The sequence below is a fragment of the Chelmon rostratus genome, chromosome 23 (assembly GCF_017976325.1).
Source record: "Chelmon rostratus isolate fCheRos1 chromosome 23, fCheRos1.pri, whole genome shotgun sequence".
NCBI lineage: Eukaryota > Metazoa > Chordata > Actinopteri > Chaetodontiformes > Chaetodontidae > Chelmon > Chelmon rostratus.
The window spans coordinates 446,811-510,004 of NC_055680.1; the positions used below are offsets into that span (position 1 = coordinate 446,811).

The 63,194-nt window shown below is 41.7% G+C and overlaps 1 protein-coding gene across 1 annotated transcript; it reads left to right on the forward strand.

The window, feature by feature from the left end:
• Positions 1-22,359: 22,359 nt before the first annotated feature.
• On the forward strand, positions 22,360-53,052 carry ache (acetylcholinesterase). Its single transcript, XM_041964907.1, has 9 exons — positions 22,360-22,522; positions 39,203-39,724; positions 40,247-40,470; positions 40,572-40,832; positions 44,025-44,247; positions 44,719-44,964; positions 45,554-45,746; positions 49,975-50,153; positions 52,931-53,052. The coding sequence occupies exons 2-9, from the start codon at positions 39,292-39,294 to the stop codon at positions 53,050-53,052; spliced, it is 1,881 nt and encodes a 626-aa protein (XP_041820841.1). The 5' UTR covers positions 22,360-22,522; positions 39,203-39,291.
• The last annotated feature ends 10,142 nt before the right edge of the window (positions 53,053-63,194 follow it).

Below are 63,194 nucleotides of genomic sequence, written 5' to 3' on the forward strand. Positions count from 1 at the left end.
CCATAAGAAAAACATGCCCATTTACATGTTCAAATTACTTGAATATCATGACAGTAAAACAGCACACAAAATCTCCCACCCGGACTCACTCACATCAGTAGTCACACGCAGGTGTCAGACCATTACAGAGAAAAAAAACAACAACAACAACAAAAAAAACAAAAAACAAACCCTCCTCAAAAGTGAAGGAACTCATGGCTGTACAAGAGCCAATAACCATACATATACTGTAAGATCAATACATGAACACTAGCGACCAGCAAGTACCTTCTGGTGCATGTTTTGAATAAGTCTGACGACTGGCCTAACAACCCTCCTACACCTTGTCCGTACTCTCTGCACAGTGTCACAGGGAAGGTCACGTCCTGTAACAGAACCAACAGCAGAAGGCAGCAAGTCAACAGAAAGAGTAGAGGATGCAGGTTGAGAGTCAGGTAAGTCAACAAAACAGCCACTATTGACAACAGGACCGCCAGGGTCAGACTGGTTCAGTTCGTCAGATCTGGTCACATCTGGACTGTCAAGTCTATTGTCATCATGGTAGTCAGACACAACCACGTCAGGTTTGTCAGATCCAGCAGTGTACTGTCCATCCACACCATACAAGGATGTCTCCTGATCTCCAGAGGCTGGGAGTTGAGAGATCCAACAGACAGTCCTGTCCACGGGTCCTGATCCAGGAAGATCACTCAGATGACCACGGTCATCCACCACAGACTCAATCTCAGCCTCATCAGTCAGGACACTGACAAAGGAGCTATCTTCTTCAAGAATGTCAGGAACAGGTAAGAAGCTCACAGGCTTCTGTGGACCACTTTCTCCTGGTTCGTTGCACAGTTCCTGAGTCTGAAGGTGTGAGTATTATCCTGTTTCTCCACAACAGAGTACAAATGGCTCTCCCAGCATCAGCCAGTTTCCTCCGACCTCTCTCTCCTTTGTTAGCCAACAAGACTCTATCCCCAACTTCCACCGGTGCACCCCTCACCTTGCGATTGTAGAGCTCAGTCTGCCTCTCTTGTTGTTTAGTGGTCAAAACCTGAGCAACCCTGATCAGCCAAGTCACGCCGGAGACACTGCACATAAAACATCATAATCAACCACTTGCTCATCCACAAGCACAGACTGAAACAACATGTCCACAGGCAGCCAGGGAATCCTGCCGAACATGAGCAGAAAGGGAAATCTGTGGTTTCATGAACTGTCGCATTGTAAGAGAAGGTGAGTGAACGCAGGAGCTGGGGCCATTTCTGCTTGGCTCTGGGTGGAAGGGCTCTGATCATGTTCCCAAGGGTGCGATTGAACCTTTCAACTGCCCCATTGCCCATGGGATGGTAGGGTGTTGTGTGAGATTTTTTAACACCCGCAACTTGGAGCATCTCAGCAATGAGGCTGCGCACCTTGGTCTGAATGCACCCGCTCTGGGAAGCCATACACACAGAAAAAGTTATTCCAGAGCTGATGAGCGACTGCCTTAGCGGACTGGTTGGGACAGAGGTAGGCCTGAGCCAGCTTAGTGAAATGGTCAGTCACCACAAGTACATCCAGAGACTTGTTGGATGAGTCTTCAGCTGACCAAAAGTCAATGCAGACCAACCCAAGAGGTCTAGATGTCTCAACACTCTCGAGTGGCGCCCTGGCCTCAGGTTGAGGAGACTTGCTGACCAAGCAACGGTGACAGCGCTGCACATAATCTCTGACATCCTTTTCCATCCCAATCCAGTAGAACCGCTGCCTTGCCAAGGACAGTGTCCTCCTCTGCCCTTGATGCTCTGCCTCATCATGGATACCTCTCAGAAACTTATCCTCCAGGTGAGTTGGCACCACATATCGGTAAGTCTTTCTCTTTGTCACAGCATCTCTTGACTCGCGATACAGCACACCAGCTTTGATTTTAAGCTGTTCACAGTGCCGGAGAAGCTGCAAGGCCCCTGCAGGCTCACATGGACGCTCACGTCGGGACGGCCATCTCTGAGGTACCACGAAATGAAGCACTCAACCCAGGCACGGATCAGCTCATTGCATCGCTGTCAGTTTGTCTATGGGCAAAGGGCAAAAATCTGACAGCTCAGATGGTAGAAGTGACTGAGTGAGCCGTGGCAGGCAGAATGCATGAGGGGGCAACCAGTCCTCCCGAGAGTGGTCCAGAACAGCTGGCACAGCTTTGAAGGAGATGGATGGAAGCATGGACACAGCCACTGCGCTGTTGCAGGCGACTGTTGAGGGGCGATGCTGCAGGCGGCTGAGAGGGTCACAGGACAACCCAAAAGCGTCTTGCACACAATCAGGCTCTAAGGCCTTTGCCCCTCCAAAAGTGCACCATAAGGGACCGTCGTGAGTCGATGGAGAAGACTGGGACGTATAAAAGGCTCACGGCTGAGGGCATCGGCCACCGCATTTTTAGGACCAGGGATGTATCTGATGTCAAAGTCATATGGGGCCAGTTTTGACACCCACCTCTGCTCACAGGCATCCAGCTTGGGTTTACTGAGAATGTAAGTGAGCGGGTTATTTTCAGTCCATACAGTGAAATGGTGACCTCTCAACCAATGGCTGAACTTGTCGCACACTGCCTACTTAAGTGCAAGGAATTCCAGCCTGTGCGCTGGATAGCGAGACTGGACATAGTTCAGTGACTTGCTGGCAAATGCAGTGGGCCTAGCAACATCATCACCATCAGCCAGCTACGAGAGCACACCCCTGAGGCTCTTGGAGGAGGCATCAACTGACAGGAGGAAAGGCTTACTGAAGTCGGGATGAGCGAGAGTGACATTGCTCAACAAAGCTTGTTTCAGCTTACAGAAAGCCTCACTGCTTGCAGGAGTCCAATCAGCAGAGGAGAGGTCTCGAGACTTAGGCTGGATCTTTTTGCCCTTGGTACGTCGGGGCCTTCTCACGCCAGACATCAGCGCAAATAAAGGCTTGCCAATACCAGAGTACCCCTCAAAAAACTGTATAGTGCATAAAGGTAGTCGGTGTCAGTCTTCCATTGCCACGCATGGTGACACGTCAGCAATCTTGCAGTTTCGTCTCAAAGTCACTGGTCTAGGCAAAGGGTTAATGACTGGAACCCATCCATCGCCCCACAGTGGCATCACGACATGGCCCACCATCACTGAGTGGCACTGTTCTTGACTCACTGGGCTCCACAACCACCGTGCTGCCTGCTGAGAGAGACAGATCAGCAGGAAGGCGACCCCAAACCAAATGTTCTGTCAGCGTCTCCAGGGTCACTGCATGTTTGAGTTTTATAGTACCCACTATATCAGGACACTCATCACCTCTCCATGCCTCCACAGTGGTCAACAGTTACAGCAGGCTCTCTTCTTCCACAGGAACCTGACCAGAAAGCGAAGCCTTCTCCCAGAAGATCCCGGAGTGCTTCAACACCCGAATGAGGTGCTTTATGACATTGCTGCCAAGGATGAGATCATCACTTTGACCCTCCATGATGAGCGTTGGAACAGAGAAGCAACAGCCAAACACCTTCATCCATAACTCACATACTCCGACACGGTCTAATCTCAAACCTCTACAACCAACAAGAACAACTGAAGTGGAAGAAACAGAGTCAGGGGAAGAAACATTGTTCTGTTCCAGGAGGGGGAGCACACTGGAGCTCAAAGAACAGGCCATGGAGCCGCTGTCATCCAGACTGTGATGTTCCACTGGCTGCAGCTGGTTGAGAGGTAGGGGCTCCCCCTGTGGACTGGGCATGGCACTGCAAAACATTCCCAGTCCGGCTGGTTTGCAGGCTTGTAGCAGGTTGAGGAGAGTGATGCTGTTGGAGGCGCCTCTTCCAGTGGTGTAAATCCAACCTCACCTGAACATCAGTGGCTGTCCATTCATCCAGTGGCTTGCAGCTGAAGACTTGAGACAGCTCAGTATCTGGGTAGTGAGTGATAAACATGACTGTCACTTCACGGGAAGGATCGTCAAGAGTTTTTCCCTGTCTCTTCAGTCCATCCACAGCAGTGTCAATGGCTTTATTGAGCAGCAGTCTCAGTTGGCCAAGGCTTTGTGTCATAAAAGTCAGCAAGGGGCATATAAGAGGTCACAGTCTCACTGAAATGCTGCTTCAGTATGTCAAACACAGGTTAAGGGCCTGACTGTAAGTCTAAGGAGGGTTGACTCCGAAGCCCAATGGTCACCACATCACATGCCCGCCCCCTTAGCTTGCCCAAAACTTCATCTACCTGGCTCAATGCCCCTCCTATTCAGGTAAAGCCTCATAGCTTCCTCCCACTCTGAGACTGAAATCCTATCAGTATTATCCCCCCTGAAAGGATGAGGTTCATAACCGTCATGTGTAACTGTCAAGTTATCTTTAGAAAGATCAGCTGTGGTTGACTGAGTCATGTTAGCATCACTAGCTGGAATGGACTTAAGACATGAAACAATGTTTTCACCTATACTGGTCCCAATCTGTCTCACCAGGTCACTGAGAACATGAACATCATGACCAGAAAGTGCAGACTCACCATCTACCCCAGCATCTGCAGTGGCACCTGCCTCATCCCTCCCAGGGCGACAGTGAGGAGTGGATGTAACTTGCCTGTCTACCCCAAGCCCACCCAGAGTAGGATACTGACTGACCCACATTTTAGAACCCCTTCCAACACTTGACACAGTTCACTTATCCATTGTCACAGGAAAGAAAAAAAATTTGAGAGAATATCAAAATCCTCAGCTGATAGTCTGTTACTCTATACAGCTCCAATAAACTGACTTTCTTTTCTTTTTCTTTTTTTTTTTACACTGTGGCACAGACCAGCCACATTAATCACACACAAAAAAACACAGTTAAAACTCGAATTATTCACTATAACCAGACTCAGGATACCAAGGAAGTGAATAAGGCACAGGAGAAGCAATCGCATGACAAGCCGTCGATCCCACGTCGAGCTCGGGGCGTCACCATGGAGACAAGCAGGCACCATGTCGGCGAAGGCTCACAGCGTCCCGGCAGCGTAGCAGCAGCATCCGGGTCACGGCACCATTGTAGCGGTCGTACTCCTGAGTTGTGTTAATATGATTGCCACAGACGTGGCAGCTAACAGCAAACAGGCTTTTAAATGAGTCACTGTAATGTTTTAGTTTGTTATATGTGTGTTCAATATTGTTACCACTGTATAGAGTTTAAAACTTTTTGCACTTGAACGATGCTGAGAGGGGAGAAGATGGGGCCGAGCTGTAGCCAGCCTCTGATAGCAGTCTTCGTACTAAAGCATTTCCTGCTAGTTCACCTGCTAGTGTGTGTGGACCGGAGCCTGGCAGAGAATGCTGTGTCCGAGGACCTGTCGTCAGCAATCATACAGCTCTGCTCGTGGGACCACTTGAGTATCAGAATAATTTGTTTTCTATAGAGCTCTATAGTATTTTTTTTTTGGGTACCCAAATGTTGTTTTCCTTTGCTTGGAGTTTTTTTTTACTTTAGGAAATACCAAACTTTGGATCACCACAATTTGTCGAGAGGATCGACTGTTCATTACAGAAGAACAAAAGGCTGATTTATTTTTGATAGACACTGTAAATAGACTCACCTGACCCCCTTCTGAAAAGAGACATTTCACAAGATTTTGAGTTGTGATATTTCATGTGAATTGTTGCCATTTATCTGCGCTGTGGGACTAAGTAACTTTCACATTGAAGCTGAAGAGAATTTAGTTGTTTTTATTTCATTATGTCATGTTTAAATTTTTTTTTGTGTTTGTGCTTGTGTCACTACAGTGACAGAACATATTTTGAGTTAAACAAACAAAAGGACACTGATTTGAAAGGAAGGTCCAGTCCATAAAATATTTTTATTTCATTTTATTGGACTTAGGTAGCATACTACTGCCATACCCAGAATAAATTCCTGCTGAGTACATTTAAGTCTGATCTCATCTTTCTTTGTTGTTATTGAAAAGAGGGACAAATTGATACTTGGTTACAGTAAGAAGAAGGGTGGGGGCATAGCGATGTTTGTTAACTACAGATGGTGTAACCCAGGACACATCAGTGTTAAGGAGCAGCACTGCACGAGAGACATTAAGCCAGCTGTTAGCATTTGACCGTATTACCTCCTGATTCTCGCACATCATCGCAATAACTGTGTACATCCCCCCCTTGGCCAATGCTGCAGCAGCATGCGAGCTCCTACACACTGTAGTCTCACAGCTGCAGACATTGCATCGCCAGACCATCTCTGGAGATTTCAATTAGGCTTCCGTGTCTTCAACTGGCCCCACCTTCATCCAGTATGTCAAATGTCACACCAAATGCTGTTGCTATCTCTGTTGCTATTACATGCTGCTGTAATGCCCAAATTTCCCCGGCTGGGGATAAATAAAGTTTTATCTTGTCTTATCTTACCAGAGACAATAAAACACTGGACTTTCTGTACGCAAACACAAAGGATGCCTACATCTCTTCACTCCTCCCCCAATGGGCTGATCTGATCACAACCTCTTTCATCTGCCATCTACTTACATACCCTTGGTGATTAAAAATTATTAAAAATAATAAAAAGGAAAAAGAGATCAACAACTTATCAACAAATGAAAATATGTGTGTCCCTGTACCTGTTAATGAGTATTTCTGTCACACCGTGGTGAGGTTTGTCTCGTCTGGGGTTTTTTGTCTTGTCATTTCCTGTTTTATTTTGAAAGCCTAACTCTCCTCTCGTTACAGAGCACTTGCCCTCCCTCGTGTGTCACCGGTGCGTCAGCCTGATTACCGATTGTCTCTACCTGTTACCCGCCTATTACCCTCCATGTGTTTAAATAGTCTGCGTCTCCCTTGTCTTGTGCCAGTGAGTTTTTGTCCTAAGATCGTTTCACCCGTGCCGTCATAGCTCCACAGCCACAGATCGATATTTATAGTAAGCCTTTGATCCTCTTAGTGAGCGTTTTCTGTTTGTTTAAATTTCATAGTCTAGTTCTGGGTTTTTGTGTTCCTTTGCTATTTTCATTACTGAATCATAGTCCTCTTTGTGAGTGTTTTTTGCTGTTCTGATTCTTTGTTTTCTTTCTTAGATATTTCTTAGCCGAATCATAGTCCTCATTGTGAGAGTTTTTTGTTGTTAATACTTCATAGTCAAGTTCTGATCCTCGTAAATATTTCGTAGCCAATTTATTATCCTCCTTGTGAGTGTTTTCTTTTCTATTTATATACTAAGATTATTATTGATATTCTTCCGTCTTTTAGGAGCGAAGTTTATTTTGATATCTTTATAGTGAATTTCTTTTGTTGGTTCATTTGGTCATTTTGATAGCCTTGTTATTTTTCCTCCTTCTGGAGCGATTTCTGTTAACTAAGTTTTACAGCCCTGCTTCCTTTAAAGCTTTTTTCCCTTTTGTGTTTTGACCGCTAGCTTGTCTAGTGAGACACAGATATAGAATAATTTCATAGCCATTGTTTTCACGCCTGTGGACTATTGTGAAATAAACCTGCGAAACTTTAACTCTGCACCTGAGTCCTCATTCAAGTCCCGGCCTGACAGTACACACTGGCCTGTATGGCCATGGCATCCCACATGGGTCAACTCTCGTTCCAAGTGAGGGATCTGGTCGAGCACCTGTGGCAAGCCACCATGCCTCCCGCAGAGCCACAGCCTCCGGTCCCCGCCACGGTCCCGGTTCAGAATGTTCATCTCGGCGGAGCAGGTCCCAAACTTGCCCCACCGGAACGATATTCTGGAGAACCGGGACAGTGTAAGGCATTCCTTATAGACTGCTCAATACATTTTGAACATTCTCCCCATGCTTTTCCCACAGAGCGATCCAAGATCGCCTTCATGGTTTCGCACCTGACCGGGTGGACAAGGACCTGGGCTATGGCGGAGTGGGATCGTGACTCACTTCTGTGTAACACACTCAAAGACTTTAAAGAGGCATTGGTGAGGACATTTGATCCAGTTACAACTAGCAGGGAAAAGGCTTGTGAATTGAGTGGGCTTAAACAGGGTAATAATTCTGTCTGCGACTACGCCATTCATTTCCGCACGCTGGCGGCGGAAAGTGGGTGGAACTCTACGGCGTTGTACGGCGTGTTTTTAAAGGGGCTTTCGACACCCATCCAGGAGATGCTGGTTCCGCTGGATTTGCCCCCTGACTTGGATTCCCTCATCGCTCTGGCCATCCGAACAACAACCGGATACAAGAACTCAAGCTTCGTCAAGGAAATCGGCTCACAGAGGAAAGACTCGCGCGCGCACCGGCACCCGTCTGGTTGGAATCCAGATCCTCGCTCCCCAAACCACACCCATCCGCTTCCTCGAGCGGAGGTCCCGAACCCATGCATCTCGGCCGGGCGCGGTTGAATCCAGAGGAGCGCTGACGTCGACTGCTGGAAGGCCGGTGCTTTTCTCTCTTTTCATCTCATAGCCTCATGCCCCACCAAGAAACCCAAGCCGGAGAGTTCACTCATGACGCCGGACCGTTCCTCACGAGTCCTCACACCTGTCAAGGTAATACACCACGACACCACCACTAGCCTCAAAGCTGTTATTGTCTCAGGGGCCAATGAGAGCCTAATGTCTTGGGATTTGGCCACCCAGCTGGGGCTAAAGTCAAAGCCGTTGCCCACCCCTGTTCGTGCCAGGGCCCTTGATGGGAAAGAACTATTTTCCATTACGCACACCACTGAACCACTGGAACTGCATATACTCGGGCACAAGGAACTTACAAATTTTTTTCTGTTTAGATCCTCATCACAGACTCTGGTTCTTGGATATCCATGGTTATGCAGACACAACCCACATATAGACTGGAAAACTGGGGCTATAGGGGGGTGGGGAAAAGACTGTAGCAATCACTGCAGGGTCAACTAATTTCAAGGATGTAACACACCTGCCATTAACCATGTCTCTCTTCATGTTACCCCAGATGCCGATGCCAACCTGAACTCCGTGCCCGCCTGCTACCACCACCTCCATGAGGTATTTAGCAAAACCAAAGCCATGTCACTACCCCCACATAGATCATATGACTGCGCCATAGACCTGATCCCCGGCTCCACCATTCCAAAGGACCGACTGTATTCGGTCTCCGGTCCTGAGAGAGCTGCCATGAATGAATACATTCAGACCTCACTCAAGGCGGGTCTAATTCACCCGTCATCCTCCCCGGCCAGAGCGGGTTTTTCTTCGTGGCCAAGAAAGACGGATCCCTTAGGCCCTGTATAGATTACAGCCCGCTAAATGACATAACTGTTAAGAACCGCTATCCACTTCCTCTCATGTCTACCATTTTCGATCAGCTCCAGCAGACCAAAGTCTTTACAAAATTAGACCTGAGGAATGCTTATCATTTGGTTAGAAACAGGGAAGGGGACGAGTGGAAAACAGGGTTCAATACCCCCAGTGGCCATTATGAATATTTAGTTATGCCATTCGGTCTTACCAATGCCCCCGTGGTATTCCAAGCCATGATAAATGACGTTTTTTGAGAATTCATAGATCAATTCGTGTATGTGTATCTTGATGACATCCTTATTTACTCACCCAACCTCAAGACTCATGTAAAGCATGTATCGGCAGTGTTGCAGCGCTTGTTAGACCACAAGCTCTATGACAAAGCTGAAAAGAGTGAGTTTCATGCTGAAACCATCTCCTTCCTGGGCTTCATTGTAGCCCCTGTAAAGATGCTGATGGACCCGACTAAAGTAATTGCGGTGACTGAAAGGCCCACACCCGATAGCCGCAAAAAGGTTCAGCAATTCCTCGGATTTGCGAATTTTTACAGGCGGTTTATCAGAGGCTTCAGCACTATAGCGGCCCCCCTGCATGCACTCACCTCCTCCAAGGTGCGTTTTACCTGGTCACCCGAGGCTGAGAACGCTTTTCAGAGGCTCAAGACGTGCTTCACCACGGCGCCGGTTCTCATCCTGCCTGATCCCCAGCGGCAATTTACGGTGGAGGTGGACGCGTCCAACGAGGGCATTGGGGCGGTGCTGTCACAGCAGTCGGAGCAGGACGGTAAGACACATCCCTGTGCGTTCCTGTCGCGGCGTCTATCCAAGGCAGAAAGGAATTATGACGTGGGCAACCGTGAGCTGCTGGCGGTGAAGGTGGCGCTAGAACAGGGGTCACCAACCTTTTTGAAACTAAGAGCTACTTCAAGGGCACTGAGTAATGCAAAGGGCTACCACTTTGATAATACACCTCTAAAATAACAAAGTTACACAGTGTACCTTTAATTTTATTTTATTATTAATGATATTCTATGAAGTGTCTCTCCACATTGTGCCGCTTAGCCATCGCCACAGTTGCACCGCAAATGAGACACACAGTTTTCTTTCACGTTAGTAAAAAAGAACTCTTCCTCCCATTCACTGTGAAAATGATAAGTTTTCTTCCTTTTTTCTGCCATGTTTTTGTGGGTAGAAAACAAGCTCATCTTAGCAAAGCTGGTTTGTCATGCGCATTAGACTGACCTCTGACCCATACTACATCAGAGTTTGTATATTAAACTTTTTTTATGATATACATTTTTTTTACGTTTTTATGTATTTGTTTTTAAATTTACATCACTGTAAATGTAATTTAAAAAAATAGCAACACAATTGAATAAAATTTTAGACCGAGCTAATTCGTGATTAGTGCTATTTTTAGAACTGTGTTGCAACCCCTGCCTATTCCCTCCAGACCGTGGTCCGACATATCCATATGTCGATAGATTTTCCAAAATGACCTGGTTTATTGCATTACCCAAGCTCCTGTCAGCCAAAGACACGGCTGAGATCATGATTAACAATGTGTTCAAAATTCACGGATTTCCTAAAGACATTGTGTCAGACTGGGGCCCCCAGTTCGTGTCACGGTTCTGGAGGGAATTCTGTCGGTCATCAGGGCCAGAGCCAGCCTGACCTCAGGTTACCACCCGGAGGCTATCGGCCAGACCGAGCGTCTCAACCAACAGCTGGAAACCGGCCTCCGGTGCCTGGTGTCCCAGAACCCCTCTACATGGAGCAAACACCTGGTCTGGGTAGAGTATGCTCACAATTCATTACCCACGTCAGCTACAGGTTTTTCCCCGTTCAAATGTGTATAGGTTATGACCCTCCAGTATTCACAGATTAAGAACCTGAAGTCTCAGTCCCCTCCGCCCATGCCATGGTCCACCGATGTCGCCGCATCTGGGCTGTGGCTCGCCAAGTGCTCATGCGCCAGGGGTACAGAGTCAAGAAAGCAGTGGATCGCAAGAGGCGACTGGCACCTAACTACCAGCAGAAAGTGTGTCTTTCGGCCAAGAATCTGCACCTTCAGGTCCCCTTCCAGGAAACTGGCACCACATTTCGTCAGCCCATTCCCCATCACCAAAGTCATCGGTCCGGCCGCTGTCCGTCTCCGCCTGCCACACTCCCTCTGGGTCCACCCCACCTTCCATGTCAGCCAGGTTAAGCCAGCCCAAGGAGAGCCCCATGGTCCCAACCCTCCCACCCCCTCCAGATAGTAGATGGGGGTCTCGTGTAAAAGGTGAATCGCCTGTTGGCGGTACGCAACAGGGGCCGGGGCAAACAGTACCTTGTGGACTGGGAGGGTTACAGCCCGGAAGAAAGACAGTGGGTTCCCTCCCGTTTCATAGAGAACAAGACTCTCATTGCAGAGATTTTAATAAACAGCATCCTGAACAGCCTGGACCGTCTGGTAGCCGGTCCTGGGGGGGGGGGGGGGGGTTCTGTCACACCGTGGTGAGGTTTGTCTCGTCTGGGGTTTTTTGTCTTGTCATTTCCTGTTTTATTTTGAAAGCCTAACTCTCCTCTTGTTTCAGAGCACTTGCCCTCCCTTGTGTGTCACCGATGCGTCAGCCTGATTACCTGTTGTCTCCACCTGTTACCCGCCTATTACCCTCCATGTGTTTAAATAGTCTGCGTCTCCCTTGTCTTGTGCCAGTGAGTTTTTGTCCTAAGGTCGTTTCACCCGTGCCCGTCATAGCTCCACAGCCACAGATCGATATTCATAGTAAGCCTTTGATCCTCTTAGTGAGCGTTTTCTGTTTGTTTAAATTTCATAGTCTAGTTCTGGGTTTTTGTGTTTCTTTTTTATTTTCATTACTGAATCATAGTCCTCTTTGTGAGTGTTTTTTGTTGTTAACATTTCATAGTCTTGTTCTGATTCTTTGTTTTCTTTCTTAGATATTTCTTAGCCGAATCATAGTCCTCTTTTTGAGAATTTTTTGTTGTTAATACTTCATAGTCAAATTCTGATCCTTTGTTTTCTTTCGTAAATATTTCGTAGCCAATTTATTATCCTCCTTGTGAGTGTTTTCTTTTCTATTTATATACTAAGATTTTGATATTCCTCCGTCTTTTAGAAGCAAAGTTTATTTTGATATCTTTATAGTGAATTTCCTTTGTTGGTTCATTTTGGTCATTTTGATAGCCTTGTTATTTTTCTTCCTTCTGGAGCGATTTCTGTTATCTGAGTTTTATAGCCCTGCTTCCTCCTATCTGAGCATTTTGTGTTATTTAAAGCTTTTTTCCCTTTTGTGCTTTGACCGCTAGCTTGTCTAGTGAGACATAGATATAGAATAATTTCATAGCCATTGTTTTCACGCCTGTCGAAGAGGTCATTGGTTATTGTGAAATAAACCTGCGAAACTTTAACTCTGCACCTGAGTCCTCATTCAAGTCCCGGCCTGACAATTTCTTATTTCTGAATCATTTTATTTGGAAGCTTCTAAGCCAGTAATTCCCCTCTGGATAATTTCACTTAGATCCTTAGGCAGGTAGTCTATTAGAGGTTGCCATATGTCCATAAAAGTGTTGTCATTTCCTTTTAATTTGGCACTTAGTCTCTCATAGGAAAAACTCTAAAAAATTCTTTGTACCACTGAGTCACAGTGGGAGGTTCCTCACTGATCCAATTAAATAGTATACAAACCTATACATGTCATGCCAGATCTTAATAGAATTTTGAAGTATTGGATTGTCCCTTGCTTTGGGCGGGGCAGTTTTTTTTGCAAGAGAGTTCTCCTAGTAATCAAATTGGAGCACAAGCCCAAAATTCAAGTGGGTCATCTATTCCCTTTAAATAGCAGTGAACCCAATCATAGATGGATCTGCCATGACAGGCCCAATTGTATAATGTAATATTAGGAAATGCTAGACCTTCATTATCTCTTGGAAGCTGTAAAGTTTTCAGACTTAGTCTAGGTTTTTTCTTTTGCCAAATGAACTTTGAAAACTCCCTTTCAACCTCTCTTGCTAGCTTTTTAGAAATATACAGAGGCAACATCTGCATGGGATAAAGTAACCGAGGTAGAACATTCATTTTTATTAAATGAATCCTGCCCATCCAATAAATTGGCAAATCCATCTGTTAAGATCGCTCTTGATATCTTTATGTGTTAAAATTTCGTCTCGGTAAATTATTAATATTCTGGGATACAAAAATGCCTAAGTATGAGAATCCTGAAGCAGACCAAAGGAATGGAAAATTCGGTATATTTGGCACATTATGACCATATCCGACTGGCATAGCCATTGACTTACTAAAATTAATCTTGTATCCAGAGAAAGATCCAAAGGTCTGGATGACAGACATCAGAGCTGGTATTGACGTTTCTGGGCAGGTCAGAAAAAGAATAACATCATCTGCATATAATGCGATCTTGTATGATGTGGATTTAATTTGGAAACCCGTTATGTTGTTATGGCTTCTAATAGCCTCTGCCAGTGGTTCAATGACCAAAGCAAAAATAAGTGGGGACAAGGGGTCCCCTTGCCGAGTGGACCTTCCTAACTTAAACTCTGATGATTTTATACCATTTACAAGTACACTCGCTCTGGGTGAAAAATATATCAGCCTAATGAGTTTAATAAATCCCTCCCCCAGTCCGAATTTTTCCATAATGGTGAATAGATTACACTATGTTTGTGATCAAATCTAAGGAAGGAATAAAATACATTGATCAGGTTTCTACTCTGCAATCAACAAATATATAAATGTATGGTTAGGCCATTTAGCAGATGGTTGCAGTATGCAGCAGTGTTGATGGAAGTGAACAGTGTCTGCACTTTTAGGGCAGACTATATTGATTATGTAATATACCAGCAGCGGTGCTGCAATGACTCCTTATTTCTCTGAGAGCTGTTTGCCATTATGCTGAGACAGACACTGTAATGGAGAGAGAAAGAGAGGGTGAGAGGGATGGAAATAAAGGAGAAGAGGACAGTATGAGATTAATTCGACAGGGGAGGATGAACTACCTGCAAGTTTGTGTGTGTGTGTGTTCACATTATCAAATATTCCTCCTATTTCCTTCAGTTTTAACACAGCCTTAATCAGGGAAGGGCAGCCATCACTGAAATCAGGGGATGCATATGTCCAATGAGTTAAATCCAATCAAGAGAACTTTTTTATATTATTTGATGAATTTCAGTGACCACAGAAACACACTTGATGATATGTGACTCTAAGGGGCAGCAACTTAGTCAAGATATTAATTCAACTATGGCTGGATTAATGACTGAGAGGATGATCACTTCATATAATTTTTTGTTCCTATGACAACCATCTACAATGAGTTGTCATATCGCCCATCTTAGTGGACATAACTGCATATTTTACAGGGTTTTTAACATAGTGACTTCCATTTTATTGTTGCTTTCCATTTTGGTATGTATGCAAATGTAAAAAATTTAATAACACCTGTTTTTTAAGGGGCTAAGGGTTGAGGTTAGGCGTTTTGGAATGTTGCATTATGTCAGTGAGTGTTCTCACAAGGTGTGTGTGTGTGTGTGTGTGTGATTGTGTGTGTGTGTGTGTGTGTGTGCGTGTATGTGTGTGTTTTAATGTACCTTGTGAAGAGGAAAGAGGTGGGATACGTCAGATTCAAGGCACTTAAATTGATTAAAATCTCTCTCTGCTGCAGTAGCACCTCTCCTCCATGCCTTCTCTCTCCTCCTCATCTATCCTATCCCTTCCTTTCCTTTTGTCCTTCCCTCTACTCTACTTCCCTCACCCCTCTCCTTTTTTAGAGACTGCTGCAATCACACAGTGACATTGCTAACCAAAGGTAAGAGGAGAATAGCCAGACTCCTCCAAGCTCACAGGAAAGACCACATATAAAGACAGTAACCCTTCTAATTTCCTTGTTGCAGTGAGTCAGCTATTTGTCTACTTACAGAATTGATTTCTATTAGCTGGATTGAATTCGCAAGATTTTCTGTCATATGGCAATCAAACTCTGTTAGCTTGCACTGTTGTCACTGTGTCATTGTGCTCAGTGGAGCATTTAGCAGCTAGAGAGCTATTTCCTCAGGGGTAGATGGAGAACAAACCAGTTCTAAAAGAAGAGTGAATATTGAACTTCATCAAATAGACTCAAACACATCTGCAAAAGAATGCTAATGTTGTTCTGTTCCACCTGAGTAAACAGGCAACTGTTTGCTAAATCATTGATTATCTAAACCATTTCATTTGCAGGTCAAAGCGAAAGTCAGCACTCCTGAAATGATGCGAAATTCCAGCACAGTCTCATGCCAAAGCATGTAGGCCCACCAGTCCACCAGAGGATAGTGTCATGGTTTACCTCGCCTAGGCACACTTTTATGCTGGAGACTTGGGTTACAGTCAATCTCCAATCTTCTCCTATAGTGTCTAAACCCAACCAAACTGCAACTGTCATATAAAATGTTTCTCAGCAAGCTTTATTTTGATGGTCTGGACTAGTCAAAATGCAACACTGACATGGTGGACTGGCAGGTGTGTTACATGCACACCTGCCAGTCAACACTAGGATTTGAATTAGTGAAAATTTCCATCGTCCCACTCTGGGCTGTCCAATTATTGTCCATGTACCCCTTATATTTGGACCATGCTTTAAACAGTGAATCCTAAAATCACCACTCGGAAACCACTTGCTTTAAAATATGAGAGCAACAAGGATTACGTTAACTAGTTCCTACATTAAGTGACTACAGTTAGGTGGTCAGAATCAGGTACCTAGTTGAAAGTGAAATGCTGTGAACATTCCTGCATTATATAAATTAAAACACAAAGGGGCATTTAAATTCAGCACTTATTTTATTTATGCATTATTTGAAGAATATGTACACACCACTTATACATTATTATTCACTTGGGATTCTGAGAGAGGCTATTGGCAAGAGAGACAATTGGCAGGAGAGGGTGATTACACAAATGGATGGGAGAGGCAGGATCTAATATTGCCATCCAAATGTATCTGGCGCAGCAGGAGGTCTATCCACAATTAAAATCAGAACTCATTGAATGTCATTGAACTTTTTTTTTCAATTGTTTTGGTTTGTTACAAATGCCATATATGTATTTATGATATAGGATATTTGCTTAAATTAAAAAATGTGGGTTATCATACCATACCTGTATTTTATCTTATGTACATACTAATAGTAATAATTCTATAATATAAGATGAACTTACTCCTTGTAAAATGGCTGCCATGATGTAATTGTGTAAAGATTTAAATAATGAAAAAGACATAACTACAACAAATACTATAGTTACAGTTATAGTCCTTAAAAGGACCATGGAAATGTCTTAGGCCTGCATGTTGAGCCCATGGTCAATGATCCGATGCTAGATAAACGATACAATTTGAGCTCTAATCTCATATAAATGTGCAAAGAATGATTCACAAAAAGGATTTTCAGCATCTTACTAATATTATAACTTTAATAAAAATCTTCATCTGATTTTCTTCACCTGACAGATTTTAGCTTAAAAAAGTATAGTAAGTATAGGCCAGTCACTTTACTTTTTGTTAGCATAAACAATAATTACTTACTGTGTTGTACATATACATCAAAGTCAACACGTTCATAAAAGCAAAATATTGTAGAACAACTCACATGTTAAAGATTCTTCTCTGTTGCTTGATTTTGGCCTTTCTATCACTACAACATACAATAGGAGCACAAACATCTGGCATTTTCTATTGAAACAGAACACCTCTGCAAGATGGGGGTGCCAGAGATGCATCTCACAAGCCGAATGCAGCATCTCTTTAATCTCTGATTGTCAGTTTGGGTAGTATAGCTATTTTCAAAGTCATATTTTCCAGTGGTCAGCTATTTCCACTAAACAGCTGGGACATGCAACCAAAAGTTACATTGCCATATCATGCCTTATCATGCCTCTTTTCCACTTGTCAGTAGGAGTGCCATGACATTGAACATAATGAGCGTTTAAACAAGGAATACACAGTAAAACAATTTTTTTTGTGCGTTTGGATTTTTTAGATTACTGATAACTATTGATCTTCACCATAGCATATGTACATTTATGTGCATATTAACAGAAAACACAATGAGTAAAGAGTTTCTGGTGTAATTTTTTTTCAGTTATATCTTTTTTTGTTATTTTTTTTTCATGCACTATTTTTGTTACCTTGTTTCAGCTGATTTAACAGTTTAAGTTGCCTTTCATGTAGTTTAAAACAACATCTTTGACACTGAGATAATTGTGATATATACTTCTGTAACATGTATTATCATTAACAATCACTGGGTTAAAATGATCTAGTTTGGTTATACCAATGGATTGTTTTGATCGTGTGTTGGTGTTGTTTTTTACATTACGGCTGGGTTATTGGTTAACAATCCATGTATATACATATACAGCACATAAATATAACCTGACAACAATGTGGGCAGGCATGACTCCTTTACATTTGAAGTTGCATTGATTCTGCATTGCGTTGTGTTCAGATAATTGTGCTACTAACTTTACATACTGTTGCACACACATCCTTGCCCTGCCGCTGTGAATGCATTGATTCAAAACTGATCCAAAAGTGAATCAATTTAAAACTGCTGAAGGCAATACCAAGGTTTTAGAACTGCTTCAACTGTCAGTCATACTGTCTATGCAGATAATGAAAGCAACTGAAATAACTCATGCCAGTTTGATACTGTATTTGACAGTCAGTGAAGATGACTCGATCTAGTCCTTGTGACCTGTTTTTGTTTCCTCTAACTTTTCATCATTTGATCAGCTGAAGTGTTCATTATTTAATATTTTCTGTTAAGCAATGTAACTGTTTGCAATTTCACAATGCCAGGAATCAGTATTTGTTATGGCTTTTTCAGAACTCCTACAGAGACATGCAGACACACACACAAAACATTCCCACTATTTCAAGCGTCATACGTCATATAAGCTAGTGGAATAGTTTGCAGAGCAGTTGCTGTCTCCAGTGCCAATAAAAGACAACAGTTGTCACTTTACAAGCCTGCAGCAGACAGGGACCATGACTGTGTGTGTGTGTGTGTGTGTGTGTGTGTGTGTGTGTGTGTGTGTGTGTGCGCGCGCAAGCTTGCTTGGAGAAGGACAGCCAGTCATTTTATTTTTATTCATTTTTGTGAACAACCCCTAAAATACAACCTGCCTAGCCTTGATAGTCTTTCCCTACACATTTTAACTTTTATGCAGTGCACATTCCCAGGACAACCAGAAAGCTCTATCAGTCCAGTGCTTTATGTCTGATGTCAGGAACCAGGGCCATAGTCGGAGTCAGGGTACCCCAACACCAGTGAAGAGGGTGGGTTACAGACAGAGCTCATGGGGAATGGTTGTGTGAAGGAAGGCTTGTTTGTGCCATCAAAAAAGAGTGGAAAGGAGAGGGAGACAGACAGGTTTTTCTTAAAACAATAGCTACAACTTTGCATGTATCCCAAGGCTTTTTGGATCCGCTGAATAAACATACAGACATGAGACAGAAAAAGAGAGAATGGAGTGACAGAAAAAGAATTGTGTCTGGTCAGTTCTGAGATCAGTCAGAAACGAAGACAAACCCAAACACACAAGCACACTCTCACTACAGACATGGTCAACTATTTGTTGCTAACTAACTTACAGCTTGTGTCTATGCAGTTGGTGAATTGGCTGTTAAGAGCTAATAAAAAGGTGAAAAAATCTTGCAATCAAATTTGTGCAAATGACACAAGGCAAACAATAGCTTTTTTCTTGAAAAGGCAAGCCTGTGTTGTCTGGGGACATAAAGATGCTCATTTTAGGCGATTAAACAACTAAGTAGGGGAAGTAAAGGCATCATCCGCATCTACTTTACTAACTGGGACATCCCTGCAGAAGCATTATGTCATGTCACTTTTTCATGTGATACTGTTATGAATGGGTAGCATAATTGTAATGTGATACCAGGAGTAAAATCAGTTCTTGCAAAAGGAAATATTATCTGAATTGACAATGACCTGGCCTGTGTGCCAGACCGTCTGTGGCCTGTGTTTCGTAGCAGTGTAGTGGACCTCAAAGAATATTCTGCATTGCTTTTATGAGAGCCTGTACATACTCTTTGTTCACATATCAACTTTACTGAGTTGGAATATTTGATAATCTACTTACACATAATAATTGCAATTTTTAATAAAAATCTGTTTTGTGTGACATTTTGTGAGATATCCACGGTGGCGCTGGTTATACTAAAGCATTACAGCATAGTTAGTTGGACTGATAGCACGACTGTCCTCAAGTACATCTGTAATGAAACTATAAGCTTCCATACCTTTGTTGCCCATAGAGTCTCTGTTATTAGAAAAGCCACAAAAGTTGACCAGTGGAAGTATGTTGGCTCTAAACTCAATCCTGCAGATGAAGGATCTCATGGATTGAGAGTTGAGGATGGATTAAAGGCCCACAGTTGCTCTATTTGTCAGAGAAGGAGTGGCCTATATCTGACATGAATCCAGGGTTGATTTCCACTGATGACCTGGAGGCCAAAAGAGAAGCATCAGAGAATACCATTGTCAAGCACTCAGAAGAGCCCACAGACCACCTCATCAACTACTTCTCATCTTGAAGGAAACTTAAATCGTCTGTTGCCTGGTTCCTTAAGCTCAAAAGAGTTCTGTTGCTTCTGAGCTGAAACAGGAAAGAGCTTAAAGCCACTGAGAGTAACAAAGGCGCAGGAGTTAAAAGTTCTGTTGAACAGAAGGTTCACAGCTTCAAGGCCACACTTGGAGGGAAAAACTTGACTCCAGAAAGTTATGAAAAGGCAGTAATTTGTTTTGTTCAGAAACACAAGTTTAAGAGCGAAATTGCCTCACCAAACCACGTCGAGGAAAGTCTCCAAGGACAGTCCACTGTACAAGTTAGATTCTATACTGGAGGATGACATTCTCAGAGTTGGTGCATAAGTTAGCAACACCATCAGAAACCCAGCATTTCCAAGAGGGTTGTGCGAGACAAGGCTCCTTTCACAGATGCAGGAGTTGACTATTTTGGGCCCATAGAGGTTAAAATAGGAAGAAGCCTTCTAAAAAGATTGCTTTTCACCTGTCTGATCAGTTGTGCAGTACATCTGGGCATTGCCCTTGACACGAACTCTTGCATTGATGCCGTGCGGAGATTCATTTGTAGAAGAGGTTCTGTGTCAAGTTTAAGGTCTGACAATGGCACAAATTTTGTTGGGGCAAATAGTTAAAACAAAGCCTTACTGCTTTGAACAATGCATAAATCCAGGGCGCTTTGATTCAAGATGGGATTAAGTGGAGCTTTAACACGCCATCAACCTCACATCAGGTTGGCATTTGGGAGCGTCTGATTCGCTCAGTAAAAAGTATAGTTACCTCTGTTCTTGGACAGCAGGTATTGGATGATGAAGGCCTGCAGACGTTGTTTTGTGAGGTAGAGGCAAGACTAAACGACAGACCCACCACAAAGGCATCTGATGACCCCAATGACCTCGAGGCCCTCACCCCAAGTCATATACTTCTGCTAAGCAGAGTGACCTGTACATCAGAAGAAGATGGAAGCAAGTACAGTATATTGCAGAACTCTTTTGGAAAAGACGGACATCTGAATACTTACTTGTGATGCAGGAAAGACAAATACGGGCCAGGCCAAGAAGAAGCTTCTCTTCAGGAGATATTGTCATTATTGCTGATGCTACATCTCCAAGGAGATCCTGGATTATGGGTCGAGTTCTCAGCACCAAGTCTGACTCCAAAGGATTGGTCCGGTCTGTGTGCCTTCAATCTAAGACCAGTGTCTTGGAGAAACCTGTAACAAAGATCTGCCTGCTGCTGGAGGCTACATTGTAGGATTGTGGACATTTATTCTTGCTTTTTCTCTTTCTATCCTGTCATCTTTCTGTTAGTTTCTCTTCCAGACAGTTGATCGGGACAGAAGGACAGAAGACAGAAGAATCTGTAGTACAGTTAGGATACAGGAAGATAGTATAGCTCCCTAGAAATAGTGGCCGGAGTGCTGGAGCTATTCATTGTTTTGCAACATTTATTGATTAAATATCTATTATTTATTCAGTTGCTGTTTTGTTTGAATAATGTGATTACAACATTAGTATCATATGTTTTGAAGGTACGGGGTAACTTGGGCAGGTCAGGTGAATTTACATATATGGGTGGGCAGGCACCGGAAGGTGTTTAGGGTTTTTTACCAGGGTAAGAGAGGCTGCAGACACTATTGTTCTTTGTTTGCTTGCTAAATGTTAAAATAAATTGCACTAAATGTGATGCTTGCCTGGACAATGAACTCATTTTTCCCTACGTAAGATTTGTTGCCTAGGTACTTCAGCGGCTGTTTGATTTTGATTTAGTTAATTTTTCTTTTGCTTTTTATTATTTCATTTGACAAATCACCACTAAAGGGAGAGAGAAAGGAGCTGTAGCAAGACTGAAAGAGGACAATCCCGAGTGAAACAGAAAAAGGAAAATTCAAGCTTTTGCTCCCTTTATTTTATTTTTCTGAATTTAAGCTCCTTATTTGAACTGCACAATTTTCACATTTTATTTATCTTCTGTTATTATCAAATGCAGCCCTACTTTTATTTAGTTAATGAGAGAACATTATAAATATCTGCAGCCATACATGTGTTCAGTTCTATGTTTCATGACAATAAATTTTGATAAAACTGAATTCATTTGATTTGACAGTCAGGTATTGATTACATGCCGATGTTGATACAACCACTAGGCTACCTAAATATATATGACACAAAGTAGTTAGACATTATGATCTTCTGGACCTTTGCCTCAAGAAATTTTCTCTAACTGGACCTCTTGAATTGTTGAATACCCCTGGCCTAGAGCCTACAATGCCTTCTACCACTGAGTATTTGTTGTCAGTGGTCAGTATTTGTTGTTAAGATTCCTTAGCAGCCTTAACATTCATTTATTATGACTAAAGTGGTGGTCTTTTCTTTTCTTTTCTTCTTAAAGGCTTTTCTCACCATCAGTGAATTACAGTAGAAGCAGTAGCTGTCAAAATCCTGGTTTGGGGAAATTTTGCTTAACGTATGTGTTCTCGCGAGAGCGACTGTCTGTACTATGTTTACAAGCAGTATTTATTAGCAGCAGTCTCCCCCTGCTGTCACTGCTGTACGGGCCGGCTGGGCGAGTGTGTAGAAACCCGGCTGCTGCTGGGAGGAGGCATTCCCGACATTTTCGTCTCTGACGGTCTGACGGAGACACAATTTCATTCTCCCACGATCACCAGTCTTGTGTCGTTGTTTGCTGTCCAAGTTGAACGAGGAAAGGAAGACGTAAGCAAGGAAATCATCGGCTCGGGTTTAACCAGGTAAGACATAAACACTGGTACCGAGCCTTTATTGGAAGCTATTCCACAGCTGATATGAAATGACATGATCATTACACGGTAAAAATCATAGCCCGACGCTCGTCAGCAGTCGCTCTGGATTTGCTTTCACCCATTCTTCACACTGAGAGTTGCAGACCCATTTAGCTCGTGCAGTTTAAAAGCTATTTATCTCGTGCATGACTGATGTAATGTCCTTTAATATATGCTACATCAACGGTAGCCATGGTTACTTGCCATTTCCCCGGCTCCACAGAACCAGTACCAGGTCAGACTGTGACACTTAATGTGCTATTCTCTGCCGTGGTTAAAGCGTCACGCCAAATTCCCTTTAGTATACGAGCAATTTAAGGTTCCCTTGCTTATCACCAAATCTACATAGCCCGTGTAATATAGATGGGTAACAACTCTGAATCGACAGCAGCAGTGTGTCTGTCGGCATAAATGAAACTCCTTCAAGAATGATTAGCTTTAGTGGAATTATATTGTAGCCTGATGACGCTGCTGCCTACAACCTTGTGAAGTGACCGTCTTGCAAAAGTGCATTTAGTTACACACAAACGCGCAGGTGCATGTGTTTTCCGACAAACAGACACACGAAAGAAGTAATTAAATGTGCGTTTTTTTCTGTTTTCTCCGAGGCTGGCGATTAAACACGGCAGGATAGGTGTTAAATTCTAGCTGGACGACACACCGTGGAAATCGATGTGTGACGCGCCTCGGTGGCGAGACGCATGTGGCCGCTGTGTGTTGTTGGTGTCTCCTTTCGTTAGTCACGTTCACTTTGTCTCTATGTCTCTTACACACACTAAATCATACAGGCAGTATTGCGTTGAGGAGGCCTTTCCTGTAAAAAACATCAACATGCTGTTGTTGGTTAAACGCTTTAACCTCAGCTCCTTATAATACTGAGGCCTTTCCAGTACAGTTCTAACAATATTATGAATGTATGGCCAACCTGTAATACCGTACTGTACAACAGACAACAATTATCTCAATACAGTAGCTGTGTTCTCTCTGTTTCATCTCTCAGACACTGAAATAGCTCTTTGTGTGATGGCAGATCAGATCTTCACCTGTGCTGCATATTGCATAACCAGTGCTTTCAGTGATGCTGCATGCTGGCTGAAGTCAGTGGATAGATGAAGCTGAAGAGAAGCTAGTTGATGATATATGAGTGTGTGTGTGTGTGTGTGTGTGTGTGTGTGTGTGTGTGTGTGTGGTTAAATGAATATATCTCTGATTCCTGCCTCTGTGCTGCAGCAGTTAACTGTAGCCTGAATTATTTGCTTCCATAAATTATAACAGTAAATGCAGTTTTGGCAGCTGGCCGTGCACATTCCATATATGGATTTCACTGGGTGACTGCCAAAGTGTTATCAGTGCTGCAGGTTTTGATCATTTAATACAAGTCGTATTTGTATGCAATCTCTGTACAAGGCATAATATCTGTAAATGGTATCTGACTCTGCATTTAGTAGTTCCACTCTATGGTTCTGCATTACACTGATTTGCTAATTTGACAAGCTTAGAGGATTAAAAGATAAGGCTAGAGTGATAATATTTTTTCCTTATTGTCAACAATTCCCACAAAAAAGCAAAACCAATACTGTATTGTTCCGTCTCTCAATACTTGACTTCTCCACCCTGTCTGTGGTGCCCACCCTCAAGCTCATTGGTTCCTACTGAAGAGAGGAGATCATAAATATATAGTTTATTTTTTTCCAAGTCTCACTTATTTCCTAAAACAGCTGACACTCTAGTCCTTAGCAAACATTGCTCAAACAGGAGCAGATAGTACATTTGTTGAGGACTATTTTCAGATGCAGATTAACCCACATTTCATTCGTAGGTATTTCTGGCAGCATGACAGTGTTGTGAATCTGGGACTGAGTCAAAATAAACTATCATGATTGCTTTCATGGCAATGAAGGACAATGTCACCCAGTGCAACAGTGGGGCTCGTTGATGTGTTTTTAATAGTCTGTGGTAAAGGTTTTTATGGGTATACTCTGTAGAATAGGTTCACAATTTTTCTAGCCTGTCTTCAACAATAGTCAGGTGTCCATTGAAGATTGACACAGATTTTGCTCCTGTAATCATCCTCCAGGGCTTCAAAAAGATCCCTTCCTAATGCTCTTTCAGTGTAAGTGAGGGTGGACACAGTCCACAGTCCTTGTTCCATGCAGACATGAGTCAGTCAGATGAAGTAGATATCTTTCAAAGTTTCTGTCTTTTTAGTACAAACTTTCTCCTTTGCGTTTCAGTGTATCAGTGTTTAGCCTCAGTGGAAGGATACTTGGAATTTTATTCTAAAAAGACTTTACTTTGGGAAAGTTAAAGTCGTTGTAGCAAGACTTGATGTGGGTCCTCAGAGCTGAAATTATATTAATTCTAATCAGGTCTGATAGGGCCCTGTTATACTACTGTATATCTCTGGTCAATGTGTCAATAATTATGCCTGAGTATTAGAACAAACTATCAGCTGTTTCATCATCAACACATGAGGGGGTTTTAAGGCAGATGGAGATTGAAAAAAGTGGAAGGTATTACTACTTTTTTATTGGTGGAGCACCAACCTGGTGCCAGTGTTATGGTTCTCTCTCTGTTTGCATCAGATCAGGTCCTTTCCTTTTTTTTTTCTTTTTTTTTCTTTTTTTGGAAAATTAGGGTTTGGGTTAGTTGACATTAATAAAAATTAAAAATATCACTAGACTTATTCTTATTATGTCCATTGAAAAGAATGAAATGTGGCAACAGCTAACCCTCACCCAATTCCAATATTTTTGTGATTAATTTAATCTGAACTTGTTTATGAAAGACTTGACATCATCATCTACAGGCCTGGAGGAAGGCTTACCCTATTTCAGTAACCCTAGTTGTTTTATTATCATTCTTTACCCTCCTCAATACATTTTCTCATTTATTGTGTATCATCACTATCTGATATGACATATCGCATTAGGCTGTTTTTTTACATAGTGACCTTGAGATGTAAAAAAAACCCCACCTCAGGTTATAGTATTTGTTCCATACCTGTAGCTAGTGTAGCCTCTTTTTGTTTGTTTTTATATATACAAAAATAGCCATTAAAAGGCTGTTAAGCAACAACACTGGCTCTCTGTTTCTTTTCTTGCTAACCAATACCATGTGCATAGCTAAACCAACAATCAATGTATCCTACTAGCCTCAAGCCTGATACACAGTATCTTATTCCTCTGTGCCGTAGAGCCCCATTCTCATTTAAAACTATTAAACACACATCAATGACCCACACTGTTGCACTAGGTGACATGTTCCGCCATTACCAAGTATAGTTTGACTCAATCCCACATACCCTGCCCCATCCAGCTTTCCCAAATATCCACAGGCATGTCCAAACTATTCCATAAAGGGCCGTGTGGCTGCACGACCAATCAAGAGGTCTCCTAATCATCAGCTGAAGACTGAGATCAGCTGATAAAATGGGTCCAGCCTGCTGTGCTCCTCCTTGGTTGGAATGAAGACCTGCATCCACACGGCCCTTCATGGAATAGTTTGGACATGCCTGCACTGTAGCACCAAATGTGTGTCTAGTTGTTTTATGTGATTATTTAGCTGTTTTTTTAATGAAATTATATATTTGTGAGGTGTTTTTGAAGATTTACATTTTCAGTGTAAACCAATTGGCTTGAAGTTCTTAAGAGCCACTTACCTGACCAGACTAAAAGTAGTTTTTTTTTCTTTTCATGGAAGTTGTTGAGAATAAGAAAAAAATATATAGATTAGGCATATAGAAATATGCTTTAAGGCTATAATTTACTTTTGGTGAATAAAGTTATTTTTGTAGTCTTGCTGAAAAATACAACACATCTCTTGCTGCCTTTTGACAGAAAGAGAAATGCTTCCACTTTATTATACTGAAATGGAAACAGGTTGGAACAGTATGAGTTTTTTTTATAAAGACCCTTAGAGGAATAAAAACAGACGTGTTTTTGGTTAAACAAATGCTTTATCATATTTTCACAAGATGTGTCCTAACAGACATGAAACTTGATACACATTTGTTTTGTTTTTTTTAAATAGCGCAATTGTTGTGAAACTGAATACAAAGATAGCATTCATGACATCAGTAGTTAACATTTCAAACCCATGCATCTCATTAGTTTTACATCGCCACATCTTTTCAATCCCTAGCTACTTGGTGACAAATATAGTACTTCAAACTGGTGCTACCCTCAAGCTCGAGGTCTTAATGTTTGTCTGTTAGCATCTAACTGATGTGTGTGTACGTTGGTAAGTGTCAGGGCTTACCAAATTGCTTAATAATGAAATTTAAAAAAGTTGTTTGTTTTTGCTAATGAGCCTCCTGAATTAATCAAAGGTGATTGAGCTAGATGTGTTCCAGAAAGGAACCTAAGAAAAGCTTGACTTTAGTCCTGGTCTCAACAGAAAATGGTACAATGACACTAATCCTTGCGTCTTTATGAAATAGGCCGAGTTGGGCTAGCTGTTGAACTGCAGTAGCTGGTTAGCCATGCTGGTCAGTCACAGTAGCTCCCAGAACTGTTTACTTTGCCTGTGTTGCCTGTATATAATCAACCTGTTAATAGCCAACTGTTAGATTTAGGCTGGATTTAGTTGGGGATGACAGTCATGTTTACCGACCCGGCTGTAGTGTGTGATTATGCTCCAGCAGCCTTAAAGTTAAGCTAGCTATCCATCAGTAGTAATCAATATTTAATTTTCTTATGTGCCTCAAATCGTCAAATGGAGGCTTAGGTTATACAGTTGTTTCAAGTTTATTATTCGGCATAATTAATGACAGAAGCTACGTTCCTCATTTCAAAATTTCCATTCAGGTTTTGCAATTCGTATTTGCAAATATAAAAATAGGTAGATAGAAACATGAAACATTAATCATTATTATTATGATTTAAAGTTTCTGGCATTTTTTCACAGTGGATCAGTTTGAAACATTACAGCGAGTAATAGAACAAGAAGGAGCAGCTGCAGTGAGCTATTAGATGAAGAGCTGAAGGCGACCGGCTACAATCCTCAGCAAGGCAGCAAACTCCTTTCAGTTTCACTGTGTGCTGCTGTCTGCAGACTTAGACATTGTGCAACATAAAATCAGATCATGTTCGCTCACAGATTGATGGCAAAAGGCCAATTATTGACTGCCTTTATGAATATGACTGTACTTTGCTTTGTTGCCCCCAGAATTATCTGACCTGTTGTATCAAACTGTAATTGCTGTTACCACCAGTGTAGCCAAATCCAGGCCTGAAACCGTTCAGGCTGCCGCTTCAAATCTAATTTGTACTGTAGTGTTGTTTTATTGTGGTATATAATAAGTGAGGAAGAATTGCTGAAATGCGACTCTCTTGTTCTCTTTGCCTGCTCCAAGCACCAACATTGATAGATATGCGTCAGAATCCAAGTGAAGGGTTGCTTGACCAGGTTTTTGCTGGCAATGGCTCACTTGACCACAGTGGTCTGAACTAAACATGCCACAGCCTGGTGAGTGAGTTTGTGCCTATAGGGAGGGGCAAAAGCGCACCAGGCCAGGTAAATCATGCGAAGGACTTTTAACACAAGACAAAATAAGAGGTTCATTGTGGGACAGAAAGTGGCACAATCGTTTCACCTGAATTAAAACAAATTTTATCAATCACCCAGCCCTGTTTAGGGATGTAACAATATATCTAATCTTGTGATATCGCATTGAAAATATGGCTCAATGCCGACGGTGATGCTATCTACCGTAACATTATGTGGTTATTTGCTATTCCTCCTTGTCAAAAATTGTATTATTTTTGTTTGAACAGCAGATGGTGCAATCATAGTAGTCAAGAAGACAGACTTCCATCATCCTTTGCCTGCAAGCCAAACACTGCTAAAAAAAAAAAAAAAACCGAAAAAACGAGAAAATGACGGATGAACGTGTTAAAGAGAGTTTTAGAGCTGGTGTATGGCAGCGTTTCAAGAACTGATAATGACGAGAAGGAAACTGACAAATGCAAAACAATTAGCAAATACCGTCGGATGATGGTCAACTAGAGTACGGGACACACATCAAACATGAGGAGCCATTTGGCATCCAGAAAAGCTCAAATCATAACTACAACATACTGTGAGGAAAACATTTCAGCCAGGCCAGAGGAGCCTAAAGAAAGAGAAAGACAGAGCCCCACTTCCCCATAACAGTCAGAGAGCTGAAAAAGGAAGAAGATACAGTACATCTGTGAATACATAGCCAAGGACTTAAGGCTGTTTTGTGTGGTTGACAACGATGGATTTTGGAAGTTAGTAAACATGGTGCCGTATGTGAAGTATATAATCCCATCAGTGTGTACCAAGAGAGAAAAGCTAAGGTGTCACAGAGCCTCAAAGAAGCATCTCAATAACCACAGATGGATGGACTCCACGAGCTACCCAGACCTATATTACAGTCATAGCTCATATTATGACCAGCGAATGGGAGCTTTACATGAAGAATAACAAGAATCATCAGGGTACTGCTGTTGTTACAGACAATGCAGAAAGTATGAATGTAGCGGAGAGAGAGGGGCGTACTGTCCCCACACAGAAAATGTTTTGCACACACAAACAGGTTTGAACGTAGGCCATGCCAGCCGTCTTGGTTGAGTGAAGCGTGTAGCAGCATTTTTCACTGCAGCTCAACTGCAACAGCTGTGCTGACCACAGAACAGAGGCTGTTAAACCTGCCAGTACATAAACTGATTGTGGATGTGGTCACCTGATGGAACAGCTCTTTAATTATTTTATAAAAGGACTGCTACTGACTGCTGCATTGCTTTTGTTTTTGAAACTGTATATGGTCCAATCATTCATTGCCAAAGAGAGTTAATGCAGAATTTTTGAAAGAAGGAAAGCAGAAGCACGTTAAAAAACAAATGTATATGCTTAAAAAATGTTGTAGACACTGATTTATTAATTTTTTAAGGTTATTTTTTCAAGTCATTTTCTTTTTTCTGTCTATTTTTAAATATTGCAATAAATCTTGAATCATGGAGTTTTTATTGAGGTATTATCGTGCCATGAGTTTTTAGTTTTGTTTCATCCCTACTTGTTAGTCGTAAATTAGTTTTTGTGGAACAGGGTACCATTAGCCCTAGAACAGAAAATGCAGAGTATCCCTAAAATTTAATTTAACGGATCATGTGGACATACAAGCAACCTGAAAATGTTGCCCCATCTCACTTGACATTCAGAAGGGGAAGATTGATCCCCTGAAACTTCAAGAAAACAGGACACTGAACACAGGCTCTGTCCTCAGAGTGTCACATTGATGCAATATAGTGCTCTCAATAACCCAAAATAGAAGGACTCTGTAGTAAACTGTTGAGTGTTTATTATCCAGGTAACAGTGCTCTCATATTCTTTTCTATTCTTGTCCATCCCATTCTGAGCCCCACTCAGTATATTCCTAGTACTGCACGTTTGTGTGTGTGTGTGTGTGTGTGTTGGTTCATGTCCTGTAATCACAGTGTTGTGTGAAACATCAGGGGGCTAAACTGGAGAATTCCAGTGATTCCCCTGCTGCCAATCTATCAGCCATGAAGGTACTGTGTATGTCAGAGTTTGTGTCAGAGTAGCTATTCCACTTGACTAATCTGACTATTCCACCTTTTCCAGTGTTACTCAGAATGACTTTATTTGTTTGATTCTTTTAGTACCAATATTTTGCCTTTATTCAAAGAACTGAAAATAATAATAGCTCATAAGGGCAATATTAATGATAAAATCTTGAGTCTTAGGTCATGGTAAATGTAGTTGTATACTGTATTACAATATTTATATCTTGTGATATTTTTCTGCATTTCTGGAAATGAAATAGAGAAACAGTTGGGTGAAGTGGCAACGCTTTTGGCTGTTTTTGATTAATCAGTAATCTAAACACCTGACAAATTAAAGTACTTCTTTATGTTCATGCTGACAGTCCTCAGTCCTGTAAATGAAACACTGAAATAAAACAGTCCTTACAGATCTGCATCATCACCCAAAATGGTCTAATACAATAATGTTACATACATTATTGAATACATACTTCTTTATAAACAGTATGGCAAAATCTGACAGGTAGAGTTTATATTGTCTCACAGTATAAATCATATTGCCCAACTCAAAGATCATGTGATCTGTATTAAATTGCATGGTAATGAGGGAGGGAGGGACGGAGGGTGAGAAATGGAGTGAGACAGAGAGAGATGTGTTTGTTTTTTAATGTAAATATGCTTTACAATGTATGGTATCTTTCAAATGAAACACTCTACTATTAGCCAAGGCGGAAATTCAGGATGATGTTTCAGGATATGTTACAAGCCAAACTTGTACACAGTACAGATTCTCAAAATGATTGTCTGATTATATACCCCTGCCCTGAGTAGAGATATGCATGGAAATACAATAATCTGTGGTGATTTTAATGCCTAGAGTGGTACTCTTTCAGTGCATTCACAGTTAAACAGCCAATAATGCATGCATGCAAAATTATATCAAATATTCGAACGTAATCACCAACTCACAAAGTAAAATTAAAATTCTACTTGGCCTTTAACAGAGAATACATGGCAAACTAAGGAAAACATTGTAGAGACAATGTGCAGACTGAGTAGACACAACCTGGCCATAGAAACAGAGAGAGAGAGAGAAAGTAAGGCCATGCTTGTTTGATGCACAGTGTGGGTATATGCATTATTAATTAAAATTATTAACAAATGAATTGGCAATAAATGTACTGTGCTTTTCTACACACAGGTGAGCTATTCCAAAACATTTCTAGTTTATACAGTAAGATACCGTCATTTGTAGCACAACTACAACTACATGGTATAACTAAGAGAATGGAGTATTTTTGTATGGTAAATGACTTAAATGAGTAACTGATAATTAGGATAGTTGCTGATTCATTGTTATGTTTATTATCGCTGTCCGCAAGGTAGCCTTAATCACTAAGTAATTATTTGCCATCAGCTTCTGTTAGTTTTCTTCTTTTTGCCTGTGCTTCTGCATCATCCAGTCTTCCCTCCATCTCTGTACTGATGAGCAACAGTATCAGTCAGTAATAATGTGAGCATCTGAACCTTTTACCTCTCCTATTTTGACGTTCAAGTTTTGTCTTGTAGCTTCTTTTATCTTTTCCATGTGATTTGAACATTGTTTCTATTTATAGCTTTTTTGACCACATGCAATTCTTCAGTGGATCTCATAATGCAATAAAGCTACACCTGGTTGATCAAAGATCTGTACTGTATTTAAATGTGCTTTCAGAAATCTGTACACAAATTCTCAGTATACTATTTCTAGAAAAGGACTGATTTTCAAATTCATTGATAGATACAGAGCAATGAGAAATGAGCTCTGTCCAACCATTTAGTTTGTCCTTCTTTCAAACTTCTACCAACAGTTTATACATGGTTTTGCCTCCCATGACTTTTAACCTATTTTTATCAATTTTAATAGTTCACCAGAGCAGTCTTTAGAATAAGGAAAAAGTGTCAGTGCAAGGACATTGGAATGTGTGGCTGACAGTGTCCATTACAGTGTGCATTAAACTTTCAGGTGTTGAGTACCTGACATATCTAACTCCCAAACAAGAGAACAGGTGTGCACTATTAATGAGGTGTAACCCTGCGTGATGAGCACTGCTCAGCATCGAAAGAGGTCTCGTGCACTGCTAGCTTCTTTAAAAGCCAAAATAGGGAAACATTGTCCATCTATTTGTAACATCTCCCACACAGAAAGAATTTGGGAGAGTGCACAGTATGTGAGTGCCCAGGTTCATCAGGGACAAAGATTCAGTGAGACCTGGCTTGGCTTGGCCTGTGGGTCTCCAGACAAGGCCTGTGGGTCTGGCGAGGAGCCTCTGGGTTGACTGGAGTCAGAAAGCAGCACCCCTGCTGACCAGGGGAACAGGCCCCTGTCCTACTTCTTCCTTTGGTAGGAATAGCTGTTAATGTTTAGTACACTCTCAATGTCACTACACAAGACATGGAGCTTGGCTATAAGAGCAAAGCTGAGCCTGAAGGCATCTAGCATCTACCGCAAATTCTGGTGTTCAACTCGGTCAAAAGCCTTCTCTTGATCTATGGAAATCAGACCAAGTTCACAGCCTAATGAACTGATCTTTCCCTGAGATTCAGCTGATGGAAAGGCTCTGCTGTCAGCTCCTCTGACCGACTCTCACAGGCTTTCTCCAGCCATGATCAAAACAAATGCCCCTTAGTGTGAGACACAGCATGAGACCTGCAGCATCAACTGGAACTTCACCTCCTCATCACGCTTTCTAAAAAAACTTGTCTCTTTATAGACACAACATTTTTTAGATGAGGAGATGTACAGCTCATGGAGATAATCTTTATTGGAGACACTAACTGTCTGTGTCTCACCAGCACTTTTTCCAGGAACAGGGACACGTTAGAATTATTGACCTTTACAGCAGGGCTTACTAGTGATGACATGGGGGCAAAATTATTTTTAATCACTACTCCCCTTCACAATCTCAAGCAGCTGATTCTCTTTGTCTGTACAGTCTAGAAAAATCACAGCAGCACTGTCCATTCTGTATGACAGTCTCACAGTCTCACGGACAGCTCGACTACACTCAACCGAACACATGGCAGCCCGAGAAAGTTTGATGGCATGTCGGCATGTGTAAGTAGGGGCCTCCACCTGCAGTCATGCTGTCAAGACGTCCTCCAAAAAACAGTTTCCTCAAACAACATGGCAAAAACTACGCAAAAAGTGAAACAAGTAGAAAAACAAGCAAAAAAGATGAGAAAAACTTACACAGTCTGACAAGCTCTGAGCAGCACTCTCCAAGCTCACTCCCAGCATGCACTCAGACAGAGAGAAAGAAAAATAACTAAAGGATGGTTCAGGGCTCACCTGAGCCAGTCCCAACTGTAAGCTTTATCAAAGAGGAAAGTGTTAGGCCTACTCTAAAATATGGAGAGGATACATGCCTCCCTAACCTGAACTGGGAGCCGGTCCTACAGGAGAGGAGCTGGAAGGTTCTGACTTCCATTCTACTTTGTGGGAGTTTAGAAACCACAAGTAAGCCTGCACGCTGGAAGCACAGCATTCAACTGGTGTAATAAAGACCTATGAGCTCTTTAAGATACAGTGGTTTTATAATGGTCATTAAAGGCCTTGCAGGCGAGGAGAGGGATTTAAATTGCTCTCTGGATTTACAGGGAGCCAGTGCAGAGAAGCTAATATGGTAGAAATATCACCTCTTTACCCAGTTCTTGTCAGTTCATGTGCTACAGCATTCTGGATCAGCTGGAGAGTCTGTAGTGACTTATTGGGGCAGTGTCTTCAATACACTGACACTGACTGCTCTGACTGGTGTTTTATCCTGTGAGATACATGACTTGCACCCGCCCCCAATGAAACCAATCCTCCTGTGAACTTCATACACAAATTCCTCAGTCTAATTTGAGAAGTGACACGCTTTCTCCCACCCAGTCCCAGGCCCCTCCACTGTCTCCCGCTGCCCTCTCTTATTTCCTCACCCACTGGAAGTCCTTTTCCCTCCTCCTCTCTGTCTGTTTTGTATTCATGTATTCATCCTTCCCTCATCTTTTCTCAGGGATCACCTGCAGTTGTTGTCACAAGCTGACAGGCTGATACTACTGTAGATTGGTGAATTGTTCAACATTTTTGGAAATACCCATATTTGCTTTCTTTCCAAGAGTTACACTAGAGAATCAAAGACAATTTCATTTCTGTATCCAAAATCACTCCCTATTTACTATACAGTGCGTTGTATTTACTGTCTGCCATTTCATTTGAGAGTCCTACTCAGTGTGTAAATGAATTCATAATATAGTGCCCTCAAAAATTCAGAATGGAATGAAACATTAGTGGCCATGGCATGTGTGTTTTTGTGGCCAGAGGCATTATGTTTTCAGATTGTTTGTCCGTCTGTCCGTCCCATTGTCATGAATGTCATATCTCAAGAATGTCTTGAGGGAATCTATTGTTCACTCAAGGATGAAATGATTAGATTATAATGGTCAAAGGTCAAGGTCATATTAGTCCATGTATCTTGGACGCAATATGTCTCGAGTGCCTTTTGGGAATTTCTCCAAATTTGGCACAATGTTCACTTGGACTCAAAGATCAAATGTTTAGATTTTGGTAGTCAAAGGTCACTGATGGCAAAAAACACATTTTTGGCCATAACTCAAGAATTCATACGCTAGTTACGACAAAATTTCACAAAAAAGTCTCATAGGATAAAATAATAATGAGGTGATAACATTTTATATTCAAAAGGTGAAAGGTTAACTTCAGTGTAACATCATAATGTTCTGCAAAAAGAGCTCTAGTCATTATTCAATGCCATAGTTCTGGAGCAGATGGGAAGATTGTGACCATACTTCACTCTTTGTCAGATACTGAATTGGTGACGCTAATCTTGGGTGCCCACAGTGAAACTTTGGTGATTCTATAGATCATCTGTGTTGCCAGTTTGAAAATGTGTGGGAAGCATTCACGTTTCAGAATTTGTAGCTTCTATGCAGCAACATCTATATTTCAAGCATTGTGGTCCACCACAAGCTCATTGGCTTTGCTGTTATCAAGCATTAGGCGAATGTCGTTGAACCATTTGGTGAAGCTCTTCAATTAGTCCTCTGTACTCTTCTGTAAAAGTAGTCTGTAAGTGAAGACAGCATGTTTCGTAGTGGAAAGTATTCACTGGAATCATACATGTCAGTATAGTGAAAGCTTTTATATCACCAAAAAAGACACTTAATACCTTTTATTAAATTCCTTGAAAGTCTTCACTGTATATGTGATTCTGGATAGACAGATGTAAACTACACTTTAACCGCAAGGCTGGCTTATAGAGGTGAAAATTACCATTGTGTGCCCATAACTTTGTAGTAATGATGAGGATTTTTTTAAGTCAACAAAATCTCAATTTGCTGCTCAACTGTTGAGTGCCTGTTTCATAGGGAGCAGTGAATGGATAAGACGACAGAGCCTGTGTGTTAAGTACAAGCTGGAGTCAGGATGTGGTTAGCCTAGCTTAGCATAAAGACTGGACACAGGGTGAAGCAGCAACCTTGCTCTGTCCAAAGTTCTACCTGTCTGTCTGTGGCTTATGTATCCAGTATGCTGCTGGAACTATTTCTTGTGAACAACAGTCAAGTGCACTGATTGTGTGCTTCCTGAAGTCTTGCCATGATAGTGAGGTTGCCTGTACAGAGACGAGGGATGTACTCCAATCTGAATATGTTATTATGGAAAGCACAAATATTCTGATTCAAACAGATATTTCTTCAAGTCAGTTCATATCATTATGGATGAACACAAGATGAAAATGCCCATTCTTAACTGTAAATGTCCCTTCCTCCTTTCAGTCAGACCTGACATATTAGAAAATCCCTTGTGTTCTGTAAGCAGGGGTTCAGCACTGTTTTCCTAAAAGTAAAAGTAATTGTACATCTTGAAAGAAAGTGCTTTCTGAAATGTACTGTTGGTCTTTTGTCCGTGCTTGCCACCTGTTTCCACTTCCAGCACCATTCAGCCACAACGTAAAAACATGTTCAAGAGTTCTCTTTCATATCGGGTCCCATCTCAAGGTTAGCTATACATTTGATGGACGACACTGTCTGTTCTTCCAGTTTGGGGTTTGAATCTGATCTGTCTGCCATACACCAACTTGCTGCCATGAACTCTCAGAAACACAGTGGCATACCTCATTTTGTGTTTGGTTATAAATGTGCAACAATGCCTGGAGACACGTCTCCCACCTGTTAGGTTGGAGGCTGCTGTTTATGTTTTGCAATGTATGGTTGTCATAGTGACAGGATTAGCTCAGGGGTGCTGTAAGGGATAGGGGGCAGCTGTGTGCGCCCGTGTGTGTGTATCGATACTATTTCTGAACACACTCCATCTCAGTTGTATAGAGACTCTATTTTGGTGATGTCACCTTTCTCTGTCCCTCACTCATACTGCACATTCAAACAAACAAAGTGATATTATTATTGATGGACTTGTTTTCCAACATGGACGGTGTGAGTAAAGCGAAAGAGGAGACTGATTATCTTTCTCCTTGTCTTAACTGAGTTACACAGACACCTCACATATGCTCATGTATAGAACAGGCCTAGCAACTTCATTGTATTAACTTGAACTTAACCAAGCAAATGTCTCAAAATATTAACATTACTATCACCTTACTGTACATCCACGGCAAACGTTATCCAACTTATATATTCACTAAAATATGTCTGTGTAGCCATCTTATTCGTATCTTACACTGAGTTTACTGAAGGCCATTACTGATATTTTTGTGCAGCTTGTGCTGATATTCAGTTTTCATTTAGGGATGATACTGCAAGCAAACTGCAGGTGTTTGTTTTTATAGCTCAAACATTACCGGCAATGACCCCTAGGACGAAATTTATGGTGGTAAGACCCTATAAATCGCAGCCATTACAGACCACCAACAACAACCATGGCAGTATCCCCAACTGTTTTCGTATTGCTTCATAAATCAAGTGTGTATGTTAATTCATATTTGGTGATAAACAGCAAAATTGAATAAAACCAAATGTGGAATTTAGAATTATTAGTGTCTGAACGGTGGAGGTGTTTGTACAAGGCTTTTATTGTGAAGCATCTGCTGGAGATCATCCTGAGGAGTACTCAGTTTATGAAAACAGTTGTTTAATGTTTGTGTGTCTCTGGAGAAGTTGTATTTTTAAAAATAACCCTTATGATGTCATCCTGATGTCATTAGGGTTATCTCAGATTGGCCTTGGAGACAAATGTACTGCAGTAGTTTGAAAGATGTGGGTGTTAACCAGACATAGAGGGTCTGATGAAAGAAATGTTTGGAGTTTCTTGCAAGTCTCTAATATGAACTGTGTGGAAGTGCAGTATTAAATCAATGGGAGGAAGTTTCCCTTAAACCAGGGATATGCGTTAGTCACAAATGCCAAGTCAGGTCTTTGAATGTGATTTTAGTATGATCTCATGATCACTTTTTATTAAGGCACAGTTGGTTGATTAATTGACCTGTCAGCTGAAACAAAAATAATCACCAAAAAGGGTTTGGCGATACGAATGTAGAATTGTGTCCACTGGTAGAGGTCTGGCAATACCATTTCCACTGCAGGAATTATCCATTTGTGTTTCTGCTGTATACTCGGGGCAGGCATGCTAGGAAATCAGGGCTGGACTTTGTGACAACTAGCCACTAGGTTTTGGTAACCAGGCTTCATTTGGCTCATTTCAGCTCCACCCACACTCCACCTCTTTGCCCATTTGAAAAAAGCAGAACTCTTCAAAATCAATGGCAGGGAAAGTCCAACCAACCCTTGAAGCCAAACGCTGCAAAAGCACAAGGTGAAGTCACTGGGAACAAAGACAATCTGGCAGAGACATGGAGCTAGTGGGGGTATATACACACAGGGAAGGGAAGGAGGGTAATCAGCGGCAGGTGAGTAAGTGGCCTCAGGTGGGGTTGATGAGAGGCGGGAAAACACAGGAAACTGAAATGACGAAAGAGGTAGAGTAACAAAAATAAAACAGGAAACAACATGACAGGATCCAGAATGTCACAACAAGCTTGTTTGTGGAGTTGTTAACCACACCTCATGGTTTTCTTCATGTGAAGGAGTTTGCTCAGTTGTCATCACTGTGACCTGGGAATAGAACTCTATGAAGAAACAAACAAACTAGACGGCTTTGTTTTAAGATATAACATATACAAGGATTTCTTCCAGAGTTTTATAGTGTTGATGCCTCAACCCACCTGAAATAAAAAGTAACTAATGTAAGTACAAATTGCTACAACTGCATGTATTATTAAGTACTCTTCATGACTTATTAAGCTTCAGGGATCAGTGGAGCTTCATCACACAGCAAAGGCCATATATAGAATCAGTGATGAGACTGTTTGAAGGTACAATGTGTGCATAAGATATGACCCGAACTTTAAAACATCCAAAACATGAACGTTTTTTTTTTTTTTTATTACAAAACACACTTCATATTCACAGGCACACTTCATTCCAACAAAACAAAACTCCCCAACACCTTCTTGTCTTTGCACCATTACAACAATCCCCACTGCTGATGCCCGCCCTTCCTCTTGCTCCCCTCCTACTTGATGCCTCTCCAAAAAGGCCATTCGCGATGTAATATATAATTGTATTGCTGTACTGCTGGGACACCACCTCCACTGACTATACCCTGACCTTGTTTTAGCACCACTGCAAATTTTCGCTTGTGCTGAAGAAATACAGTATCCATTTCTAATTGTCAGATTGCCATCAAATTCTTTAATTGATTCATGTATCTAAGAGGATGAATCCTGTTAATGACTCCAGGAGTTTAATGTGATTTGAAACTGAATGAAGACGATTTGATTGTGGGGTCTAAGAGATATGTGTTCAATACCACACATGTAAAAAATCCTATATAATTTGGATTTTGGTTGCCTGCCTGTCTGAACAAATCTGTGACTCTACCATGATGACACTTCCAGACGTCCTACTTCCTCTGTTCTCTTATCTTTCCTTGTCTGATTTGTCCCTCACTCTTCCAGTCTGTTCTCTATCACTCTCTTTTACCGTAATAACATTACTCTCTCTCTCTCTCTCTCGCTCTCTCTCTCTCTCTCTCTCTCTGTAGAGTTCAGGGGAAGCAGAGCAGACCCTACCCTCCCTTATAGGCGAGGGAATAACAACCACTGCTCCAGCCACACCATTTCTGCCTCCATCATGCAGACCTCTGTCCTTCTCCTGCTTTCCTCAATCCTCCTCCTGTTTCTCCTCATCCCCACCTGCTCCTCCCAGAGCGAGGCAGACCTCATCGTTCAGACACGTACCGGTCGTGTCCGTGGCATCCGCCTGCCGGTGCCCGACCGCAGCTATGTCACTTCTTTTCTGGGCATCCCCTTTGCTGAGCCACCCGTAGGGAAGCGCCGTTTCCGTCGTGCTGAGCCCAAGCGTCCATGGACAGGGGTGTATGAGGCCAATGCCTACCCCAATGCCTGCTACCAGTTTGTGGACACGTCATTCCCCGGTTTCCAGGGAAGTGAGATGTGGAACCCCAACAGAGAGATGAGTGAAGACTGCCTGTACCTCAATGTATGGGTGCCCTCCTCACCAAGACCACACAATCTCACTGTCATGGTGTGGATCTACGGTGGAGGTACTTGGTCACGAGTTATCCCGAATGATTCAGAATATGAATAGATTAGATGTGACTCATTCTTCCAGCGAGGACATTGGGTCAGCAGTGCATAGCAAACACATGACAATAGGTGGGAAGAAATGCACAAAGTAAAATTATACTGCATTTTTTGTAAATGGTCATTAGTAATGTATAAGATAGTGTTGTAGGCACATTTTTTTAAATCCCTCACAAGGCTTTATTTTATGCAGACACGTACTTCATTATACTTGCTTCTATTATAATAGAACCTGCATCATCTTGGCCAATGATTTTGCATCTACTGGAGAGATTTGGCCAAATTTCAGGTTATGTAGTTAATATAGGGAAAAGTGATAATGTAACCCAGACTTTGATAGTGTCTCTCAGTCTGATACCTTTTCAAAATATGCATCCTTGAATTATAAACAACATGGTGTTTTATACAGCAAAGCTGCCATCTGTTATCAGAGATTGTGGTATAATGGGGTAATACTTTACTGTAATATTTAACATTTCCAGGATTCTACAGTGGTTCTTCTTCTCTGGACGTGTATGATGGCCGTTACCTAGCTCACAGTGAGACAGTAATTGTAGTTTCCATGAACTACCGGATTGGTGCCTTTGGTTTCCTCGCTCTGCATGGCTCCTCCGAGGCTCCTGGCAATGTGGGTCTGCTGGACCAGAGGATGGCGCTGCAGTGGGTGCAAGACAACATCCATTTCTTTGGAGGAAACCCCAAACAGGTTAGGTTGTCACTGTTATGTTGTATTGTTTCTATGCAGTTAATTGCAAGCTCATTTTGATCCTGATCTCCCTACGTACTCTCTTTTTACCCTTTTAACAGGTGACTATCTTTGGTGAGAGTGCTGGTGGGGCTTCAGTAGGATTCCACCTCTTGTCTCCAGAGAGCCGGCCCACCTTCACCAGGGCAATCCTCCAGAGCGGGGTCCCCAACTGTCCCTGGGCCTCAGTTAGCCCTGCTGAGGCCCGCAGACGGGCCACGCTGCTGGGCAAGCTGGTTGGCTGCAATGGAGGCAATGACACCGAGCTGGTGGACTGTCTGCGCGGTAAAACTCCACAGGAGCTCATCGACCAGGAGTGGCAGGTAATGCGGACTAAGCCAGTAAACCGTATGTAAGTTCACTTTCTTCTCCTTTAGGCCGTGACACACAGGGAGTTTCAGAAGGGAATGCAGTTGGTCACTTCTGCAAACTTCCATTACAAGATCATCAGTGGTTTTCTATGTTTTACCCATGTAGATCCCTACATAAGTAGTTTTACCCATGTTGCTTTAGTTTGACCAGTTGTAGGCATTCATCGTAAAATTCCGATTGCATCTGTTTTGTGAAGCTATACTTTAAAAGCTATTAAAAATACATTAGTGAGCCATAATGGAGCACCAGGTAACATGTTCATTCATTTATCATCAACACTGTGTCAAAATAAACTGCTTGAGTCTCAAACGTGGAATAATCCACTGTTTGAAATAGTTCCCAACAAATTAACTATTTGCTCCTGTTTGAATAAAAACTGTTTTAGGAAATTACTGAGCCATTTTAAAAAAATGAAGCTATGTATTTGTAAACCATTCTTTTGCATCTTCAATAGGAATCAATGGGCTTGAGGTTGAGTGTCAGAGATATGTAAGTCATATGTAGTATGTAGTAGTAGTAGTAGTCATATGTAGTCAGACAGGATTGAGAAGCAGACTAATACATTGTTGGTTTGGGTCTTTTCCTGAGAATTACTGTCCATTAGAAATAAATTATCCTTTAAATTCTGAGGTTTGGGGTTTCAAAAACAATTTCTATGTATTATTGTACAGTAAAAATTTATAGATAAATCAGCCAGACAGGAATATCTGTTAATATCTGTCTGACAAATCCATCCATCCATCCATTTTCTTACGCTTATCCGGGGCCGGGTCGGGGGGCAGCAGTCTAAGCAGGGATGCCCAGACTTCCCCCTCCCCAGACACTTCCTCCAGCTCTTCGGGGGACCCCGAGGCGTTCCCAGGCCAGCCAAGCGACTAGTCCCTCCACTCCTGGGTCTTCCCTGGGGCCTCTTCCCAGTGGGGCATGCCCAGAACACCCTCCCAGGAACGCGTCCAGGAGGCATCCGATAAAGATGCCCAAGCCACCTCAGCTGGCTCTTCTCAAAGTGGAAGACTCTGAGCTCCTCTCAAGTGCTCCTCACCTCCTCATCTCTAAGGGAGCGTCCCGCCACCCTGCAGAGAAAACTCACCGCTTCTATCCGAGATCTCGTTCTTTCGGTCATGACCCAAAGTTCATGACCATAGATGAGGGTAGGAACGTAGATTGAGCTTTGCCTTTCGGCTCAGCTCCTTCTTCACCATGACCGACCGGTACAACGACCGCAGTACTGCTGCCGGCGCACCGATCCGCCTGCCAATCTTATGCTCCATCCTTCCCTCACTCGTGAACAAGGCCCCTAAGATACTTGAACTCCTCAAACCCGAAGGGGGCAAGTCACCCTTTTCCGGTCAAGAACCATGGCTTCAGACTTGGAGGTGTTGATTATCATCCCAGCTGCTTCACACTCGGCTGCAAACCGCCATCACATGCTAGAGGTCCTGGTACGAAGAAGACAACAGGACAACATCATCCACAAAAAGCAGAGATGAGATCCTGTGGTCCCCAAACCAGACTCCCTCCGGCCCTTGTCTGCGCCTAGAAATTCTGTCCATAAAAATAATGAACAGAACCGGTAACAAAGGGCAGCCCTGCCGGAGTCCAACATGCACTAGGAATAAGTCTGACTTACTGTGTAAACCAAGCTCCTGCTCTGGTCATACAGAGACCGGACGGCCCGTAGTAAAGGGCCCCGGACTCCATACTCCCGAAGCATCTCCCACGGAATGCCACAAGGGACACGGTCGAAAGCCTTCTCCAAATCCACAAAACACATGTGGACTGGTTGGGCAAACTCCCACGAACCCTCGAACACCCTGCGGAGGGTGTAGAGCTGGTCCAATGTTCCACGACCAGGACCAAACCGCATTGCTCCTCCTGAATCCGAGGTTCGACTATCGGCCGAATTCTCCTCTCCGGTACCCTGGAATAGACTTTACCAGGGAGGCTGAGGAGTGGGATCCCTCTGTAGTTGGAGCACACCCTCTGGTCCCCCTTCTTAAATAGAGGGACCACCACCCCAGTCTGCCAGACCCTGGGCACTGTCCCCAACTGCCACGTAATGTTGAGAGTGTCAGCGTGTCAGCCCCTCTCTTCACCAGAGTGTCCAAGACATACGGCCAAAGGTCAGATGACACGACCACGGAGTCGATCATTGACCTCTGGCCTAGAGTGTCCTGGTGTCACGTGCACTGGTGGACACCCTTATGCTTGAACATGGTCTTCGTTATGGACAAACTGTGAGTAGCACAGAAGTCCAATAACGGAACACCGCTCGGGTTCAGATCAGGGAGGCCGTTCCTCCCAATCACGCCCCTCCAGGTAACACTATCGCTGCCCATGTGAGCATTGAAGTCCCCCAGTAGAACGGTGGAGTCCCCAGTAGGAGCACCTCCCACGGACTCCAAGAAGGGTGGGTACTCTACACAGTTGTTCGGCCCATAGGCCGAAACAACAGTGAGGCACCCTTTCCCAACCCGAAGGCGTAAGGCAGCGACCCTCTCGTTCACCGGAGAAAACTTGAACATATGGGTACCCACATAGGTGGGTATCTATAAGCAAGCCCACACCAGCCCGCTGCCTCTCACCGCGGGCAACTCCAGAGTAGAAGAAAGTCCAGCCTCTCTCAAGGAGTTGGGTTCCAGAATCCAGACTGCGAAGGCCCGGCCACCAGGCACTTGCCTGCGAGCCCCAACCCCAGGTGTCTGACAAATATTGTCATAAATCAGTCCCGCTTCACAGAATTGCCCACAATGTTCTAATATAGTCATATATATATATATATATATATATATATATATATATATATATATATATATATATATATATATATATATATATATATAATGAATAGATTAGTATTAATAGAATGGCAAAATCTCTGACACTTGACATGATTTAAGACCCATGGCACATACCAGATGTACTGTGGTGTAAATGAAATGAAGTGCTGGCTTGAATGAAGTAGATTTTGTGGTGATATTTTAATAGATTTCTTGTTAAGTACATTCAGTTACACTGACATTTAACTTCCCATTTCAGTCATGTGGCATTTGGTCTGTTATGTGTTTGCATGTCACAGCCATTTCACAGTCACTCAAATGAACTCAGCAGTACATTTGACCCTGTCACCCTGTTCTGAGCAGGTTCTGCCATGGTCAGCCCTCTTCCGGTTTTCATTTGTCCCTGTTGTGGATGGCGAGGTTCTGCCTGACACTCCCGAGGCCATGCTCAACTCTGGCAACTTTAAAGACACTCAGATCCTTCTTGGGGTCAACCAGGATGAAGGCACATATTTCCTGCTGTACGGAGCACCAGGCTTCAGCAAGGACAATGAAAGCCTCATTGCCAGAGAGGACTTCTTAGAAGGTGAAGATCAGCGGATATACACACAAAACATGCCATAAAATTCTGTTCTGCTGAAATTTGACCTTTTTTGAAATAGAATTTGTGGTGTCCTCTGCAAAAGTAAAGCAAAGTTGTGCAAAGCTCATTAAAAATGGACCATAGATTGATCCTGTCATCGCAAAGAAAGATGGCTTAGTGTGGCAGTGTGTGTTTTTTTTAACTTAATGATTAAGATGATCGGATTCAAAAAGATGTGGATGGCATCACATGAAACAATTAGGCCACCGCAAAACAGAAAGTGAACCAGTTGTTTCTAAACAGTTTATATTACTGCAGAAACTGACAGTTCTCCATTATCCTTCTGTTAATGTGACCAATCAGAGAGAATTGTAGAACTCACCACTCTCGGATTCAACCAAACAATTACAGCCATGATTGTACATTATAACTCTAAAATATTAAAAACTGCACCTAAAAACTTAACTATTCTAGGTGTCAAGCTGAGTGTACCACATGCTAACGATATCGGCCTGGAGGCAGTGGTGCTGCAGTATACTGACTGGATGGATGAAAATAACGGGCTGAAGAACCGCGATGCCTTAGACGACATTGTCGGCGACCATAACGTCATATGCCCACTGGCTCACTTTGCTCGCTCTTATGCCCAGCACAACTCCCTCAAGGCTAACATGGGAGGAGCCAGCTCTGGGATGACGAACAGTGGAGGAAACTCACAAGGTAAGATTACACCCAGATGTCACCATTGGAGGAATATGTTTTCATTGTGAGGAGAAATTGTGAAGCCTCCAAGCTACTTTTGGGACAGTTTAAGTTGTGCTGTCCTCTCTAGATGAGCTGATGCATCAGCTGGGTTCATGTATCAACCCCATCTTGGCCTTGTTTATACAGCTAAATACAGCTACTTTGCAGAGTGATGTTAATTCACTCTGCAAAATCATATTTGACTTCGCAGAGGGAAGGTGCTTTTATAAATTAAATATTGGCTATTATGATGAATGATAATGTACAACATATACAGTTTTGTATGCATGTATGGTTTGTATGCATCATGGTTTGCAACAACTAGCAAACTAGCCAGTCTCAGTTTTTGGTGTTTTGGTGTTAGATTGATTGCATTTTATAGATACAAATAAAAGTATTAAATTCAATTAATAGGAAATTACTCAATATATGTTGCAGTAATTTCTAAATGACTGCAACATACATGATTAATGACTTCTTTACCAAACGTTTTAGCAGAATCTACAGAGAGTGGTGCAGTATACAAAAAATAAGCACTTGTCCTTTTCTCCTGCTGATCCTCAAGGAGGTGTCTACCTCTACCTATTCGACCACCGAGCCTCCAACCTGGCCTGGCCAGAGTGGATGGGTGTGATCCACGGCTATGAGATTGAGTTTGTCTTTGGCCTTCCACTGGAGAAGAGACTCAACTACACCTTAGAGGAGGAGAAACTGAGCAGACGCATGATGAGATACTGGGCCAACTTTGCACGCACTGGGTGAGAGAACAGACCTTATTGATTAATTTGCCCAGCTACAGAGTAGATGAGGTGGTGAGACCCAAACAGAAGTTACACAGTCCTCCTACTGCAAAACAGTCATCCATGTACATATTTTTCACTGCTTATCTGAGTTGTGGAAGCTCCAGCCCAAGTCAGGAAGTCCAGATGATTTCTCCAAGTTCGTTCTGAAATCCCATGGGATTCCCCAGAAGTGAGTGTCAGAAGTCACTGAGGATGATGATGAAGATTAATTCTAATAACTTTTATACTGCAAAATATCGCAACATGAATATGATGAACTGACTCAAAATCTTGTACAGATATCCATCATTCCCAGTTGATGTATCCTAATACTTTTAATGATCCTCTAACATTTCATCTAGCCCATCTTCAGGTCTAAATTTGAATTTATAAAATTTGAATGAAAACTTCCATCAGCTGTACTTTGGGTTTTGTGTTAATAAATAAACTAAACTGATGAACACATATGCCTGCTAAACATCAGCATGTTTACATTGTCATTGTGGACATGTTAGCATGCTTACATTAGCATTTAGCACAAAGCACCACTGTGCCCACCTACAGTCTCACAAAGCATCACTGTAGACTGTTAGTGGCTCTGCTCTGGGGTCTCCTCCCAGCCGGAGGTCCCAAACCAAGGGCACAGGAATTAGTTTAACTTTGGGGGAGACACATATCGGAAACCTGACAGATCGGTAAATAGTTTAAGCAGAAAAATGTCATAAATTTACTACACTGCAAAATATTCACAAAATGCTGTGATCTTTTACTTTCTTTCTTCTTTTTTCAAATGTTTCTTGGAAAAATAGTGTTGTGCACACCGATATTTGAATAATCAATATATTTATATGTTTTAATGTTTTTATGTTCTAAGACTGTCAGGCCGACACTGCATTGAGGACTCAGATGCAGAGTTTCAGCAATACACAGAGATTTATTATACAGTGTACAAAGATCTCTTCGTAGAGTGGAACCAAACAGGCTATGAAATTACTGTAGGAAATGTTAGCAAGGCTAATCTGGAACAAAACAATAAAGCAACAAAAAACGCTCCACAAGGTGGATAAGTAATGACTGATTATGAATGAACCAAAATGAACAGAAAACGCTACCGAAGGAGGCAGAAACAACGGCTATAAATGCTCAAAAGATTGAATAACAAAACAACAGAACAAAAGCTCTCTCCTAACACACGGAGGCAAAAGAACACTTCTATAAACAATAAATGGAACAAAAGCTCAATCTAATAGAGAACTGAAAATCCACTAAACTACCGAGAAAATCAAACAAAACTAGACTATGGAAATTACAACAAAAAACACTCACGAAGAGGATCAAACAACACTTAAACAATAACTCAGAGACTGTGGCTGTGATCAAGGGAAGCACGGGTGAAGTCAACCAAGGGACAAAGACACACTGGCACAAGACAAGGGAGACGGAGGGTAATCAGGAACAGGTGGAGACAACAGGTGGTCGGGGCGGACACACGGGACACATGAGGAAGGGCTAGTGCTCTGAAACGAGAGGAGAGTTAGACCTTCAAAATAAAACAGGAAATGACAAGACAACAAACCCAAAACGAGACAACCTCACTACGGTGTGACAAAGACGAGGGCAAACCACCCAGAAAAACACTTCTCCCTCTTCCTCTTGAACAAATTGGCTTGAGTCTTTAATCAAAGCATAATGGTTATGTCATTTCAGGGCTGAACACTTTATCAGGCGGCAGCACAGGTGCTAGCAAGCTAAATATTTCAGTAGCACAAAGACAAATTTAGTAGCACACACAGGTGCAGGGTTTAACATGTTTTCAAAATCCATTTAGTGTTGGTCAAAAATGCATTTACTATTTTTTGTATATTATTTATTTAGTTGACTGGCAGTTGAACTGGTTCTTTTAGTAACAACTTTCTGACATGAAAAAAACAAATAATGTGAAAAAACAAATTATTCACTTTTTAATATCAAATTAAAACACAAAAACGTTGAGTTGTAATATTATATGATTATACTCCTTGTTAATGTTATGTCGCTTCCTAAAACCTTAAGTTAAAAAACAGCTAGTAAATGGGCTGACTCAGTCTGAAACTCAATACAGCAGTTTGGTCAACGAAGATCAAGTCTAATAAACAAGCTTTGCTCTTCTCCAACAACTCCATGTGGTTCAGTGCAACAGTTTGGCCAACAAAAATCCTTGTGTTGTGTAACTGTTACTTAAACTGACGTTACTCTTTTATAAAAAACAGAGTAAGTCCTGCTGCTGTTTCAGCCTTTTCTTTGGTGGTGGCACTGACCCGGAATGAGGTGACAAAACGTTTTGGATAGTGTTGATGTAACTTGGGAACACTGACAAAGTTAGCAGTTAAATAATGGACGAGTGACCATCCCAGAATTATGATGACTTAACTCAAAAGATATGGTTTATAAATATGAATGTAAACAAACAGCAAGACGTTATAAACAAGCCATATTTATGGCGATGTTCCCTACAGACTGTTTTACCTCGTTCAAAAGAGTTTGTGTCATTGGACTGTCTGCTGTGGCCTGTTGTCTCCTGCATCCCAAACACTCTCAGAGCTGGTGAGGGAGGTAGCGCACCAGTCACATGATGCTGTGTTGCACTTTCAAAATAAAAGCATGTGAGTCAAAGATTTCAAAATCAAATATTTTTCTCCTCCGTGGTGTAATTTTTGGGTGTGACAAATGCACCTGTCTCCAATGTTGAAGGGGATACGCCCCGCCCCCCATCCCCCCAGGTTCCTAGGCCTATGTCCCTAACTACCTTAACAGGTAAATATAAAAGAGGCAAAGTGAATATATAGGGTAAACCTCACCATTTAATAAGTCATTTGCTGAGACCAATCAGACAGGTCCTGACATCATCTCATCTTTTTTGATCAGATGATTCACATTATGTACATTTAGCAAATAAATGCTTCTCAGTAGTTAAAACAGCTAGTTTTTCCAAACATTTTGTGCATATCAAAATGTTGGTTCTGTCCTACAAATTTGAGCATTACTGTAAATAAATGAATGTGAAATATGCAAACTTGGCTTCCAGTGAAGTACAACTAAGATTGTAATGTGAGATTGTGGTTTAGTTTAGCTGTCCTTTTGGCTAAATTACACAGTAAGTGGCAAAGTAAAGGGCTAAGGTAGTGAACCTAGGTGCAGACACAGAGTCAGGTAAGAGATTTAAGGAATTTTATTACAGGGAAAAGGGATGGGATACGAGCCAGGGCCAAGCCAGGCAGGGAGAACAAGGAGTGGGTAGCAGAGTCAAGCAGGTCCAGAGCAGATTCTGGGAAGTTGCTTGACTGAACAGGAGTCCGAGTCAGGGGAGCGAGACAAAGGGACAGGGGACTGGGTCTGGAGCAGAGCAGAAACTGCAGGGAGATGCCAAACACAGGAGCTACAGTCTGACAGTGTGGATGTGGCAGGGCTGAGTCTTTGTAGGAGTCTTGATTACAGGATACGATGCAGCTGGAGAGGTTCAGCTCCAGCACACCTGTCAGACAGGAGGTTACTGATGTTCTAGGGGTAGATGTAACACTAAGGCCTTGTTCAGACTGCCAGCCTCAATCCATTTTTTGGCATACCCAGATTGATTCTTAGAAAGTTTGCAAATCAGATCCAACCCACATTTGGAAATAATTCATGTTGCTACTAGCAGAGCACACAGAGAACAACAGTATTTTCTCCAATTTCCATTGGAAAGCTGTAATGCCAGTGTAAAGTAGTTACTGATACTTACATTGTTAACATAGCAACTCATGTAGACAGGTAGGACCTGATCACTTCCAAGAAATACTGTGGACAGTCTGATTTGAGAAACAAATCTGATTTGCCTGCAGTCTGAACATGTGTGTCGAAGTATCCTTGGGCAAGATATTTTCGATGCTGTGCCATTTGTGTGTGAATGGTTAATAGTTGTAATGAGCACCATAGTATGTGTGTGTGAATGGGTGAATGCAGACTTGTGTTCTAAAAAGCGCTTTCAGTTGTCGTAAGACTAGAAAAGTGCATGTACATTTACCTAAGAAACTGGCAACTGAGTGTAAAGATATAGTTTAAAAGCATTATTCCATCTTCTCTCTCTCTCTCTCTCTCTCTCTCTCTCTCACTTTGCACACTCTCTCTCTCTCACCCACCAGCTGTTCCGTCCAGTGAAGGCTAATCCCCTCATTCTCGTCCCTTTCAGAAATCCTAATGTCAACCATGATGGACTGGTTGAAAGCAAGAAGCGATGGCCTCTGTTCACTCTCAGTGAGCAGAAACATGTTGGACTCAATACTGAAACACTGAGGATCCACAAAGGTCTGAGGAACCAGATGTGTGCTTTCTGGAATCGCTTCCTGCCACGCCTCCTCAACATCACTGGTAAACACTACTTCTAAACACTGCCTATACTCAACACATGACATCTGCCCTGAATAAGAGTAATTCAGTTGTCTTTGCCTTCCAAGGTAAATTTACAACACAGTCATACCAGAAAGTAACACATTGCACTTCACCCAACATTATGGGCGTAACATAAAGCTAATGTTCATTTTCAACATATGCATATAAATAAACAAATCAGCAGATTTGAAGAATCCCTCATTTAGCTAATATCACAGTAACAGTATTATATACAGTATTGACAGCTCTAATAGAGTTGTAACTGTATGAAGTATGTATGGCATAGTATATGCATATGTGATATATTTATCTATGTGATGTATTTACATATTAATAGCAGATAGCATATGAACATAGTATATGAGCATGATTGATCTAAGTTAGTAATATGCCTTGGTAAGACAGGAATGCATACAGATGGCGAGGGAGAGAAGAACAGAGGAGTTTTGCATTTCATTGGAAGTCTCCCGGCAGCCTAATCCTTTAGCAGCATAACTAGGGGCTGGTCCAAGGCAAGCCTGAGCCAGCCCTAACTGTCAACTTTTACAGCAAATTAAAATGGGGTTACCCCTGACTAACATAGATATACTTATAGATGGGAAAGTAGGAATGAAGGTTTGTCTCTAATATGATCCTGTTTAAAACTAAGTTAATACATACAAGTGTACACACAAGTAGTACTGGTAATATGATTTTTTGGTCCAGATGATTTAATTACCATTAAGCCGTATGGCTATATCAGTCACTAAAACCAACCACCTTACCTAAAACCCGGGTGATCTTGACTAACTTTCTGCAGTTAATTTGGTTGTGCCAGCCCCCTCTCTTCCTCTTTTTTCTTGGGACGCCAGCTGTAAACTGACCTCAGTGTTGGTTTAAACCCACCCACGGGCCGTCAGAACGTTTCAGTTTATTTGTCTGTCAATCTATTGTCATAAACGCTACATTCACGTTTATGCTCACACTATACACCATTAGGAAACGTAGATTCTCATGAATCGATTGGCACAGCCATTTCAAGATACAATCTCATCAGGAGGCACAATTAAATGCCAATAGCAGACAACCATGTTTGAAAAGAAATTGAGGCAAAATTGAGGCAACTCACCGATTAAGTCTGTCAGTGATCCACAGATCATTAATACTCCAACAAAAACTGTCTGGAAACATTGACGGTCCACACAATCCACTGCAGTAAAAATGTTAATTCCATAACAAGATTCTAAGAATCCACAGAAAGCTGTTTTCTCCTTTCAAAATGGCAGCCTATGTGCTCATCTTTTGCTTTCTCTTCAGTGTTTTCAGAGTTAAAACTTTCCTATACTTAAGCAGAAGGGAACTCTCTTGCCATCAGTTACTCATTCGAGTCTCAGGTTTGAAATTACACCTCACTTGACTAATCACCAACTGGCACATGGAGCCTAGCAACCAGAGGCGCCAACAACAGGCCGAGTTGAATGGAGTTACCCCCCAACCGTATGATGATCACAACCCAATCACAGCCTCTGTGAAGATGACTGACAAATAGCTAATGAAATTCTGAACACGTCGATGTGCCACTTCAATGGGTTATTTACAGCTCCGGCACCTCATAGCATTTAGGATTTAAGCGAACCTAGCACTACTACACACAATAGGTGCAAATTTTTGATAAATGATTAGTGATAAATATAGTAAATGGCCTCAATATAAAGCTATATAACCAAAATATAGGTATGAATACCTTTAGAAATGCTGTTTCTTCAAGAATGCCTAAATTATGTCGGTGCGCGATTAAAATGCTCTCATGACTGCCAATGTCAAAACCCGGCGAGTTGATGGCTGTGCTGACATAGCATTATGTCAGGTCCTAACTGTGGGAATATGCTTATCATTACTAATTCCAGATCCAACATTAAAGTAGCCTGTTTGATGCGACCAGCACAGCCAAGCCTGCTAGTTATCCACAGCTGTTTTTTCTTCTTTTCTTTTTTTTTCTGTACACAAGACTGCCAGCATCACACACAAGACCTCTCTCAGTTTGATTGACAATTGCTTCACCCGCCTCCCTGATGACCTCTGAACTCATGGGTGATCGTGGGATAAGACGTGCAGTGATTAGTCATACATGTAGTCTTGTCTGTCACCCGACCAAGACATGGCAAGGAATTATGGCACTGTGCTCATTAGGTCTGACACGACCATCGTCAAAGACAAAAAAATTGTGTAGCCTGATCCCTGAGTTAACAAAGATAGCAAGGCCTCTCTGCTTTGTCGCCTACCCATAGCAGCATGAAGCCGGCTAGCTTAAGGAAGCTGTCAGGTATATTTCCATTCAGTCATGTCTTGAAGCAAGCTTATATAATGTGCTCATGATTCACAGAGTTTAAAGTAGACAAAAGTCCAAAAAGGCAAAAGACCAAAAAAAAGGAAAGTAGCAGGAGTGCTGCTACAACAGGATACGTACTGCTCTGTGCCCAGAAGCACGACAAAGAATAAATAAAAGTAAAATAAATAAGCAATGACAGTTATCATTCATTGTCTGCCACAGTCATAACAAAACGTTGCTATCCTCTGGACTCGTGTGCACTCATATGTCTCTCGTCCCTTGTGTCTGCCCTCAGAACGGCTCATATTACTCAAGACCCACCCACTTGAGGTTGGCATCCATTAAAAACACAAATGACAGCCTGTTGTTATAACATGAACAGCAGGACAGCATTTAAGCTCCACTGCTAACCACCACTCATGGTGTGTCTCTGTGTTTCTTCTTTCAGACAACATAGATGAGGCAGAGCGTCAGTGGAAGGTGGAGTTTCACCGCTGGTCCTCCTACATGATGCACTGGAAGAGCCAGTTTGACCACTACAGCAAGCAGGAGCGCTGCACTGACCTCTGAGAGCCTCAGCAGAGCGATGAGAGAATGATGAGAAGGGGGGAGGCCGAGAGAAAACGCTATGGCCACTTTCCTCCATAGCCCCTCAGTGAAGTCTATCTTCATTCAACTTTTTTTTATGTCTTTTGTTTCACTACACACACAAACACAGGCACTGTTGATCTTTATTTATATTATTTATACTATTTATTTATGTGTTGTTTTTCTGACTTGTGTGTGTCTCTGTGGAAATTTAGGACTATGGAGGGAACTTGTCATTAATATGGAATAATGTTAGAAATGTCAAAGATTTGTCATTACCTCGTGTGTGTGTGTGTGTGTGTTTTTGTGTGGTGTGTGTGCAAGCATGTGTGTGTGTGGCTTGAAAGCCCCTGTTTAACCCAAATCTCAACAGGCCCATAACACTACACCACTACCACTGCTGGTTTACTGTTGACTCACATGTCTTTGTGTTGATCTCATAAACTTCTTTTTGTTTTCTGAGGATTCCTTCTTTCCAACATATCAGGGTTTTGTTTTTTTGGACTAAACAACACTGGTTATTTCTGTCTCACGTTTCTGTAGAAGCCTTTTATTCTCGTTCTTGTTCATTACTACTATTATGACCACTATTGCAATTACCTGTTGTGTGCTGCTTAACCTTGTGTATCTCATGTGGTAAAGCTGTCAGTTGGGTTACATCCCAGTGTTATTGTGTGAAAAGGCTCCATGGAAACATTATCTTCTCTAAATTTTCCTCTGTACTGGAAAAACTACTTTATGCTCGTTTGGTGTGACATGTAGGTTTGTAAGTTAGATCCTTCCACTTGTACTATATTCAAAATTCAAGATTTCTTTATTGTCATTGAGCATGACATGTCAATGAAATTTGCATTGCAACCCCCATGTTAGAAGCAAGATAAGAAAAAGAAAGATAAAATGGTGCATGACATTCAGTCCAGCTGATTGGTACCTAATTTACATGACATTTCAAAAAGGCACTTTAAATCAGCTTGACAGTTGGACCTGAAAATATCTACTGATACTATAAAAACATGGCGAAATGTGATATAAAAACAATATCCCTGCAAATTAATCACAAATGCAAAGTGAAAGTGATTGAATGAGTTTAAAAAAAGATGTTGGAAAGGAAAAGACAGAGCTCTAGCTGGGCATCATAGGTGGAGGTAAAATGAGGACAGAAACAGCCCCCACCCTGAGTGAGTGAGGCTGTGCAACTTGCTGAACAGCAGCCGCAGTGGCCACCTTACTACAACCAAGTAAGACTGTAGCAACAAAACAGCTGAGTGTATTGCATTGAGCAAGGGTGTGGTTTCCTGCTTAAATTCAACTTATCATTTGTAAGAGGATGATGATGTTATTTCTTCTTTCAGAAGTTATATATTTTCACTTAAAAGCCACCATAACGTAGGATTTGATTGTGTTACCGTGTCAGTGATGTATCCCACATTTCCAAAGCAATGAGTCAATTACTTTCATTAATCGATTTGAATACACCCATTGTAATGTAATAATATTCACCTTTGTGCTACCATAATATACTATAGTATATAATAGTATGTCTTATATATGCTACAGTATTTCCTTTGTTAAATTCTTACATTGCAGGGAGAGTGACTCAGTTGCTAGAAGGAGGGATAAGGGTTGTGGCTAAGTGGCTAGCCACAACCCTGCAGTGGCCTGCAGTTCTAGCAACTTATTCATCCTTCAAAAAGCCTTCTTGGCTTTTCTAGAACAGAAAATGTCAACATAATCAAGGTAATTCTTTAAATACGGTATAATGCCTATGTCAGTATATTTCCATGTGTTTGTTTGTGTGTCTTTCAATCCGAAGCTTTTGATGAGTAGCTGATGGGGGGGGGGGGGGGGGGGGGGGTTCACTATATTTAAATGTGACTGCTTTTAGGCCAGCTAAGAAAGAAAGAATTCAGTATTTCATCACCAAAATTTTGCTGTTATTCTTTAGTGTGAAGAGTTAACAGAAAAAATAAAATATTGGACTCATGACCTCAGTCCTTCTTAAATCCTGGACTGGACAACTGCACTGAATTGTGTGTGTGCATTGTCTTAGATGTGTGTGTCATCCACTCAGTGTCTTGTACAGCTGTGATGTATTTCATTCACGTTTTTGTGACACACCTCCCTCTGTCCATTCCAGTCTTCACTGCTTCATCTCTCTGTCCTGTCATTTTTCTTTTCACTTTTCTCCTCTTATCCTTCCATCTCCCTTCCTTTTTATTCCAACTCACATCTCCCCTCTCCCTGTTTCTGTTTCTTCATTCTATTTTCCATCAGCTGCCCACCCATCTCCTCTCCTTCCCCCATCTCTAACCCATCCTCCCACCTTCCATTCCTCCTCCATCCCCTCTGACCTCCTCTTCTCCTCCTGCATCTGTTCATTCTCTCTATCACGGCCCTGTAGTCCAGCCTCTTGCCCAGCTTTTCACCTCCCCATTGTCCTCTTCTTTAATAATTTTCTCTACTCGGGCTGTCATCTTCATCTTTATCTCTAATCAACCTCCACCCACTCTCCTGTCTTTCCTGTGCTGTTCCTTTCATCCTTCACTCCCTCCTCATCCTTCCTCCTCTTGCTTTTGCTTCAGACTTCCTTTTCTCCACTACCCCTCATTTCTCTTTCTCCTTCTACCTCATTTAACTTTTCTCCTCTTCATCATCTTTTTCATCTTTCTTTCCTTCCTCATCCATCTCTCAGCTCTCTCACTCTTCCCCTTCCTCCCCCTCCCCCTTGTGCTCTCTATCCCTGCCCCCTCCCCCATCTCTCTATCCTCCTGCTTTCTCGTTAGTTTAATGGAGGCAGAGTAATTCACTCAGCAGCAGGATAATGTGACAGAGCGCTGGCTCAGCCTCTGGCCTGCCAGCCAAAAGGACACAATGGATGGATGGATGGAAAATGGAGGTGGAAAGGTAAAGAGATGAGGCAAGGAGAAAGGGACAGGGGATGGGGAGATAGAGGGGAGATGGATAAGGCAGAAGGAGAGGTGGAGATGTGATGCAAAGATGAACAGACAGTCAGAGAAATACATCATTACATAACTGCAGAAAACGCTGTACGTGAGTAACAGCTTACACGGGCCACTGATAAAGTAACAAATTATTAAAATATAATAAAAAGTTGAAAACCTCATTCTCAAAATGACACAAATTACAAGTCATTACCTACTGATTTAATAATATACTATAATATTCTGCTCAGATTTGGGTTTCAGGGCCGAACCAGGATTTTATGAGGCCCCATCCAGGGTTTCACAGCGCAACAAACCAACATAGAATTTTTATGCCCCCTCCCCCCAAAAAAACAAAAAACAATTGGCTAAAGGTTGCATCTTTTGCACATAAAGACTGGACTGGACTATTTATATAGACAGGCTCTTTGTTTACAGTAAAGAATTTTAGTTTGCAGCATTCAGTCATAATTGCATATAGAAAACTGTAGAAAAATGCCAGGAAAAATGGAAACTGTGCCAAAAGTTGAACAAAACATTTAAACATGTATGTCATTATTTCCTCATTTTGGGGTCCCCAGGTGGCCTAAGCAGCACTGATTCGTGGGGCTGATTTTGATACTACAGAGCCCTGAAAGTCCTGAAAGATGATATTGTCTGTGCATATCTCATGTGCACTTGGTGCAGACATGTTCCATATACTGTCTTTACAAGTTATTATCTTGTTCACACAACATCCATGTTTTATGTGTAAGTTATTAACTTCGGACAAGATGTTGTACTTCATACGTTATTAGCTGGTTCCCAAAACATATGCATCTTGTATCCACAAGATAACAACTGCGAGATCATTTATGCACACATAAATGATCTTGCAGGACTGGTGGCTGTTTTAGAAGAATCAACGTTTTCTTTTTCTGAGTGGAACTTCAGACTTTGGCTGTCTTCTCAGTCCGTCTGAGTGTGTAGTTGTTCATTCATCTGTGTCTGCCACCCTTAATATCAATGTGTTTTTTGTTGTGTGTGCGTGTGTGTGTGTGTGTGTGTGTGTGTGTGTGTGTGTGTGTGTAATGAGATGTCTGTACCTGTCTGTCAACCTCTTTGCCATTTTTATTTGAACACTGAGAGGGAATTGAATCAATGCTCTGATTGGCTCATGGCCGTCCCAGCAAAGCGTCTCTGTTGGCATGTAAAGCTCCAATTTATGGACTGCAGTAGTGTAGTCTAGCTTTAAAAAGAACTAAATATGAATAAAGGATTGTACCTGATGTCTAAAATACCAGTGAAGAATGCATGTGTGACTGGCTGTGTGAGTGACAGCTCCTCCAGTTCCTCTAATCTAATGGGAGACCCCGCTTAAGCCCCACCTCCTTCCCTTGCCTTCCTATCATATCTTTATGCATGTCCGACTTCATCCCTACCAAACTTGGACTGTTATTTTCTGTAAAATTTGTACTTTTGAACAAAACTATTATTCGTGTAATATATCTCTTATCTTAGGTATGTTTGATGTTAGCAATAACGTAAATACATTGGTAAAGGAATATATTTGATATTTAAATGCAGTAAAAATATAATGTGATAAAACAACAATGATGACGGATAGAGGTTGTGTTTTAAAAGCAATATTATTCTGAGTATAAAACTAAAAATGAGTGCCATAAATCTCTTTTCTTGTATTTTTCTGTTTGTTTGACTTGTTTCAGTCCTCTGCCCCATCATTGTTTGTTCTAATCACTAGTACTGTAAGTGTTAAAGGCTTCTGTAGCTACCCAGTATGTCTCTGTGTATCATGAATGCTGACTTGGTTAAGCTATAGCAACAGAAATAAAGACATCCTGCTGCTTCTGTCCACCTCGAGCTTTTATTGACTCTCAGCATGCACCAGCTGTATGATCCAGACAGGCTACAAAAACTCAGATGTTCATGATCCAAGATTTCTACCCTATGAATCAAGGCTAGAAGGCCCAATTTTTGGGTCAAATTCTCATGTAGTATGCAAAATGAAACTGCAAGCTATTGTGATACACCATGCATCCAGTTTATCAGAGCATCACGCCATTATATGTGTTCATCACTGAACTGTAATCATTGTTTGAAACATGGCCATTTTATCAAGATAAAAACAAATAGCAATGACATCAAATGCAACTTATACAACAGTCAGTATTTGAAATGATGGGGCAGTAGAACTTTCAACTGACTTTCAACTTCCATTTTATTTACAGAATATTCCCTATTCCTATGACTATTGCTAACGGAGTATAGAGTCTGACTTTGCATTAAATGGTAAATGGACTGTGTTCATGTAACACTTTTCTAGTCTGAATGACCACTCAAAGTTTTTACACTAGTCAACATTCACACATATTTGTTCATAACATTGGTAATTATGAACAGCAATTATTCATATGCACTGGTGACACACAAATTTGGTGCAATTTGGGATTCAGTATCTTGCCTAATGTAGACTGCAGGAGAAACAAAACAAATGTTTCCAGAAGTAATGTAAGAAGTCAGACGTGTTCCTGTGTTCTTTGCTTACTGATAGTAGATTCATGCTGCCACCTAGTGGCTCTCACTGTCTATGCACCTTGAGCAACAGAGGATCATTAAGCGAAGTGTATTTCCAAGTCATCGTGTTAAACGCTGCACAGATCATTTTGCTTGCTGCCATCTAATTCACATACTGTCACTTTTTAATTTTGGACTACAAATCTCATTTTTAGGTGCATAGTGCAGAATGTCTAGACAGGACATTTTGTCTTGTAATAATATCTCACTTAAAGCTCTGTGGTACCACAGTCAGTCAGTAATGTGGTTCTGAATTGTTCTGTTCAGACATGAAATAGCATTGAACAGAAGTGCCTTGTTCTCTTGTTTGTGTGAAGATCAAACCAATCGCCACTGATTTTGCAGGTTAGTGGCTCTTTGAATAACCAAGGAAATTCTGAAAAATGCAGATTTGTCACTTCAGTGGGTTATTTAAAGCTCCAGTCACTTCAAATCAAGGGGGAAAAATCAGTTCAAATAGGGATATTAACACAGTATGTGAGTGACAAATATAGTAAATGGCATCAATTTAAAGATATATAGCCAAAATATGAAACTGTGAAAATAGTTCGCCAATTTAATGAATAAAAATATATTTATGAAAAAATACAATAAATTGAGAAAACCTCTATATACCATTAGAGAAAGCGTGAAAATATTCAGTTTCTGTGGTATTGTTATTAGTTTTTATTGAGCTTTGTATTGGACTAGGGTAAGGCTTTGTGCTGTTGTCCCATTAAGTCATCTGCAAGCATCTATCTGCAAAAAAAGGTGGAAAACAAATTTAATTTAAATTCATTTTTTATATATAGTACCAAATCACAACAGAAGTTGTCTCAGGACAGTTTCCATATAGAGCAGGTACAGACTGAACTCTTAATCTATAGAGCCCCAACAATTCCCTCATGAGCAAGCAGTTGGCGGAGTGCATTCGACAAAACATTTGATTATATGGTAGATGTTCTTCTAAATGGGCAGTCTTCAAAGAAATTCATTTGACCTCCTACTGGAAGAGGGATATGGCACAAAGCAAGCCAGGAAAGTGTTCAGCCAATAGCCATTATATTCTTCCACTACAACAGTAGGAAGAAAAAGTCTGGACACCTGTCTATGAGTGCTCAACAAACTTCACTTGATGATCACTGCTTTAAACATCTCCAGATGCAAGTTACAATCACAGAGTCAAATGCTAATCCATACAATGATAGTAAAAGTCTCCCCACACCACAAGTAATGCTACAGCTACTTTAATTTTTTGGTGAAGGAGTTCAACTGCCAGAGGCAGACCATGTCATAGGCCCCAGAGAAGACTGGGTCCTGAGTCAACTGCTGCTGGAGAGAACGGGGAGTGTTAAAGTCAATACATTGAAGAACATAAACACACTTTGAAAACCAATGCTTCTCCAACATTTTAATGAGGTTAACATTAATGAAGTCAGAGACTTCTTCATGACATGACCTCTTCATTATTTTGGCTCCGTTCTCCAGTTCAGAATCTGAAACTAAATAATGACCATTGACTTCCAGTGCAAACTGTGATCTTTAATTTGTGGGTATTTTCAGATTTGACAGTCATTTCAGAGGACAAGTTCATATAAACCTAAAAAGAATGGTCACTTTTGGGACTTGGTTGCAGGTTATTTGAATTTGATGACCAAATAGTAAACACCCTCATATTAAAACTGAAACTCTGCACTTGAAACCTTTCACTTCAAATCCCATGTGCTGAAGGACAGAGCCAAAATAACCAAAAATTGTCACCTATCTGTATAAATCCCAAACCAACCTTACACCTGTAATGTCGCCCAACTGCCAAACCTCTCCTTCCTCCAATTACAAGGGTTGAGACATTGTGGAACAAACCCCACACAGCTAGGCAACACAATGCGGACGTCTAGTGACAAGCAATCTCCCTAATAACAAAAGTAATAACAAAGAAACAATCCATTGAGCATTTTGTCCATCTATCACCATTGACATTTGATGTAATGTAGGTGGCAGGTTAGCTCAGGGCTTTGAAACCATACATTTCAGCATACCGAATTTCCCCATCTGGGATTAATTAAGTATATCTTATTTTATCTTACAGGGGAGTCCTTGACTTGAGCCTGCAGGGGATATGCACACAGTGGCCACTTTATTAGGTACACCTGTACAATCTAATGTAATCCAAAGCACCAGCTAAACCATAAATTCTGCTTTTGTGTTATCTGTAATGTTCAGGGTTTTTTACGTCATTGTAGGGGTGTTAATTCAATTATATGGTTAGCATCAAAGTCAGACTTTGGACAAAAAGGACAAAAAATTAGAAATACCTCTCAATATAATGTAGTTCAATGTAACACCACCTGTAACTATGACATCACTAATAAAGCTAAAATTGAATTTGCACATTTCTGACTCTGTCATTATGAAATTCTAAAAAGTACAATTCATGAAAGAGCTGTTATACACTTCTCTATCCCCTTGTGAAAGAGGGAGAAAAAAAGTGTTACCTTGACATAATGTAAAATTAAATGTCATCCAAAAAATACTGAAATGATGTTGGTCCAACAAGCACTCAACAAAATATTTATGTACACATAGAACTGTTTCATTGTTTATTGCAGTCTAACCAAAGTTGTGTGACATTTCCAACTCCACTGTAGAAATGCTCTATTTATCCTATTTTATGTGTCCTAGTTTCAGGTGTATACATTTCTTTGCATACAAGAATGAGAATGAGATCTCATACTGGTGGTTCCAACTTTCTTAATGGACACTTTGAGCAATCAAAGTTATCAAAGTCCGTCTCCCATGGTTTCACATGTCAGCTCTTCAACAGAAAATTATATTAATTATCTATTTGCAGTTCTAATTCCTGTTTACAATGATAATCCACATTTATGCTGCTGATCTTATCACCCACAACTGAGGTACTGTCTAATGGGTAATGATAAGAATTAAAAATATGTAAAAATATATATATATTACCAAAAAGAACTATAAGAAATGTTGCCATGAAAATATACTGACAAATATTCTATAGAATTTCACAGTTTTTACATAAATTTCACATGGAGGGTACGGATAAAGTAAATACAGCATTTACACTATTGCACAATAATAAATATGTATGTGTCACAGTAGAATACCAGTATGTATGCATAGGCTGAGTACTTAATGAGAGTGAAAAAAGTTATATTACACAAGTCATACCTTTACCAAGGAACAACTTGGTCAGATACAAGCTAGCCATGTTGTCTAGCTGAGCTAGCTACCATTTATTGGTATGTGTTGCTAACATTAACAACAAATCCAACAGCCAAATAAAAACTTTATATGTAACTATGTAACTAGCTATTATTGTTCAATAAGCATTAACTAAAGCTGGCTAAATAAAATACCACCATCAGCTTGATTCATGAGAGGCTAGCTAATGCATTAAAATGTCAAATATGCAGTAATTTCATAATTTACCAGTGATCTTGAAACACTGTAAATTAATGTGATGGGATCTGCAGTCCCCCTCCCTTTTGTCCTATTGTGTCTTTGTGTTTCCCCCTCCCTCTGTCTCCTGTCTCCTGTCTGTCACGTGGGTGTGTCTAACTGCAGGACGTGGCTGACAGCTCTGGTTAGGCCTCCTCCTCTCCTGAGCACACCTGCAGAAAAAGGAACCTCCAACAGGGGCTGTTCTGAGGACCGGAGGGCTCTACAGTGTCGTCTAAGCTTTATACAATCAGACAGATACTCTGGAGCAAGACCGTGGATAGCTTTAAAAACAAACATTATCAATTTAAAAATGATCCTAAATTTAACTGGGAGCCAATGTAGTGCAAGAAGAACGGGAGTGATGTGACAGTAACAGGGGGTGTTGGTTAGAAGGCGTGCTGCAGCATTTTGTACCAATTGAAGGCGAGAGAGAGAAGATTGCTTGATGCCGAAGTATAAGGAATTACAGTAATCTAACCTAGAACTGATAAAAGCAGGGATAGCCATATCAAGATCGTTCCTGCTGAGGAAGGGCTTAACTTTAGTTAAAAGACGTAGTTGGAAGAAACTCAGCTTCACTACAGAGTCAATCTGCTGGTCAAAACGTAGACCAGGGTCCAAAATAACTCCCAAGTTCCTTGCAGCAGGTCTAAGGAGAGAGGCAAAGGAAGAAGAATCCCAGTTACTAATCAAATTTTCACATACATCAGAGGTACCAAAGACAATACATTCCATTTTAGACTGGTTCAAGTGCAGAAAATTTTGAGTCAACCATCGGTCGATGCCTTCTAGGCACTTGAAGAGGGAATTCAGTGCAGCTGGAGCATTGGGGATAATCGGGAGGTAAACCTGAATGTCATCAGCATAACAATGAAAGCGAGGATGAGTGGAAATGATCTTTCCAAGAGGCAGTAGATAAAGGGTAAAAAGAAGAGGGCTGAGGATGGAACCCTGAGGGACGCCACAAGAGAGGGGGGCACAGGAGGATGAGAGGTCTCCAATCATAACAGAGAAAGACCTGTTTCTGAGGTATGATGAGAGCCATTCCAATACTGGACCCTGAATGCCCACATGGTTGGACAGACGGGAGATGAGAATGGAGTGATCAGCTGTATCAAATGCTGCTGTAAGGTCTAGGAGGACTAGCATCATGGGGGA

Coding starts and splice junctions, on each gene's coding strand:
- ache (XM_041964907.1), top strand. CDS start 39,292: ATGCAGACCTCTGTCCTTCTCCTGCTTTCCTCAATCCTCCTCCTGTTT. Junction 40,833..44,024: donor TCATCGACCAGGAGTGGCAG/GTAATGCGGACT, acceptor TGTTCTGAGCAG/GTTCTGCCATGGTCAGCCCT. Junction 45,747..49,974: donor GCCAACTTTGCACGCACTGG/GTGAGAGAACAG, acceptor CGTCCCTTTCAG/AAATCCTAATGTCAACCATG.